Here is a 72,089-nt window from a genome sequence, read left to right as displayed (position 1 = left end):
GAAGTCACCTATACAATACAACCAGCACAATGTCCCCCATGCAATATGGCTGACTTGGAAGTCACCTATACAATACAACCAGCACAATGTCCCCATGCAATATGGCTGACTTGGAAGTCACCTATACAACACAACCAGCACAATGTCCCCCATGCAATATGGCTGACTTGGAAGTCACCTATACAACACAACCAGCACAATGTCCCCCAAGCAATATGGCTCACTTGGAAGTCACCCATAGAACGTGGCAACCGGCACAATGTCCCCCAAGCAATATGGCTGACTTGGAAGTCACCTATACAACATGGCAACCAGCACAATGTCCCCCATGCAATATGGCTGACTTGGAAGTCACCTATAGAACATGGCCACCAGCACAATGTCCCCCATGCAACACGGCTGACTTGGAAGTCACCTATACAAGACAACCAGCACAATGTCCCCCATGCAATATGGCTGACTTGGAAGTCACCTATACAACACAACCAGCACAATGTCCCCCAAGCAATATGGCTCACTTGGAAGTCACCTATACAACATGGCTACCAGCACAATGTCCCCCATGCAATATGGCTGACTTGGAAGTCACCTATACAACATGGCAACCAGCACAATGTCCCCAATGCAATATGGCTGACTTGGAAGTCACCTATACAAGACAACCAGCACAATGTCCCCCATGCAATATGGCTGACTTGGAAGTCACCTATAGGACATGACAACCAGCACAATGTCCCCCATGCAATATGGCTGACTTGGAAGTCACCTATAGGACATGGCAACCAGCACAATGTCCCCCAAGCAATATGGCTGACTTGGAAGTCACCTATACAAGACAACCAGCACAATGTCCCAAATGCAATATGGCTGACTTGGAAGTCACCTATAGAACATGGCCACCAGCACAATGTCCCCCATGCAATATGGCTGATTGGAAGTCACCTATACAACATGGCAACCAGCACAATGTCCCCCATGCAATATGGCTGATTTGGAAGTCACCTATACAATACAACCAGCACAATGTCCCCCAAGCAATATGGCTGACTTGGAAGTCACCTATACAAGACAACCAGCACAATGTCCCCCATGCAATATGGCTGACTTGGAAGTCACCTATACAATACAACCAGCTCAATGTCCCCCATGCAATATGGCTGATTTGGAAGTCACCTATACAACACAACCAGCACAATGTCCCCCATGCAATATGGATGACTTGGAAGTCACCTATACAAGACAACCAGCACAATGTCCCAAATGCAATATGGCTGACTTGGAAGTCACCTATAGAACATGGCCACCAGCACAATGTCCCCCATGCAATATGGCTGACTTGGAAGTCACCTATACAACATGGCAACCAGCAAAATGTCCCCCAAGCAATATGGCTGACTTGGAATCACCTATACAACATGGCCACCAGCACAATGTCCCTCAAGCAATATGGTTCACTTGGAAGTCACCTATACAATACAACCAGCACAATGTCCCCCATGCAATATGGCTGACTTGGAAGTCACCTATACAACATGGCAACCAGCACAATGTCCCCCATGCAATATGGCTGACTTGGACGTCACATATGCAATACAACCAGCACAATGTCCCCCATGCAATATGGCTGACTTGGAAGTCACCTATACAACACAACCAGCACAATGTCCCCCATGCAATATGGCTGACTTGGAAGTCACCTATACAACACAACCAGCACAATGTCCCCCATGCAATATGGCTGACTTGGAAGTCACCTATAGAACATGGCAACCAGCACAATGTCCCCCAAGCAATATGGCTGACTTGGAAATCACCTATACAACATGGCCACCAGCACAATGTCCCCCAAGCAATATGGTTCACTTGGAAGTCACCTATACAATACAACCAGCACAATGTCCCCCATGCAATATGGCTGACTTGGAAGTCACCTATACAATACAACCAGCACAATGTCCCCCATGCAATATGGCTGACTTGGAAGTCACCTATACAACACAACCAGCACAATGTCCCCCATGCAATATGGCTGACTTGGAAGTCACCTATACAACATGGCAACACATGCAATATGGCTGACTTGGAAGTCACCTATACAATACAACCAGCACAATGTCCCAAATGCAATATGGCTGACTTGGAAGTCACCTATAGAACATGGCCACCAGCACAATGTCCCCCATGCAATATGGCTGACTTGGAAGTCACCTATACAACATGGCAACCAGCACAATGCCCCCCATGCAATATGGCTGACTTGGAAGTCACCTATACAATACAACCAGCACAATGTCCCCTAAGCAATATGGCTGACTTGGAAGTCACCTATACAAGACAACCAGCACAATGTCCCCCATGCAATATGGCTGACTTGGAAGTCACCTATACGACATGGCCACCAGCACAATGTCCCCCATGCAATATGGCTGACTTGGAAGTCACCTATACAATACAACCAGCACAATGTCCCCCATGCAATATGGCTGACTTGGAAGTCACCTATACAATACAACCAGCACAATGTCCCCCATGCAATATGGCTGATTTGGAAGTCACCTATACAACACAACCAGCACAATGTCCCCCATGCAATATGGCTGACTTGGAAGTCACCTATACAAGACAACCAGCACAATGTCCCCCATGCAATATGGCTGACTTGGAAGTCACCTATAGAACATGGCCACCAGCACAATGTCCCCCATGCAATATGGCAGACTTGGAAGTCACCTATACAACATGGCAACCAGCACAATGTCCCCCAAGCAATATGGCTGACTTGGAAGTCACCTATACAACATGGCAACCAGCACAATGTCCCCCAAGCAATATGGCTGACTTGGAAGTCACCTATAGAACATGGCAACCAGCACAATGTCCCCCAAGCAATATGGCTGACTTAAAAGTCACCTATACAAGACAACCAGCACAATTTCCCCCATGCAATATGGCTGAATTGTAAGTCACCTATACAACATGGCAACAAGCACAATGTCCCCCATGCAATATGGCTGACTTGGAAGTCACCTATACAACATGGCAACCAGCACTATGTCCCCCATGCAATATGGCTGACTTGGAAGTCACCTTTACAACATGGCAACCAGCACAATGTCCCCCATGCAATATGGCTGACTTGGAAGTCACCTATACAATACAACCAGCACAATGTCCCCCATGCAAGACGGCTGACTTGGAAGTCACCTATACAAGACAACCAGCACAATGTCCCCCATGCAATATGGCTGACTTGGAAGTCACCTATACAAAACAACCAGCACAATGTCCCCCAAGCAATATGGCTCACTTGGAAGTCACCTATACAACATGGCAACCAGCACAATGTCCCCCATGCAATATGGCTGACTTGGAAGTCACCTATAGGACATGGCAACCAGCACAATGTCCCCCATGCAATATGGCTGACTTGGAAGTCACCTATAGAACATGGCCACCAGCACAATGTCCCCCAAGCAATATGGCTCACTTGGAAGTCACCTATACAATACAACCAGCACAATGTCCCCCATGCAATATGGCTGACTTGGAAGTCACCTATACAATACAACCAGCACAATGTCCCCATGCAATATGGCTGACTTGGAAGTCACCTATACAACATGGCAACCAGCACAATGTCCCCAATGCAATATGGCTGACTTGGAAGTCACCTATACAAGACAACCAGCACAATGTCCCCCATGCAATATGGCTGACTTGGAAGTCACCTATAGGACATGACAACCAGCACAATGTCCCCCATTCAATATGGCTGACTTGGAAGTCACCTATAGGACATGGCAACCAGCACAATGTCCCCCAAGCAATATGGCTGACTTGGAAGTCACCTATACAAGACAACCAGCACAATGTCCCAAATGCAATATGGCTGACTTGGAAGTCACCTATAGAACATGGCCACCAGCACAATGTCCCCCATGCAATATGGCTGATTGGAAGTCACCTATACAACATGGCAACCAGCACAATGTCCCCCATGCAATATGGCTGATTTGGAAGTCACCTATACAATACAACCAGCACAATGTCCCCCAAGCAATATGGCTGACTTGGAAGTCACCTATACAAGACAACCAGCACAATGTCCCCCATGCAATATGGCTGACTTGGAAGTCACCTATACAATACAACCAGCTCAATGTCCCCCATGCAATATGGCTGATTTGGAAGTCACCTATACAACACAACCAGCACAATGTCCCCCATGCAATATGGATGACTTGGAAGTCACCTATACAAGACAACCAGCACAATGTCCCAAATGCAATATGGCTGACTTGGAAGTCACCTATAGAACATGGCCACCAGCACAATGTCCCCCATGCAATATGGCTGACTTGGAAGTCACCTATACAACATGGCAACCAGCAAAATGTCCCCCAAGCAATATGGCTGACTTGGAATCACCTATACAACATGGCCACCAGCACAATGTCCCTCAAGCAATATGGTTCACTTGGAAGTCACCTATACAATACAACCAGCACAATGTCCCCCATGCAATATGGCTGACTTGGAAGTCACCTATACAACATGGCAACCAGCACAATGTCCCCCATGCAATATGGCTGACTTGGACGTCACATATGCAATACAACCAGCACAATGTCCCCCATGCAATATGGCTGACTTGGAAGTCACCTATACAACACAACCAGCACAATGTCCCCCATGCAATATGGCTGACTTGGAAGTCACCTATACAACACAACCAGCACAATGTCCCCCATGCAATATGGCTGACTTGGAAGTCACCTATAGAACATGGCAACCAGCACAATGTCCCCCAAGCAATATGGCTGACTTGGAAATCACCTATACAACATGGCCACCAGCACAATGTCCCCCAAGCAATATGGTTCACTTGGAAGTCACCTATACAATACAACCAGCACAATGTCCCCCATGCAATATGGCTGACTTGGAAGTCACCTATACAATACAACCAGCACAATGTCCCCCATGCAATATGGCTGACTTGGAAGTCACCTATACAACACAACCAGCACAATGTCCCCCATGCAATATGGCTGACTTGGAAGTCACCTATACAACATGGCAACACATGCAATATGGCTGACTTGGAAGTCACCTATACAATACAACCAGCACAATGTCCCAAATGCAATATGGCTGACTTGGAAGTCACCTATAGAACATGGCCACCAGCACAATGTCCCCCATGCAATATGGCTGACTTGGAAGTCACCTATACAACATGGCAACCAGCACAATGCCCCCCATGCAATATGGCTGACTTGGAAGTCACCTATACAATACAACCAGCACAATGTCCCCTAAGCAATATGGCTGACTTGGAAGTCACCTATACAAGACAACCAGCACAATGTCCCCCATGCAATATGGCTGACTTGGAAGTCACCTATACGACATGGCCACCAGCACAATGTCCCCCATGCAATATGGCTGACTTGGAAGTCACCTATACAATACAACCAGCACAATGTCCCCCATGCAATATGGCTGACTTGGAAGTCACCTATACAATACAACCAGCACAATGTCCCCCATGCAATATGTCTGATTTGGAAGTCACCTATACAACACAACCAGCACAATGTCCCCCATGCAATATGGCTGACTTGGAAGTCACCTATACAAGACAACCAGCACAATGTCCCCCATGCAATATGGCTGACTTGGAAGTCACCTATAGAACATGGCCACCAGCACAATGTCCCCCATGCAATATGGCAGACTTGGAAGTCACCTATACAACATGGCAACCAGCACAATGTCCCCCAAGCAATATGGCTGACTTGGAAGTCACCTATACAACATGGCAACCAGCACAATGTCCCCCAAGCAATATGGCTGACTTGGAAGTCACCTATAGAACATGGCAACCAGCACAATGTCCCCCAAGCAATATGGCTGACTTAAAAGTCACCTATACAAGACAACCAGCACAATTTCCCCCATGCAATATGGCTGAATTGTAAGTCACCTATACAACATGGCAACCAGCACAATGTCCCCCATGCAATATGGCTGACTTGGAAGTCACCTATACAACATGGCAACCAGCACTATGTCCCCCATGCAATATGGCTGACTTGGAAGTCACCTTTACAACATGGCAACCAGCACAATGTCCCCCATGCAATATGGCTGACTTGGAAGTCACCTATACAATACAACCAGCACAATGTCCCCCATGCAACACGGCTGACTTGGAAGTCACCTATACAAGACAACCAGCACAATGTCCCCCATGCAATATGGCTGACTTGGAAGTCACCTATACAAAACAACCAGCACAATGTCCCCCAAGCAATATGGCTCACTTGGAAGTCACCTATACAACATGGCAACCAGCACAATGTCCCCCATGCAATATGGCTGACTTGGAAGTCACCTATAGGACATGGCAACCAGCAGAATGTCCCCCATGCAATATGGCTGACTTGGAAGTCACCTATAGAACATGGCCACCAGCACAATGTCCCCCAAGCAATATGGCTCACTTGGAAGTCACCTATACAATACAACCAGCACAATGTCCCCCATGCAATATGGCTGACTTGGAAGTCACCTATACAATACAACCAGCACAATGTCCCCATGCAATATGGCTGACTTGGAAGTCACCTATACAACACAACCAGCACAATGTCCCCCATGCAATATGGCTGACTTGGAAGTCACCTATACAACACAACCAGCACAATGTCCCCCAAGCAATATGGCTCACTTGGAAGTCACCCATAGAACGTGGCAACCGGCACAATGTCCCCCAAGCAATATGGCTGACTTGGAAGTCACCTATACAACATGGCAACCAGCACAATGTCCCCCATGCAATATGGCTGACTTGGAAGTCACCTATAGAACATGGCCACCAGCACAATGTCCCCCATGCAACACGGCTGACTTGGAAGTCACCTATACAAGACAACCAGCACAATGTCCCCCATGCAATATGGCTGACTTGGAAGTCACCTATACAACACAACCAGCACAATGTCCCCCAAGCAATATGGCTCACTTGGAAGTCACCTATACAACATGGCAACCAGCACAATGTCCCCCATGCAATATGGCTGACTTGGAAGTCACCTATACAACATGGCAACCAGCACAATGTCCCCAATGCAATATGGCTGACTTGGAAGTCACCTATACAAGACAACCAGCACAATGTCCCCCATGCAATATGGCTGACTTGGAAGTCACCTATAGGACATGACAACCAGCACAATGTCCCCCAAGCAATATGGCTGACTTGGAAGTCACCTATACAAGACAACCAGCACAATGTCCCAAATGCAATATGGCTGACTTGGAAGTCAGCTATAGAACATGGCCACCAGCACAATGTCCCCTATGCAATATGGCTGACTTGGAAGTCACCAATACAACATGGCAACCAGCACAATGTCCCCCATGCAATATGGCTGACTTGGAAGTCACCTATACAATACAACCAGCACAATGTCCCCCAAGCAATATTGCTGACTTGGAAGTCACCTATACAAGACAACCAGCACAATGTCCCCCATGCAATATGGCTGACTTGGAAGTCACCTATAGGACATGGCCACCAGCACAATGTCCCCCATGCAATATGGCTGACTTGGAAGTCACCTATACAATACAACCAGCACAATGTCCCCCATGCAATATGGCTGACTTGGAAGTCACCTATACAATACAACCAGCACAATGTCCCCCATGCAATATGGCTGATTTGGAAGTCACCTATACAACACAACCAGCACAATGTCCCCCATGCAATATGGCTGACTTGGAAGTCACCTATAGAACATGGCAACCAGCTTAATGTCCCCCAAGCAATATGGCTGACTTGGAAGTCACCTATACAACATGGCCACCAGCACAATGTCCCCCAAGCAATATGGCTCACTTGGAAGTCACCTATACAAGAAACCAGCACAATGTCCCCCATGCAATGTGGCTGACTTGGAAGTCACCTATAGAACATGGCCACCAGCACAATGTCCCCCATGCGATATGGCTGACTTGGAAGTCACCTATACAACATGGCAACCAGCACAATGTCCCCCAAGCAATATGGCTCACTTGGAAGTCACCCATAGAACGTGGCAACCGGCACAATGTTTCCCAAGCAATATGGCTGACTTGGAATTCACCTATACAACATGGCAACCAGCACAATGTCCCCCATGCAATATGGCTGACTTGGAAGTCACCTATAGAACATGGCCACCAGCACAATGTCCCCCATGCAACACGGCTGACTTGGAAGTCACCTATACAAGACAACCAGCACAATGTCCCCCATGCAATATGGCTGACTTGGAAGTCACCTATACAACACAACCAGCACAATGTCCCCCAAGCAATATGGCTCACTTGGAAGTCACCTATACAACATGGCAACCAGCACAATGTCCCCCATGCAATATGGCTGACTTGGAAGTCACCTATACAACATGGCAACCAGCACAATGTCCCCCATGCAATATGGCTGACTTGGAAGTCACCTATACAAGACAACCAGCACAATGTCCCCCATGCAATATGGCTGACTTGGAAGTCACCTATAGGACATGGCAACCAGCACAATGTCCCCCAAGCAATATGGCTGACTTGGAAGTCACCTATACAAGACAACCAGCACAATGTCCCAAATGCAATATGGCTGACTTGGAAGTCAGCTATAGAACATGGCCACCAGCACAATGTCCCCCATGCAATATGGCTGACTTGGAAGTCACCTATACAACATGGCAACCAGCACAATGTCCCCCATGCAAAATGGCTGACTTGGAAGTCACCTATACAATACAACCAGCACAATGTCCCCCAAGCAATATGGCTGACTTGGAAGTCACCTATACAAGACAACCAGCACAATGTCCCCCATGCAATATGGCTGACTTGGAAGTCACCTATAGGACATGGCCACCAGCACAATGTCCCCCATGCAATATGGCTGACTTGGAAGTCACCTATACAATACAACCAGCACAATGTCCCCCATGCAATATGGCTGACTTGGAAGTCACCTATACAATACAACCAGCACAATGTCCCCCATGCAATATGGCTGATTTGGAAGTCACCTATACAACACAACCAGCACAATGTCCCCCATGCAATATGGCTGACTTGGAAGTCACCTATAGAACATGGCAACCAGCACAATGTCCCCCAAGCAATATGGCTGACTTGGAAGTCACCTATACAACATGGCCACCAGCACAATGTCCCCCAAGCAATATGGCTCACTTCGAAGTCACATATACAGTACAACCAGCACAATGTCCCCCATGCAATATGGCTGACTTGGAAGTCACCTATACAATACAACCAGAACAATGTCCCCCATGAAATATGGCTGACTTGGAAGTCACCTATACAACACAACCAGCACAATGTCCCCCATGCAATATGGCTGACTTGGAAGTCACCTATACAACATGGCAACCAGCACAATGTCCCCCATGCAATATGGCTGACTTGGAAGTCACCTATACAACATGGCAACCAGCACAATGTCCCCCATGCAATATGGCTGACTTGGAAGTCACCTATACAAGACAACCAGCACAATGTCCCCATGCAATATGGCTGACTTGGAAGTCACCTATAGAACATGGCCACCAGCACAATGTCCCCCATGCAATATGGCTGACTTGAAAGTCACCTATACAACATGGCAACCAGCACAATGTCCCCCAAGCAATATGGCTCACTTGGAAGTCACCTATACAACATGGCAACCAGCACAATGTCCCCCATGCAATATGGCTGACTTGGAAGTCACCTATAGAACATGGCAACCAGCACAATGTCCCCCATGCAACACGGCTGACTTGGAAGTCACCTATACAAGACAACCAGCACAATGTCCCCCATGCAATATGGCTGACTTGGAAGTCACCTATACAACACAACCAGCACAATGTCCCCCAAGCAAAATGGCTCACTTGGAAGTCACCTATACAACATGGCAACCAGCACAATGTCCCCCATGCAATATGGCTGACTTGGAAGTCACCTATACAACATGGCAACCAGCACAATGTCCCCCATGCAATATGGCTGACTTGGAAGTCACCTATACAACATGGCAACCAGCACAATGTCCCCCATGCAATATGGCTGATTTGGAAGTCACCTATACAATACAACCAGCACAATGTCCCCCAGGCAATATGGCTGACTTGGAAGTCACCTATACAACATGGCAACCAGCACAATGTCCCCCAAGCAATATGGCTGACTTGAAAGTCACCTATACAACATGGCAACCAGCACAATGTCCCCCATGCAATATGGCTGACTTGGAAGTCACCTATAAAACATGGCAACCAGCACAATGTCCCCCATGCAATATGGCTCACTTGGAAGTCACCTATACAACATAGCAACCAGCACAATGTCCCCCATGCAATATGGCTGACTTGGAAGTCACCTATACAACATGGCCACCAGCACAATGTCCCCCATGCAATATGGCTGACTTGGAAGTCACCTATACAAGACAACCAGCACAATGTCCCCCATGCAATATGGCTGACTTGGAAGTCACCTATACAATACAACCAGCACAATGTCCCCCAGGCAATATGGCTGACTTGGAAGTCACCTATACAACATGGCAACCAGCACAATGTCCCCCAAGCAATATGGCTGACTTGGAAGTCACCTATACAACATGGCAACCAGCACAATGTCCCCCATGCAATATGGCTGACTTGGAAGTCACCTATAAAACATGGCAACCAGCACAATGTCCCCCATGCAATATGGCTCACTTGGAAGTCACCTATACAACATGGCAACCAGCACAATGTCCCCTATGCAATATGGCTGACTTGGAAGTCACCTATACAACATGGCCACCAGCACAATGTCCCCCATGCAATGTGGCTGACTTGGAAGTCACCTATACAAGACAACCAGCACAATGTCCCCCATGCAATATGGTTGACTTGGAAGTCACCTATAGGACATGGCAACCAGCACAATGTCCCCCATGCAATATGGCTGACTTGGAAGTCACCTATACAAGACAACCAGCACAATGTCCCCCATGCAATATGGCTGACTTGGAAGTCACCTATAGGACATGGCAACCAGCACAATGTCCCCCAAGCAATATGGCTGACTTGGAAGTCACCTATACAAGACAACCAGCACAATGTCCCAAATGCAATATGGCTGACTTGGAAGTCACCTATAGAACATGGCCACCAGCACAATGTCCCCCATGCAATATGGCTGACTTGGAAGTCACCTATACAACATGGCAACCAGCACAATGTCCCCCAAGCAATATGGCTGACTTGGAAGTCACCTATAGAACATGGCCACCAGCACAATGTCCCCCAAGCAATATGGCTGACTTGGAAGTCACCTACCGAACATGGCAACCAGCACAATGTCCCCCAAGCAATATGGCTGACTTGGAAGTCACCTATACAAGACAACCAGCAAAATGTCCCCCATGCAACACGGCTGATTCGGAAGTCACCTATACAAGACAACCAGCACAATGTCCCCCATGCAATATGGCTGACTTGGAAGTCACCTATACAACACAACCAGCACAATGTCCCCCAAGCAATATGGCTCACTTGAAAGTCACCTATACAACATGGCAACCAGCACAATGTCCCCCATGCAATATGGCTGACTTGGAAGTCACCTATACAATACAACCAGCACAATGTCCCCCAAGCAATATGGCTGACTTGGAAGTCACCTATAGAACATGGCCACCAGCACAATGTCCCCCATGCAATATGGCTGACTTGGAAGTCACCTATACAAGACAACCAGCACAATGTCCCCCATGAAATATGGCTGACTTGGAAGTCACCTATAGAACATGGCCACCAGCACAATGTCCCCCATGCAATATGGCTGACTTGGAAGTCACCTATAGAACATGGCAACCAGCACAATGTCCCCCAAGCAATATGGCTGACTTGGAAGTCACCTATACAAGACAACCAGCACAATTTCCCCCATGCAATATGGCTGACTTGGAAGTCACCTATAGGACATGGCAACCAGCACAATGTCCCCCATGCAATATGGCTGACTTGGAAGTCACCTATACAATACAACCAGCACAATGTCCCCCATGCAATATGGCTGACTTGGAAGTCACCTATACAACATGGCAACCAGCACAATGTCCCCCATGCAATATGGCTGACTTGGAAGTCACCTATAGAACATGGCCACCAGCACAATGTCCCCCATGCAATATGGCTGACTTGGAAGTCACCTATACAACATGGCAACCAGCACAATGTCCCCCAAGCAACATGGCTGACTTGGAAGTCACCTATAGAACATGGCCACCAGCACAATGTCCCCCATGCAATATGGCTGACTTGGAAGTCACCTATAGAACATGGCAACCAGCACAATGTCCCCCAAGCAATATGGCTGACTTGGAAGTCACCTATACAAGACAACCAGCACAATGTCCCCCATGCAATATGGCTGACTTGGAAGTCACCTATAGGACATGGCAACCAGCACAATGTCCCCCATGCAATATGGCTGACTTGGAAATCACCTATAGAACATGGCCACCAGCACAATGTCGCCCAAGCAATATGGCTGACTTGGAAGTCACCTATACAACATGGCAACCAGCACAATGTCCCCCATGCAATATGGCTGACTTGGAAGTCACTTATACAATACAACCAGCACAATGTCCCCCAAGCAATATGGCTGACTTGGAAGTCACCTATACAAGACAACCAGCACAATGTCCCCCATGCAATATGGCTGACTTGGAAGTCACCTATACAATACAACCAGCACAATGTCCCCCATGCAATATGGCTGATTTGGAAGTCACCTATACAACACAACCAGCACAATGTCCCCCATGCAATATGGCTGACTTGGAAGTCACCTATACAAGACAACCAGCACAATGTCCCAAATGCAATATGGCTAGCTTGGAAGTCACCTATAGAACATGGCCACCAGCACAATTTCCCCCATGCAATATGGCTGACTTGGAAGTCACCTATACAACATGGCAACCAGCACAATTTCCCCCGAGCAATATGGCTGACTTGGAAGTCACCTATACAATACAACCAGCACAATGTCCCGCAAGCAATATGGCTGACTTGGAAGTAACCTATACAAGACAACCAGCACAATGTCCCCCATGCAATATGGCTGATTTGGAAGTCACCTATAGGACATGGCCACCAGCACAATGTCCCCCATGCAATATGGCTGACTTGGAAGTCACCTATACAATACAACCAGCACAATGTCCCCCATGCAATATGGCTGACTTGGAAGTCACCTATACAATACAACCAGCACAATGTCCCCCAAGCAATATGGCTGACTTGGAAGTCACCTATAGAACATGGCCACCAGCACAATGTCCCCCAAGCAATATGGCTGACTTGGAAGTCACCTATAGAACATGGCAACCAGCACAATGTCCCCCAAGCAATATGGCTGACTTGGAAGTCACCTATACAAGACAACCAGCACAATGTCCCCCATGCAATATGGCTGACTTGGAAGTCACCTATAGGACATGGCAACCAGCACAATGTCCCCCATGCAATATGGCTGACTTGGAAGTCACCTATAGAACATGGCCACCAGCACAATGTCCCCCAAGCAATATGGCTCACTTGGAAGTCACCTATACAATACAACCAGCACAATTACCGTTATCTGATCTCTTCTAGAAATCAGTATTTGGATATAAGAAAAAAAGCTGCTTTTAGCTCTGCACCACTTATTCCACATTTTTTTCATTAAAATTGTTTTTGATAATGTTAATATTTTCATTTATGACATTTTGCAGTGTTACACTTTTTTTCGGTAAAGTCTCGTCGAAAGAAATTACTACACGACTTTACCCGAAAGAACCAAAGAGTCATTCCTGCAGTCACGAAAGCTTTGAATCTATTTTGCAGTGTATTTAAAAGTTGAATAAACATGAATGTACCTGGAAATATGTCCAGTTTAAGTTGTCATGTTCTTTACTCTGGGAATGTTACAGATATGTGGATATGTCAAATTTCAATTGACACCCAACAACATTTTAACAAGTTGTATTTTGGAGCCTTGCCACTTTTAAAGGCATGTTTACCATGTGTTGATAAACAGTTCACTGGAGAATTGTAATGTGTTCACTGTTCATCATTTACAGCGTTTTGTCAACCCACTGCTTAAACGAAGGCCTCACCACACCATGTCGGTCATTCTTCACCCACTGATGTTAACTGTGGCTGGGAATTTAACTGGTTGTTTCGTCAGTTTCCTAGTGCCACCACTCTATTCAATTACATCCTGTTTAATGTGTATAATTATAAGTGGCATTCTTACTCTTTGGTTCTATTCGGTAAAGTCACGTAGGTAGAAAAATTAAAACAACAAAAATCACGACGTTTCGGCCACAACACAAGCAGCCTTCATCAGGTGAAGGGACCAACCTGTCCAGGGGGCAGCGTTGGAGTGAAGAAAGCCAAGCGCTGGTCGCCTCCCTTTAAGCTGTGAGGGGGCAAACAGCAAACGCTCTGACAAAGGAAATTAGCATGAAACGCACCACTGACAAAGCTTGGAATTAGCACAAGATGATAATACACCACCCTGGGAGTTTGGAATACCACTATGCATGTTGTTGTTGCGTTGCATGTTGTTGTTGCGTTGCAACAACAACATGCATAAATACAAACTGACAATTTCATCCTTGCAGTCACGAAAGCTTCAAATCTAGAAGTCGCATTCTATTTTTGGTGGTCATACGTTCAGTATTTTCTGCTGAACTGAGTGTTGGATTTATTCATTTTAAATGTACTTTTTGCTTGGTTACATTTTGCTCAGGTAACAGCTCGCATTTACGGTAATTGGTGCCATAAATCAATGTCTTGTCTGGCATTAGACACGTCTGTACGAACAGTGTTTTCATTAGCCTCCATTTATCAGTTAGGGAAACAACTAAGCTCGAAGGGGCAGTACGTGTCGTTCTGGTCACTCAACACGACGTGTACTGTTCACGGACCACTGAGAAAACGCGTTGCAACAACAACATGCATAAATACAAACTGACAATTTCAGCCAGTGCAGCAGCTTTATATAGCATGACCACATCGATTCAAGTTTCACAAACCTCTTATTCGTATGTGCAGACGTGTAGCAACTACAATAATGTTTATTTGAGGTGGTAGAGCCGGATGACTGCGTCAGCTGTAGCAGATTGTATCACTGTAATGCCTCCATTATGTTTGTGAATCGGGCATTGAATTGTTATATGTTCCATGGTTCTGGGTGAGCCCAGTCGCACACTGGAGAGTTTTTTCTGTTTTCCTTTTTTGTGCATCGACCGGATGTTGTTTAGGGTAGCCCGTAAGCTTTACGGAAGATCGAAGCCAGGTACCTTTTACATCGGGTCTTTCATGAGGTGTTTGTGTCTTGTGGACTTCATTCGGATTTCCAAGAATCACGTTTGAATGTTGACTTAAAGCTTTCGTGACTGCAGGAATTCACATTCTTGGGTCTTTCGGTAAAGTCACGTAGATAGGTTCAAAGAAAATAACAAAAAAACTACGACGTTTCGATCACAGCACAAGCAATCGTCATCAGGAGAGCAATCTTATTATCCCTGAGATCAGGGCTAGGCCAGCCCTGAACAAGATCCGTTTACCATTGGGAGAAGTGACAACAGCAGATGTCAGTGTGAAGGCGATCGGTATTACCTTAGTGTCGCGGCATCTCTTCAGAAATGTGAGTGACTTGATCGAGTCGACGGATTTTGTTCAGGGCTGGCCTAGCCCTGATCTCAGAGATAATAAGATTGCTCTCCTGATGACGATTGCTTGTGTTGTGATCGAAACGTTGCAGTTTTTTTTGTTATTTTTGTTATTTTCTTTGAACCTATCTACGTGACCTTACCGAAAGACCCAAGAATATCACGTTTGAAGTTACATTGTTGAAGGTTAAGCGCGTGGGTCCAAAAAGGCTTGCGCGACTCGAGTGCTGGCGAGGGACTGTATTGAGATCCGAATGGATGGGGAGACGTTCGTTTTTCCACGATTTGCTGTGCTTCCCGGACAGTTGCAGTATTGAGGCAAATGGATGGGGAAGTGATGCGTGGCAACTCGAGAAGCCAGGATTTTGGATCCTGCTTTAAGGTTCCAGTGCCACCGCATTGCATCGTTCAATTGGACATCAACAAGCCGGGTGTGTGCCGAGCTATTTATGGTCCATGCCGTTGCACAGAATACACAAGCACCATGGCTTATACCATAGCACCGGTGATAAATAAGAATTATCAAACAAGAACATGGAACAAAAGCTGAAAAGTATTTAGGAAAAAAGCGTGGAGCGGTGCATGCTGAGAGTTACTCTGGGATGGAAAGAGGAATGCAGATGTACTGACGTCGCAGACGTCGCTGTGTAATGCCGGCACTAGAGGGGCACGGTGTGCGATGTACTCACATCGTGGACACCACTTGTATGCGGGTGTCGTGCTGGCCCTAGAGGGGCTCTGTGAGCGCTGAGTCATAGCGCTGAGTGACACCACGCTCAGGTGTGCATTGCCGACCCCTACAGGATGGGGTGTGAGAGTGTCAGCCATGGAATCGGGTTACTTTAGGCCATGGCACTCGGATTGACCCCGGAGAACACGTGACTGGTAAAGTCTACACAGGGTCCCCAAGTGGGGGGGCTAGGGGTGGTCACGTGTCGGGGCGAGATCCTGCTCGTGGATTCTAGAAGGTGGTCGTGGCCAAGGGTGGGGCCAGCCACGGCCACGGAGGATATAAGCTGGGTTCCCCAGAGTTGCTGTTGTCATCCTGAAGATCTACATTCGACGTCCGTGAAGAGTCACCAACACGTGGACTTGGACCCAAGCTGGGGTCCTGTCCGTTGTAGCTACTCCCAGTGTAGTTAGTGTAGTTAGCCTGGTGGTCACGTAGCTAGTTACAGTGTAATTAGTGTAGTTAGCCTGGTGGTTACGTAGCTAGTTACGGTGTAATTAATGTAGTTAGCCTGGTGGTTACGCAGCTAGTTACGGTGTAATTAGTGTAGTTATCCTGGTGGTGACATAGCTAGTTATGGTGTAATTAGTGTAGTTAGCCTGGGGGTTACGTAGCTGGTTACGGTGTAATTAGTGTAGTTAGCCTGGTGGTTACGTAGCTAGTTACGGTGTAATTCGTGTAGTTAGCCTGGTGGTTACGGAGCTAGTTACGGTGTAATTAGTGTAGTTAGCCTGGTGGTGACGTAGCTAGTTACGGTGTAATTAGTGTAGTTAGCCTGGTGGTGACGTAGCCAGTTAGGGTGTAATTAGTGTAGTTAGCCTGGTGGTTACGTAGCTAGTTACGGTGTAATTTGTGTAGTTAGCCTGTTGGTTACGGAGCTAGTTACGGTGTAATTAGTGTAGTTAGCCTGGTGGTGACGTAGCTAGTTACGGTGTAATTAGTGTAGTTAACCTGGTGGTGACATAGCTAGTTATGGTGTAATTAGTGTAGTTAGTCTGGTGGTTACGTAGCTAGTTACGGTGTAATTGGTGTAGTTAGCCTGGTGGTTACGGAGCTAGTTATGGTGTAATTAGTGTAGTTAGCCTGGTGGTGACGTAGCTAGTTACGGTGTAATTAGTGTAGTTAGCCTGGTGGTGACGTAGCTAGTTAGGGTGTAATTAGTGTAGTTAGCCTGGTGGTTACGTAGCTAGTTACGGTGTAATTTGTGTAGTTAGCCTGTTGGTTACGGAGCTAGTTACGGTGTAATTAGTGTAGTTAGCCTGGTGGTGACGTAGCTAGTTACGGTGTAATTAGTGTAGTTAGCCTGGTGGTCACGTAGCTAGTTACGGTGTAATTAGTGTAGTTAGCCTGGCGGTCACGTAGCTAGTTACGGTGTAATTAGCGTAGTTAGCCTGGTGGTTACGTAGCTAGTTACGGTGTAGTTAGTGTAGTTAGCCTGGTGGTCACGTAGCTAGTTACGGTGTAATTAGTGTAGTTAGCCTGGTGGTTATGTAGCTAGTTATGGTGTAATTAGTGTCATTAGCCTGGTGGTCACGTAGCTAGTTACGGTGTAATTAGTGTAGTTAGCCTGGTGGTTACGTAGCTAGTTACGGTGTAATTAGTGTAGTTAGCCTGGTGGTCACGTAGCTAGTTACGGTGTAATTACTGTAGTTAGCCTGGTGGTTCCGTAGCTAGGTACGGTGTAATTAGTGTAGTTAGCCTGGTGGTTATGTAGCTAATTACGGTGTAATTAGTGTAGTTAGCCTGGTGGACACGTAGCTAGTTATGGTGTAATTAGTGTCGTGATTCATAATAAAGGTTTTTGGGTTAGATCGCGTTATTTATAAATGTGTCGTAACCCTCCACCACCCGACACGGCCAATCAGCAAAAAAAGTGTCACGTTGACAAAAGACAAAAGAGTTCACTACATCAGCCCACCGCTGTGTTGAAGGGTGAATCAACAACATTTACAGTTTGAATACGACGTTTCGCTGGTAATTACATACAGCATCATCGGGCAATTCGCCAGAATGGTAAAGCCCTCACTTGCTCCCGGTCTTAAATAGAGCAGCAGCAGGGTGACGTCTTCATTTAACTCATTCAGGTGCAGTAATTATATAATCGATTGGTGATCAGTGACAGCGACGTGACTACACGGGATGTCGCGCTTGGCCTGAGCAAAAGGCAGACGGCACAAAGAATGAAGACGCACAATGTGACACTGTGAACTTGCGAGACGATTTCGTTTTGCGCGTGCGATAATCACCGCCATTCTGCTGGGTAAAATGTGTAGTACTCTTTGGTTCTATTGGGTAAAGTCACATAGGTGAAAATAACATAACAAAAAATCACTACGTTTCGGCCACAACACAAGCGGTTTAATCAGGTGAAGGGACAAGACTGTCTGGAGGACAGCGCTGACTTTACCCAATAGAACCAAAGAGTATGGATCCTAGCAGTCACGAAAGCTTTAAATCTAGAATTATAATGTGTAGTCCAATCGCTTGGCACTAAACATTTTATTTAAATGTGAAGACCTTTGTCGATCCACTGCTGGATAAATTCCTCCACCACGATGTTTCTGCCATGGGGGTTGTTTGACCATCATTCACCACATTGGTCAGTGTGGATTGGTGAAGGACAGGTAGGTGCCCAGAATTAGTTCAGATATCACTCGCTACTGATGTCATCCGTGATCAGTAACTTGAGTCGCTGCTGGGTTCATAGTGCATTGCGCTAACAATTGCACCGCTACTACACCTTAAACATTGAATGTCATCATTGACCACGATCAATCCACAGCTGGATGAAGACCTCCCGGTGCTATCCGTGTACCTGCTTGAGTCCCGAGTGGTTGGGGTCATCTGAGTGCAAGTGGTGTGTGGTTATCCACGTCGGGTGAGTTTCCTCACCAACCTGCATTGACCAGGGTATAATGACTAACGGTCACATATCTTCCCCACAATTTTAACGCATCTTGATACATTAACCTGAATCTGAAAATTTGAAATATTCATCATTACGAGGAAATAAAACAGGAAGGAGACAGACTTCTAAACATGGATTTCTCTGTTAGATGCAGTCATTTGATGCCACTATTTGTGATATCTCAGGGAACACGATGTGACAAATCAAGCATACCAGCTTATATGGAAGAATGTCTCGATTCCAGCTCTCAAATCAACAGATAGACACGATGCTTATATAAATAACCACATTGTACAGCTTACCGACCTACCAAGGAGTTGACCCGTTCTTTCGATGTCCTCTAGTACACAGGTAACTATAGGCTACAACAGGTGTTTCGTAAAGCCAGTAGATACACCTTTCTGCGGCCCACTTTTCACTTCCCACAAAATCAGCAGCCTGCAATACAATGCAGCGATACGGTCCAATTTACACTTCAATGGCGACTAATGGGAGATGCGAATGGACCGTGGAAGACTGGCCCACAAACTTCAGTTTGAGAATGCAGAGGACTGGATGGAAAAATGCCAAGGAAATCCCGATCGGATACCCCCCCCCCCCCCCCCCAATCTCTCTCTACGAAGAGTTGACGGCGGGGATTTGAGAGGCGGCAGCAGCAGCAGCAGATGGTGGCCGTACGCTTGTGGCAACGAAGCCCCGAGTAGCCGTCCCTGCAGGTGCACACGCCAGGGAGCCGCGCAGCGCCCGCCGTTGACGCAGCCATCTCGGCACAGCGCTGTTCGGGGGGCATCGCCAGAGGCGCACGGGAGGAGGAGCCTTTAGCCGTCGGCAGAATCCTTGCATCGGGTAGAGCGGCCCCAGACATCGTCGTCGTCGTCGTTGTCGTCGGCCGCTACGTGATCGGAGTGGCGATGATGACGCATTGGCGAATGTTCGTGCGTGTGTATGTGGTCACAACGGTGACTTCCTGGGCCTCAATTATGTCGGCTCAGACTTAAATGAGTACCTGGTGTGCTGTGGATTACGTCAGCATTGGGGCGACAAAAGCGGCTTTGGGGCCGTCCATAAATGACGTCACGCGATTTTGGACGATTTTTGACCCCCCCCTCGTCATTGTCACAAATGTCTGACCCCCCCCAAAAAAAAAGATAAAACATGCTTCAAATCGCTTTAAACTATTGTCATTGTAGTGCGTATTTATTGTGCCGCTGCACTCTGATGTTGTAGGAGAAAACATTTATTAACAAGTCTATTTAATTAAGTGGAGCGTGTTGTCTATATTTATTTAAAGTTGCGCATTTTGATGTGACGTCACATTTCTCACCCCCCCCCCCTCGTCACGCATCGTCACAAATGTCTGACCCCCCCCCCCCCAGGTGCGTGACGTCATTTATGGACGACCCCTTTGGCGTGGTGTTGGCCACACCACCTACTCGATACAAGACGTACACAAGCTGAAGAATCAGACTGGCGAACGAGAGGCACAATTGAAATAAATACATCGTGACACGGTTGGCATAGATGAGGTGAGAAGGAAAGGAGAGCACCCCATACCTCTGAAGAGTGGCATAACCTTTCCTATCATAGGGGCACAGCTGACAGTAATTCTAGAGGAATGGGATTATATTATTGCTGTCTCTGAGAATCGCACATTGTGTTTGATCGCTCTCATCGGATAGGGCGACCTGAAAAACTGGCGGTGTACTTTCTCACTCTCGCTTGTGTACAATTACGGGTTACCAGAGCACAGAATGCAAGCTCACATTCACTCGGGTAAGATGGGCTGCAAGCACAGTGGCCAGATGTTAACTACCTCGCCTGGTATACAGGAGGTCATTGGTTCGATCTCGACTGATGCCTGCTGCTGTATATTTGGATGTTCTCCCCTTGATCGTGTGGCTTTTTCTCCGAGTCCTCCGGTTTTTCCCTCCCAATTCAGAAGCATGTGTTTGGAGTATTTAGCTGCTAGAAATTTTCACACGATAAGCCACTTCGTTGAGCTATCATTTGTGGCCAGGTCGCTTCTAAAAAAAAGAGCTTTACAGCTCAGTGGGCCCTGGTAAAATAAAAAAGTTTTAATTTAGTATGAGAGGGCAACATTCTCGTCGGTAATGGCATAAGACAGGAGGCGGCAGTGTATACGTGGTGCATCTGCGTTTGAGGCTTAGCCAATTTTCACAGCCTCAGATCAATCCACTGCTGGATGATGCCTTTCCCCATATTATATGGGTTACTTGACCATACTGCACCACACTGGTCAATGCGGTTTGTTTGAAGGGGTCCAGATATCACTTTCAATTCATGTTATAGTCATTCCCTGTAATCGAACTTACAGTGAGGGAAAAAAGTATTTGATCCCCTGCTGATTTTGTACGTTTGCCCACTGACAAAGAAATGATCAGTCTATAATTTTCATGGTAGGTTTATTTGAACAGTGAGAGACAGAATAACAACAACAAAAATCCAGAAAAACGCATGTCAAAAATTTCATAAATTGATTTGCATTTTAATGAGGGAAATAAGTATTTGACCCCTCTGCAAAACATGACTTAGTACTTGGTGGCAAAACCCAGGAGTGTCCCACTTTTGTAGAGGAAACCTTTACAGCAAAATCATCAAACACCCACCACCCCCACCCCACTACCGTTCCCAAAGTCCGCCGAGTGGAAGGTCATGGCAACGCAAGAAAGTCGACTGATCTTTCACGAGGCCAGGACTCCCCACGCCCATGTCTGAGGGTTCTAAGGTCAACTGTAGTTTAGATTAAAAAAATATCTGAATGCAACTGCAACTCACAAAATAACAAAATTAACCCAGAATGCACCAAATCTCGTCAGATCTTTGAAGCTCAACCGGGGAAGAGCCTGGGTTGAGTGCTTAATTTGAAGACTGTCTGGGAAAAGCAGACGTTTTAGGCCTTGCGCTGCAAGTTGGCCAACAGATGTCGGTGTACGGTGACGCTTTTTATATTCTTGGTTCTTTCGGTAAAGTCACGTAGCAGGGAAACAATAAAATAATAAAAATATAAAACATCTATGCAGTTGTCGAGTGTTACCCCCCCCCCACCACCTTTCGTATGCACAGGTAATCTCCGAGTTACTCCGGTTTCCTCTCACGAGCCAAACAAGCTACAAAGGAATTGGTCGAACATCTGAACGCTGGAACTTCATGAATACAAAATCTCAGAAACAGTCAGGATTTCCTGAGTAAATGAACGGGAAACAAATATTCTGACAGTACTATTATTATTATTATCACCCACGGATGCGCATGTGAACGCCGTTTTGTCAACAGCGCTGGATGCAGCAACAATACGTTCCTAACCTGAAGCCACGAAAAACCTCCCCTATGCATTAAGTGCCTGGCATGAGCAATTCACATTTTTCAGATTCCGTATTCAAAGATCGCACGTGTCCAAAACCAACGGCGCCACGTTCAAGTTGAAACCGGTTCCTTGCGAAGCCTCGGGAGGTACCGGTGGGGCGAGTGGGAGGACGTGTCTCACGGTGGGCCCCCCCCCACCCCAAACTCCCCCTTCTCTCTCCTCGCCGTCCGTCTCGATCTCCACCGCGGTTCTAGTTTCTGTACCGTGCCGCAACATCGGACCACAGCCTCTGCATGTCCTCCAGGCCCCTGGTCCAGAGCTCGCGTAGCTTCACCCAGCCGGTGCGCGCCGTTATCAGCAGGTAGTCGGCGTTCTGCGGGTATCGCAGGATCGTGTAGCGGGCCATGACCAGCGACTGGCAGAACCTGCGGGGAAAAGTAGACCATGTTGTTGTTGTCGCCGTTGCTGTCGTGACGGTTAATATCGTTTGTTATTCAAGAGGGTTTTTGCTGCCGACTTGTTGATCGGCTGGGATTTTAGCGTCCAGGAATCGCAGCCATAGTTGGATCAAGTCTCGTGGTCAGCAGCAGAAGTGCCAGCAGAAGGAAAGTCGCCGTCTTCATCTTCCTCGTCTCCAGCAGCAGCAGCAGCAGCGTGATCAGCAACATGATCGTAAACAACATTGCTATGAGTGTCTTTTCTATAATCATCATCACCGTCATCAGCAGCATCCGTAGAAGTGCTGTTAGCAACATCATGGTAATCAGCATTATTATGTCTAAACTGTTACTGATCCCCCCCGTTCACCAATACACATTAACCAGCATGGTGAAGTATGGTCAACCACCGCGACGATCGACATGGCATTGGCAAGACCTTCATTCATCATTGGTCTGATGAAGAGCTTTAAATAAATAATAAAGCACGTGTTTTTTTTTTTTTGCCGCACAATCATCGAGTTTATCGGATTCTCGCCAGACCTGGATTAATTCTCGTTACGCAACCGCCACAGGTTTTTGAAGCCAACGTTTCCCGATGCGGCCAACGGCGATCCGGGCAGACCCGACCCGACCTGCCCCGGCCCCCCTCCCCACCTCCGCTCTCACCTGCACGCCACCAGGAAGTAAACGGCCCTCCTCTCGTCCTCGGTGAGGGCCTGCACGCTCTCGTAGCGGCCAGGACGTGACCCCCGGCCTCCATCGCCTCTCCGCTCTCCACCATCATGTACATGATGGCCATGGCCAGGTCGTACACGTGGTAGCCGAACATCATCGAGTTGAGGTCCACAATGCCGGAGACGCGGTGCCGCGGCGCTCCCTCCGCCGACTTGGGCCCCTGCTGCTGCTGCTGCTCGCTTCCCGCGGCCACCTCCTGCACCAGGATGTTGTCGTCATTGAAGTCACCGTGGATTATGCCTGCGGCGAGGGGGAAACGTCGAATTTGATTTCGTCCGTTGTCTTTTATTGTTGACCGTCCTCCCCTCGTCGCCGTCGTCATCGTTCGTGCCCGTGCCGTTTTTATTCCGGCCGCACGATTGGTGTTGCGCAAGCCGCGTGTGCGAGTCTAAGAACGGCCCCCGCAGAGTCTCAGTGAATCACCGACTTCTTCTCCTGCCTTCAAAGGCACAGAATTACAATAACCCACCAGCGTCGTACAACCCTGCACGGGGGCAAGATATGGAGCGGTGTGTAGTGGTATGCACACCGCATCACGAGCCCTTGATTCCCGGCCATGGAGAACATCACTGATATCTGAACCAGTCCTGGGATCCTACCTACCTCCTCACCGACCAGCATGGTGAAGGAGGCAAAACAACCCCCATGACCCTACACAGCCTGGGAATGCCTTCGTCCAGATAGTGCATTGACAAAGGGCTGTACATTATTATTATTATGAGGATATGTGTAACAAAAACTGTTGAACACGATTTAGCATCCATTGAAAAATGATTTGGTAGAAATTACAATTATGATTTATATACAGTAGCGTCTGAATGTAATAACCCTGTCATTTGATTTCACCTGTGATCAGTGTCTGTGCGAGTGTCCCCCATTACATGCATGCCTTGTAATGCATCTGTGTATGCTGGGTAAAAGTAATCACGTAAAGCACATTGCAAAGAAAATGCTTGCCACAAATGAATCACAATACCTTGCTGATCTCGTCAAGCAGCATAAACCATCACGCGAATTCGGGTGATCCTCGCAGCGGCTTTTGGCTAACCATCGAACAAACAAAGACGGTCACCGCATCGCGCGCTTTCAGATGCACTTCTGCGGCCGTCTGAAAAGCTCTTCTTTCCGATATTAGGAAGCACTGGAGCTATGCACTTTTAAACCTAGATTGAACACTAATTTATTTTTGAACTGATTTTTTGTGTTTAGTTTGTTGTCCTTCCCCCGCACCTCCGATTAGCACGGTTGGCTATGTACGGTGCGAAAGAAGTTCAACGTACACACGTACGCGGCACCCGTCGTGGCTTCAAGGCCTCGTCGGTGGCCTGAAGCGCCCCTCGCCCCCTGAGGCATGGAGCTACGTCCCGGGTGAAGCTGCGAGGCGAGCGTACATCTGGTAAACTTGTGCAGGTTGGGTTGGATCTCCTCGCGGAACTTGGCGATGACCTCCCTGACCAGACCCTGGTTGGGGTCGCCGTCCAGAGTGAAGAGGTAGGGCTCGAGCAGGTGGGTGTTTGACAGGTTCCAGATGAAATCGTCTAGTTGCAGGGAGTGCAGGAACGGGTGCTCAAACTATGCAGATGTTTAAAAACGAAGGCGGTAAGATGACAAAAAATGCAATACGAGATTAACATCGCATTGGCCAGTTGAGTACACATGTAAGTTAAAGGCAGCAAAACGTCAAGCTAGCAAAGGATAGTCTTCGTTTCAAAAAAGATGTTCTCCTTGACTTATTATTTTCTCTTTGTTTTTTTTTCCGGTAAAGTCACGTAGGTAAAACTATAAAATAAAAGAATAAATGAAAAAACAACTACATTTTTAAAAATTCTATCATTTTATAGTTTTACCTACGTGACTTTACCGAAAAAACCAAAGAGTATGAATCCTTGCAGTCACGAAAGCTAAAAATCTAGACTTATTATGCAGCTGAGGGTGGGGCTGCCCAAGTCCTGCGTGCGGCTGGCAAATGTTTGATTGGTATTTGTGAGTAACAGGACACTTGAATGGATCTGAGAAGTAGTTTTGTGAGATCACCTTCTGCGGGCCATTCTCTAACCAGAGGTGATGCACAGAATGAGATGTTTTTTTCCATCTCATGACATGGCACCAATTAGCACAACTCATACAGCCCTTATCAAGGCACTGCCGTATTCAGTGTTGGTCATGTAGGGTGTTTGACCATACTTCGCCAAACTGGTCAGTGTAGGTTGGTGAAGGATAGAGGACAAGGGGGGGTGGGCAGGACTGGTTCAGATATCACTTGCCACGAATGTTAGGCGTGGCCGGAAATAAAACTCAGGTGGCCGGGTTCGTAGCGCAGTGTGCGCACAACTGCGCCACCGCTCCACCCCGACGCTTGGAATAAAATTTGGGGGGGGGGGAAACAAAAATACGTTGCTTGAAAACCAGCCATTCGATCACTTGAAAGGACTCTCACATTGCTAATTATGAACAGCTGCGTACGTTCTGAGCGAGTGGGCTCGTTACGTCACATTACACTTGCTTACCGAGAGAAAAGGCTCGCCGAGACTCAAGACTTTTTTTTTAAGATTGTCGCAGTAAGGGGTTGGGGAAACTATCGCTCCGCATTTCCCAATGAAGTAATTTGCGAGTTATTTATTTTTTGCCTCTTTACTTTGTCGAATATTCTCATATTCTTGTTTCTTTCGGTAAAGTCACGTAGAAGGGAAACAATAAAATAATAAAAATATAAAACAATAGAATTTTCACGACGTTTCGACTGCAACACAAGCAATCATCATCAGGTGTGAAAACCACAACAAGAATTTTTTTTTTATTTCCTTGTTGTGGTTTTCACACCTCATGATGATTGCTTGTGTTGCAGTCGAAACGTCGTGAGAATGTTATTGTTTTATATTTTTTATTATTTTATTGTTTCCCTTCTACGTGGTGACTTTACCGAAAGCAACAAGAATATGAATCCCTGCAGTCTCACGTCACCTGTCAAGAGGCGCTCGTGCGCTCGTACCTGCTGCAGGGCTTGGTGGATGCTCGCTGCCAGCTTGCCCACCTGGTAGTACAGGCTGCCATCCGCCAGCACCCTGGACAGCGGCACGCCGGGCAGGTACGTGAGCAGCCGCACGTTGAACTCCTTCTCTCCTTCGCCGCAGTCTGAGAATTCACAGCAGGAGTCGCCACCGAGGTCAAGAGGTCACCACGGTTAGTGAAATCTCACCGTCGCTTCCTTTTGCTGGAACATAAAAAGCTGTTTGGAAGCTGATATCGGAACCTTCAAGGTCTGGCCAAAGTGTCAACTCACCACTTTGCGCCCTGTGTTCATTACCCACGTGCTATACTACACAGGGTCTCTGATGAATTGCTCAACTGATAGCCAAGGCTACTATTCTTTTTTTAGGAAATTAAGCGACAATTTGCTGCTCAGCATTAAATGGTTAATAACAATAATGAACGTGCTAAGTCCCATATATAACGCACATAAAATTCGTGTAGTCTTTAAAACGCCAATCTCTCAAGCAACTTGAATCGAGTATTTCTGTTCCCCCCCCCCCAACAATAGTAAATTGGAGTGATTTTTTCCTCATGACTTTCTTTCACGATACTATTAACGCAGAAATTAATAACAAGAACGCATTCCGAAATTCGCATTCCTATATGGCCTTGTTGTCTAAACCGCTGTAGCTAAATAAAGCATTTGAGAGGAATAATACCTCACCACACCCATGCGTAAGGCATCCGCCAAAGTTGCAACGTGGCACGCAACCCTCACGCCTTAGCGCACGCTGGCCAGAACCGGGGGCAATTCGCCCAGGTTCGGGCCAGAATGGATACGTCAGCACCACGAGTCTAGCTGAATTCCCTGGGTTCAGCTTGAGCAAATTACTTAGGAGCAGGGTGAATGGGGGCCCCATCTGCATCAGGAGGCGACTTTTATCGCTCGTTCCATCACGTAAATATAAGGGTCAGCGGCATTCCGTGATCTTCGCATTCCAAACACGGCGTTGGGCGGCGATGTCAGCTCATGCGATGAACCCCGAGCCTGGGTTTAAAAGAGCGCTGCTAGCCCAGGCATTATAATCAGAATATGTACTTTTACTGGAGGAATCCGATGAGCTATGAAGCACTTTGCTTTACAAATGTTTAGCAGCCCAGTGTTGTCCCAACTACAGCCCGTGGGCCAAGCCCGAACCACCAAAATTAATTCATTCTGGTCTACAGGACAACTATCCCGCCACGCCTTACAAGAACTAATTAAGTACATGTCTCAGTCAGCAATACTCACTTGAAATTACACACGACAACCGTCGCCCCCGCGCCCTCCCCCCAACTGAAAAGTTTGACAAGACCCTCCCGATACTCAGTGAGGCTCTGCTGTGAAAACAAGTGTAACGATGATGATTACAATAATAATATTAATAGAAGTGATGCGATGCAGGAGGCCGGAGTGGGTGTGGGGGAGAGATAAGCTCTGTATCGACATGTTTGCATTTCTCTAAATCTCTCCTCTTGCGGATAGATCTTTCTCCTATCTCTTCCATATAAATATCATATTTCTGATTAAATCTCTCTCTGAATGAGTTAAATGATGACATCACCCTGCTGCTCTATTTAAGACCGGGAGCAAGTGAGGGCTTCACCATTCTGGCGAATTGCCCGATGATGCTGGATGTAATTACCAGCGAAACGTCGTATTCAAATATTGTAAATGTTGTGGATTCACTCTTCATCACACCGGTGGGCTAAAGTAGTGAACTATTTTATGTGTTGTCAACGTGACACATTTTTTACTGTTTGGCTGTGTCGGGTGGTGGAGGGTTATGACACATTTATAAATAACGTTATCTCACCCAAAAACCTTTATCATGAATAAATCTCTCTCATATCTCTACAATATATCACTTGTGACATATCTTTCCCGTCTATGCTTGTTCATGTAATACATGGTTTTGGTTTGACGTGTTCCCCTTGTCAGCCAATCCGGAACTCGATGCAAAGAGTTTGACGTTTGCTTCTCAGGGTCTCGTGGGAAGATAAGCAGAAACAAAAATTACGATTTAGGTTTTGTAAGTATGTTGAAATTCTTTCGCACCATACGTACGTAGCCAACCGTGCTCATCGGAGGTGTGGGGAGGTGGAACACACTGTGCAGTTGGCGAATGGCGGCGTCGGTGAACTGTACAAACATTATATCTACCAACTTGCAGGTCAGTAGATGAGAAAACAGCAAGTGTGCTTCTGATCTCTCACCACAGATGTTATCGTCTCGTCCGTGTGGCTTTGCTGTGAGCAGTCATTCCAGTTTCATCCCACACACCAAACATTGTTTTTTTTTATATATATATGAAGAATTTACAAAATATCACAATGTGGACCTTGGGCCAGTACCAACAAGCAGTGCGTTACATCCACCAACCTCACAAAAACTAAAAAGTACGATCCTTTTACATCACTTATCGTCAGTGGAGTGAGACCCAGTATTATACCACCGCCTCATGCTCGGATATTGATCGTTGTCTTTGCAAGTATAAACCAATGCTGTGTTCGTATGATTACTATCAGCCTATGACTAAATCACCTGGAATGTGCCCTATCATAAGATCTGAAAGCTAAGCAGGTTGAGCCTGGATTAGGGCTTCTATGGGTTACAATCGTGCATTAAACAGGCATCACAGGCTGCTGCGTGGTGCTATGTTGTGGGGGCCAGAGTTCAGTTGCAGCAAAATAAATTGTACTGCACTGTACATCTATTAAACTTGATTTGTCACTTTCGTGACTGCAGGAATGACTCTTTGGTTTTTTCGGTAAAGTCACGTAGAAATAAGAAATAATAATAAAATTACATAATAGCATACGACGTTTCGATTGCAACGCAAGCAATCATCATCAGGCATAGAAGAGCTAAATTTAAGAGAGAGGAAACACAGAACCGCAGATATATATACAGACACCTAAGTAGAAGGGAGTTCACACAGAGACACAAAGAGAGACACAACGTACGGAGGACAGAGAGATAGGGTCTCTGTGCCGAGGCCTTAGCATGTAGGGGGAGACAAAGGGAGATGGAGACGCACATCAAGTAGAACAAGATTTAGTATTACGTACATCTCTTCTCCAATGTCTCTGCTCCCGGGACCCACGCGGGCGCAGCTCACCGATGTTCTCGAGCGACATGATCTTCCCGCTGACGTTGTCCACCACCTCCTGCATGGGGAAGCCCCTCTCCCGCAGGAAACTCATCATGGCCATCTGCACCTCGAGCATCTGCGGCCGCTGGCTGTCCCGCGTGTTGGTGACCTTGAGCACGAACTGGCGACCGTCGCGCGCCAGCACACGGTAGTTCTGGTCGACGTAGCTCGCCAGCGGGCTCACCCCCGCCACGCTCACCCCGTAGAGGCGCTCCACCAGCTCCGCCGCGCGGGACTCGCTGAGGCACGGCTTCTCGTGCTCGCTGCCATCGTCCTGCGGCGCGGCTTGCATCGTCTTCAACGGACAAAACGAGGGCAATCAAAAAGCTTTTGGGTTTTGCAAGTGCACGTTGGCGTCCGCTCCATTCGTGCAGCGCAAGGCGCCTCCGATGAGCACGGTTGGCTACGTACGGTGCGAAACAAGCTCAGCGTACACACGAGGCTACACCCTGGAGGCGCTACGCTTCACGGACAGCCCACAGTAGTTGTCGTATTTACAGAATTGTGCCGACACACGTGGCATACTACTGATTTAAATTACATCTCCGAGATCTTTAGCATCCGACTGTGAAGCAGACATCAATAAACAAGTCTCTTTGCTCGCATCACATTTAATAGCAACACATTTCACCGAACAGAAAAGCACCACTTAAACATGTCAGATATAAGATTCGTAATAACAGAGAATTATCCTTGTGTATTTCAGTGGAAATACAGCCAGTGCCTGATAAAGTAGCATTACTGTAACTGGAATTATAACAAGAACCGTGGGTTTATGCAGCATTGGGGAGCTGCAGCTATGGCCCACCGAGTAAACACCTTGTCCCGTAAGCACGAAATCACGTGTTCAAATTCCACTGGATGTGTAATTGTGTGAATAATAATCAGGGCTTAATCTGTCACTGAATATTTTCCGGGTCGCTGGTGCGGAGTGGAGTGGGCAGCACAGCCCCGGTAGCCACGGCGATAGCGAAAGGTACACGCTGGACGTGGTGTGCCGGGTGTCAGCAGATTTTTCAGAGTCGCTGACACAGAGCAGCCCTGGCCGAAATTATCTCCATACATATGTAAAAGGCAAAGTTGTGATTATGTGTGTCTATTCAAAATGTTTAGCGTACTTCCCGACATGCAACAAACTTGAAATTTGCCATGTGGGTACTTTCCAGACTGTACACCACGCAAAAAATATTAAAATACACTTTTGTGTTTTTTTCTGGGGGGAGGAGGGGGGGAGCTCAATAATGCATTTTTTTTGCACGGCAAGTGAGCTGTGACGTCAAATCTGTCACGTGACCCACGCATGTGGAAGCTTAACGCATTGTAGTGTAGTGGTTAGCGCACTGCGCTACGAACCCGGCAACCCGAGTTCAATTTCCGCTCACGGCCACCACCGGTGACGATTATTTCAACCGCTCCTGGGCCTCCCCTAGATCGACTCAGCCTCAAACGAGTAATTGCTGTGGTGTGTGAACATCGCCACTGGGGACACAAAGGCGGCCGGGCGTGGTGCTGTCACCCACCCCTTCGTCTGTATATATAAAAGCGAAATTTGTGAATATGTGTGTCTGTTCGAAATGTTTAGCATACTTCCCGACATGCAACAAACTTGAAATTTGCCATGTGGGTAGCTTCCAGACTGTAAACAATGCAAAAAGTATAAAATATACTCTTTGGTTCTATTGGGTAAAGTCACGTAGGTGAAAATAAAATAACAAAAAATCACGACGTTTCGGCCACAACACAAGCGGCCTTCATCAGGTGAAGGGACGAGACTGTCTGGAGGACAGCGCTGGAGTGTGAGAAGCCACGCTCAGATCACGACCTTTAAGCTGTGTGAGAAGAAAAACACAAAGCGCCTTGACAAAGGAATTAGCATATAATTTAGCATTGAAATGGCTCATTGAAATAGCTAAGTTAAAGTATACACATCCGCAGAGGTACCCTTTGACAAAGGAATTAGCATAGAATACAATTTTATAAAACAATAAAATTGTATTGTTTTATAAAACTACAATTGTATTGTTTTATATTTTATTATTTTACTAGCGGTAAGTACCCGGCGTTGCCCGGGCGAAAAAGATAGACTCACACATCAACTTACACACAGACATCGACCCACACACGTAGAAACACATCGACTTACACGCGCACACACATACACATATAGACTCACACAGACAGACATCGACTTACACACACACACATATGAACTTACACACACATAGACATCCACTTTAGATACACCCACATGGAGTTACACACATACAGCGACTCACACACACATCGATTCACACACAGACAAAGGTGAACTCACACACACATTGACGTAAAAACACGTCATTACACACACACACATATCGAGTAAGACACACACACACACGGACGTATATATACACACACATGGACCCACGCACACACATTGACTTACACACACACACATAGACTCGCACACACATAAATAGACTGACACACACATTGCCCCACACACATATGGACTCTAATTTAGATACACACACATGGAGTTACACACACATATCAACTCACACACATGGACTTACACACACACACATGTATGGACTTACACACACACATGTGGACTAACATAGAGACATGGACTGACACACATACACATGGACGTACACACACACATCGACTGACACACATAGACACACAAACGCACATTGACTTACACACTGACATGGAGCCATGCACACACATTGACTAACACACACACAAACACATCGACTAACACACACACAGCGACTGACACGCACACATGGACTGACACGCACCCTTGGACTGACACACACACACAAACACATCGACCTACACACACACACAGCGACTGATGCACACACATGGACTGACACGCACCCTTGGACTGACACACACACACACATCGACCTACACACACACACATCGACTGATACACACACATGGACTGACACGCACCCTTGGACTGACACACACACACACACATCGACCTACACACACACACATCGGGGGTTGTCCGTTAGAAAAAGACAGACACACGCATGGTCCTACACGCACACACGTATGGACTCAAACACACACATCAAATCACAAACAAAGATCCCCCATATAGCCTTAACAGACTGTAGGGGCAAGTGCTGTTAGCGAGCACCTATGAAGGCCGGAACGGTACACCAGGGGGTGAGTGGCCAGCACCACGCCCGACCGCCTTTGTCTCCCTAGTGCCGATGTTTACACACCGCACCAGGTACTCATTTAGAGGCTGAGTCGACCTAGGGGAGGCCCGGGACCGGTTCAGATAATCGTCACTGGTGTTGGCTGTGAGCGGGAATCGAACCCAGGTCGCCAGGTTCATAGCGCAGTGCGCTAACCGCTACACTATCGCTCCCCACATCAAATCACACACACACATCGACGTGCACAGCAATCCCCGATGATGGCACAGCTATGAGCATCGCAGTACTACGTATCAGCAAATAGTGTGACGTGAGCAATCGAAATAGTAGAAATGCATAGAAGAAATCAGCTGAAATAAGTGTACATGAATGAGCATCAGTATGCACAGGTAAGTTGAGAAGCAGGCTACAGTCTAGATTATAGAGTGGCAGTATGTCGACTCAATGACATAAGCATAGCTACAGTCGACATAAAAAGCTGGCAATATGGGCAGCAGCTGAAAAATCAGGATACAGTCGACATGAAAGGCTGGCAGTACACTGAGTGAGGTAAAGAAGCAGGCAACAGATTATAGACTGGCATACACTCATAATGGGCAAAAGCTAAATTAGCAGTGTGTATAATAGCGGCGGTGCACTGGCGTGAATTAATCAGCAGGCAACAAGCCACATCACAGACTGGCAGTGCACGGTCTCAGCGTCATAAAAACACAGCTCAAAAAGGAAACATGTAGCAACCTAAGAATTTAAAAAGTATTTTTCTGCACACAAAGAAAGTGATTGTAATATCTGCCACCTTCTTTGTTTCATAATAGTAAACAATGAACCCGAGTTATTATCTGCACACAAACATTATTATTATTGTAATATCAGACAACTTATTTGTTTGGGAATAGTAAACAATGAACCCGAGTTATTATCTGTGCACGAACATTATCATTGTAATATTTGGCAACTTATTTGTTTGATAATAGTGTAGGGAAGGGCGTGTATGGGCTATGTGTAGCGACGGTATGTGTACAACTTACCTGTAAGGACTGACATAGTCCAGTAGGGGCAGTCGCAATATCCCTTGCCCCGTAGCAGGAGGGGGCTGTTGGGTGTCCTGGGATCCGCCGGGGTCCCTCCTGGGGGGAGGCGGCTGCCGGGTGTTCTGTTAAACACGTGAAATAAAATGTCCGGTGTGAGCTCCACTGAACGCACAACACTTGGCGCGGTCCACCGCCCCCTTCCCCCCCCCAAGCAATTGGCGTGAGTTGGTACGGTCAATGTCGCGCAGTAAATAAATTCATATAGCGAAATCCCACGAAATCGCTGTGACTAATTTAAAGGTGACGGACATGAAAAAGGAAGAGCCTATTCCCACCGTGGGGCTTAGGGCGTGCTGGCTGGCACATTTTTTTCGATGTCAACCCCACGGTTCGAGAGGCAAATCCCTCGCAAGCGCACGCGCGCGGAGACGTTTATAGATAAGATATTTACATACGATAATTATGCCTTTTATTTCATAATACGAACGCCCGCTGGCAGAAGGTCAAGGGACAGACCCAGGTGCCACGGGTCGACTGACTGAGATGACTGGCTGATGCACCACCTGTGCCCCCTCCTGTGCCAACCTGTTGTGCTTTAGCCACCCGGCGTTCCGCTCGTTGTTGTGAGCGTCGCTCCTCCGCCCTCCGTTGTTGTTGGAGGGTGACTGCCTCCAACTGCCCAGTAGCAGCGTCCTTCACGAGCCTCCTCCACAGAGGCCGATCTTGACACCGCTGGTACCAGTCATCGGCAAGTCCACTCAGCTCCACGTCCTCCTGTACCACATCACTCCATCTCTTCTCTAGCCCGTGCCGCGCACAGACAAAGATACCCCGTATAGCCTTAACAGACTGTAGGGGCAAGTGCTGTTAGCGAGCGCCTTTAAAGGCCAGCACGGCACACGAGGGGGTGGGTGGCCAGCACCATGCCCGGCCGCCTTTGTCTCCCTAGCGGCGATGTTTACACATCGCTCCAGGTACTCATTTGAGGCTGAGTCGACCTACACACACACAGACACATTTCCTTGTGCGTGGTCTCACCTGGTCGTCGTCCTCACGGTCAGTGAGCAGCGTGAGGAGTGAGCGCAGCGTCCCAGCCGCCCTCACCACCCCCACCGCCCACTTCTCGGGTTACTCGCAACCACCACCAACACCACCAGCACCACCACCAACACCACGGCCACCACCCCCACCAACGCCACCACCACCACCACCGCCACCACCGCAACCACCACCACCAACACCACCACCACCAACACCACCCCCACCAACACCACCACCACCAACACCACGGCCACCACCCCCACCAACGCCACCACCACCACCACCGCCACCACCGCAACCACCACCACCAACACCACCACTACCAACACCACCCCCACCACCACCAACAACAACAACAACCGCCATTCGCCACTAAGTGGCGGTGACGTCACCACGACGCTTGTGCCAGGCTATGTGCACCCTGAGGCCACGTGAAGTGTCGAACGCCCGCTGGCAGGAGGTCACGGGGCAGACCCAGGTGCCACGGGTCGACTGACTGAGATGACTGGCTGATGCACCACCTGTGCCCCCTACTGTGCCAACCTGCTGTGCTTTAGCCACCCGGCGCTCCGCTCGCTGTTGTGAGCGTCGCTCCTCCGCCCTCCGTTGTTGTTGGAGGGCGACTGCCTCCAACTGCTCAGTAGCATCCTTCACGAGCCTCCTCCACAGAGGCCGATCTTGACACCGCTGGTACCAGTCATCGGCAAGTCCACTCAGCTCCACGTCCTCCTGTACCACATCACTCCATCTCTTCTCTAGCCCGTGCCGCGCCCGCTTAGCCCCCTCAATCCGGCCAAACAACAACACCACCACCACCAACACCACCGCCACCACCACCACCACCGCCACCACCACCAACACCACCCCCACCACCACCAACACTACGGCCACCACCCCCACCAACGCCACCACCACCAACACCACCACTACCCCCACCACCACCAACCACCACCACCAACACCACCACCTCCACCACCACCGACAACACCACCACCACCAACACCACCACCACCCCCACCAACACCACCAACACCACCCCCACCACCACCAACACCACAGCCAGCGGCGGTGGTGTTGGTGGTGCAGCAGCAGCAGCGTCTGAGAGCGCCCAGGAAGCCGAGCCACCAGCGGCACAGCGGGGAGCCAAGCGGCAGTGCGGCAGCAGCAGGAGCAGCAGCAGGGACAGCAGCAGCAGGGACAGCAGCAGCAGGGACAGCAGCAGCAGGGACAGCAGGGACAGCAGCAGCAGGGACAGCAGGGGCAGTAGGGACAGCAGCAGGGACAGCAGCAGGGACAGCAGCAGCAGGTACAGCAGCAGGGACAGCAGAGGCAGCAACAGCAGCAGGGGCAGCAGCAGCAGGGACAGCAGCAGGGGCAGCAGGGACAGCAGCAGGGACAGCAGCAGGGGCAGCATCAGGGACAGGGCGCGGAGCGTGAGACAGGAAGGCCGTGTTGGCCATGGTGGTGACAAAGTCCCTCGTCCTGGGGGGGAGGGAGGGGGAGTGGGGGAGTGGTGAGTGTACTAGTGGTGAGTAGTGGTGAGTGTACTAGTGGTGAGTGGTGAGTGTACTAGTGGTGAGTGTACTAGTGGTGAGTGTACTAGTGGTGAGTAGTGGTGAGTAGTGGTGAGTGGTGAGCAGTGGTGAGTGTACCAGTGGTGAGTGTACTAGTGGTGACTGGTGGTGAGTGGTGAGTAGTGGTGAGTGTACTAGTGGTGAGTGGTGAGTAGTGGTGAGTGTACTAGTGGTGAGTAGTGGTGAGTGTACTAGTGGTGAGTGGTGAGTGTACTAGTGGTGAGTAGTGGTGAGTGTACTAGTGGTGAGTAGTGGTGAGTGTACTAGGGGTGAGTAGTGGTGAGTGGTGAGTAGTGGTGAGTGTACTAGTGGTGAGTGTACTAGTGGTGAGTAGTGGTGAGTGTACTAGTGGTGAGTGTACTAGTGGTGAGTAGTGGTGAGTGTACTAGTGGTGAGTGTACTAGTGGTGAGTGGTGAGTGTACTAGTGGTGAGTAGTGGTGAGTGTACTAGTGGTGAGTGTACTAGTGGTGAGTGGTGAGTAGTGGTGAGTAGTGGTGAGTGTACTAGTGGTGAGTAGTGGTGAGTGTTGAGTGTAAACTCACCAGGCAATGCTGAACCCCCCGGACCCGGATCCAACTCCACACGACGAACCGGTTCCAAACACAAGTCGACAAGGAATTGATTCAGACCCTAAGTCGATTCCTCATGCAATTCAATGAGCAATCGATTTCTAACACAACTCTACAATCCGATTCCCCGTGCAAGTCAATGGGAGTCGATTCTTAATGCGATTAAAAAGGAGTCGACTCCTCACGAAACAATGTTGAGAATTTGTACGGTGGAGTCACGGAGGAAAAATAAAATAAAACAAAAGAAAACAATTAAATCACGACGTTTAGGAGGCAACACAAGTCTCCTTCTTCAGGTGGTGTCAAGTGGACAGCTCAGTGACACAGAATTAGTAAAGTTGGACTACATGTTTATTTCTCGAAAGCATTTTGGCTGTAGACCAGTGTAACAAGTCAAAAATTTAACTGGAGGCTTTATTTCTTCCAGCACAAGACGCATGATATGGTAGCTGCAGTAAGCCACCCACCGCCGACACACACACACCCACGTGTATTTGTGGATGCACTAAGTCCGACACACACACCTGTACTTGTGGATGCACTAAGTCCGACACACACACCTGTACTTGTGAATGCACTAAGTCCGACACACACACACACACCTGTACTTGTGGATGCACTAAGTCCGACACACACACACCTGTACTTGTGGATGCACTAAGCCGACACACACACACCTGTACTTGTGGATGCACTAAGCCAACACACACACACCCACCTGTACTTGTGGATGCACTAAGTCCGACACACACACACACACCTGTACTTGTGGATGCGTTAAGTCCGACACACACACACCGACCCATCTGTACTGGTGGATGAACTAAGTCCGACACACACACACACCGACCCACCTGTACTTGTGGATGCACTAAGTCCGACACACACACACCTGTACTTGTGGATGCACTAAGTCCGACACACACACACCTGTACTTGTGGATGGACTAAGTCCGACACACACACCTGTACTTGTGGATGCACTAAGTCCGACACACACACACACACACCGACCCACTGTACTGGTGGATGCACTAAGTCCGACACACACACCGACCCACTGTACTGGTGGATGCACTAAGTCCGACACACACACACACCTGTACTTGTGGGTGCACTAAGTCCGACACACACACACACCTGTACTTGTGGATGCACTAAGTCCGACACACACACACACCTGTACTTGTGGATGCACTAAGTCCGACACACACACCTGTACTTGTGGATGCACTAAGTCCGACACACTCACACACCGACCCACCTGTACTTGTGGATGCACTAAGTCCGACACACATCCACCTGTACTTGTGGATGCGTTAAGTCCGACACACACACACACCGACCCACCTGTACTGGTGGATGTCCTCGAAGGACTTGGAGTTGTTGATGGCGAAGACGCAGAGGAAGCGCTGGCGGTCGGAGACTGAAATGGTGGCGGCTGAGGAGCTTGTTCACTAGCTCACTCCTTGTTTAAAAAATGTTGCTTTGAAGGTCTCGCTCTCAAAATAACGCTCCCAAATAATCAACAGATATTGGTAGTGTGCTGCTATCGACCGCCTAGTGGGAAGGATGTTGAAGCTGCGTCTGCACTGAGAGAGCTTTTTGGGCACCTCCCTAAAGGTGAAATAGTTTTAGTGGGTGATCTAAATTGGAATTGGCTAAACCCGCCGGCCGTGGCCACACATTTTGCAGATGAATTTAATCTGTTTCAATTAATAAATGTCCCCACAAGACCCAACCTAAAATATTCGGGACAGTCAACTCTGCTTGACGTCCTATTGACATATGCCCCTCACAATTTCACACTGACTGGTGTTCTGGGTAATAACCTTAGTGATCACTCCTTCATTTTTGGAGTGAGATCATCAGCCAGACCCAAAGCCCCCCTAAATTGGTTGAGAAGCACTCTATGAGACACTTCAGCACTCAGGCATTTGCTAATGATGTGCTTCACTCGGATATTGACAAGGTCTGTGATATCCCCAACCTGATTACGGCTTGGGAGACTTTCAGGTACACATTTCTCCAAATTCTTAACAAACATGCTCCGTTGGTTAGATTTAAAACTAAATGCAACCGCCCACCATGGTTTGATCATTTGATTACAAAGCTAATGAAAACTAGGGACAAGGCTTGGGCATGTGCTGAGAAAAGTAATTTGGTCAATGACTGGCTAGAATACAGGATTTTAAGGAATAGATACGTCAAAAAAATACGGCATGCAAAAAATGCCTACTTTTCCTCCACTCTCCTGGAATCACATGGAAATGCCAGGATTTTCTTGAAAACAAATATATCGAAAAGTCATCCAAAACAGACAATCTGCCCGTTGAGCTTAACCGAAATGGGGAATATTTTTCAGATCCCAAAAAAATAGTTGACAATTTTAACCTTCATTTTTCTGAAGCTGGTAATCTTTTTTTATAATGTATTGGGAGTCACCTCTGCTCATGCAAATTCCTACACCCCTGTCCAAACATTAAACGAATTTAGTTTCCAGACAATCCACGAAAGTAATGTTCTGAAACAACTGTCTTACCTCAAAGGGTCTTCCTCTTCCGGAGCAGATAGTATTCCCGTCTTTGCTCTACTAACTGTTGGTCACCTAATATACAAACATATAGCCCATATTTTCAACCTGTCCATCAAAGAAGCATCAGTTCCTCTAGAATGGAAACATTCCTATGTCCGTCCACTTCACAAAGGGGGCCCTAAAGATGATCCAAATAACTACTGACCTATCTCAATTTTGTCCCCGTTGATGAAAATTTTTGAAAAATTATTGACCTACCAAATTAGCAGTTTCCTGTCCACCAACTATCTACTACATCTGAAACAATCTGGGTTCGGAAAAAAATACAGCACCACATCTGCTGCATTAGACTCTCTGAATCACATTTACAGTAGCCTTGATAATAAGCAGTACTGTACCTGTCTTTTTCTAGACCTGTCCAAAGCTTTTGATACAGTAGACCACAACACCCTGCTTAGTAAATTAAGTTGCCTCGGTTTTTCCGAAAACACAGTAAAATGGTTACAAAATTACCTCTTTTCTCGCACCCAAACTGTATTCACAGATGGTTGGAGGTCAAACAGTGTTAAGATAACAAAAGGGGTTCCACAGGGTTCCATCCTCGGCCCCCTTTTCTTCTCTCTTTATGTCAATGACTTGGGCACTGACCTGGATCATTCCAGGGTAAATCTTTTTGCAGATGACACAATAGTGATTACTGCTGGCCGCTCTCCGGATGACGTGATTGCTAAGCTACAGGGTGATTTCAACAAACTACAACATCAGCTAGTTGCTCTTAAACTAGTCCTGAATACCTACAAAACCAAGGTGCTATGCTTCTCACCAGGACTGAAGCAGGAAGTCATGTTTCCCCAATTACATTCCTTAAATAATTATAAAATAGAGCAAGTCAAGATCTATAAGTATCTTGGGGTCATCCTGGATTCAAAACTGAATTTTGAAGATCACATTGATTATATTGGTAAAAAGACAAAAATAAAAATTGGTTTTCTGTATCGACACAAGCACTGCTTCCCCCCAATGTTCCGTTTGGAATTGATAAAAGCTACCATACTGCCTCTACTTGACTACTGTGACATCGTGTATAAATCAGCCCCAAGTACTGTACTGAAGAAGTTTGATTCCATCTATCACTCGGCCTTAAAATTTACATTGAACTGCACATATAGGACTCACCACTGTGATCTCTACATTGGGTCAAACTTAACGTCTCTTAATGTTCGACGGCTTGTGCACCAGATCTTATTTATTCACGATGTACTTACAAAAAAATCCACAGACTACCTGCTGGATCTCCACTCTATTTCAAATAACAAATTTGACCTCAGGTCTTCGCTCATTTACCAGCTTCACATTCCCTATTGCCGTAGGAAGGGCCTTTGCTATTGATGCCCCCAGCGTCTGGAATGCTATTGCCAATAAACTGCAACTTGAATCGCTACCAATGAGATCTTCTCTCAAAACTGCTCTCGAGGAGTTGTACACCCCTAGCTGCCACTGCTATTCATTGGCGTAACATAAAATAAAATGTTTCGCTCCGGATGACGCTGCAAAGTATTATCTGTATTTTGATTTAGCGTGCTGATCTTAAAGGTACATTGAGTAATTTGATACTCAGACCGATGCATCTGTTGTTGTGGAGTAACTCATGCAGCCAACTATGGCTCTAGGATTTGGTGTTACATGTTATTTATGTAGTTAATTGTAAAAATTCGGTCACAGTCCCTGTGATCACTGTTACGCTGCAATTATGGCTTTATTTTTTGGTGATTTGGAAAACGTTTTTAGGTTTGGACATGTTTGTTTTGTTGTAGTACGGAGTTAAACTGATGGCCTTAATCTAAGTTTTTGTGGTTGTTGTTTGACTTGCATCCCACTGGGATTTTTTGCACACAGCGTTGGTGTACGGCTACTTTTTTCAGGAATATTTTGCTGTTTTTTTCATGGATTTTCTGTTTGCACAGTCACATAGTCACTTTAAGATGTTTTTCTTGTTCGTGTTTTTGTTTTTTTTGTTTGTTGTGGTTGCACCCGATTCAAGAGCCGAATCGCTCACAGGGCTAAAATAAACTGAAAACTGAACTGGGCCTTCAAACCGTCACGGAGAGACGTGGGTGGAGGAGGGGCGGGGTTTGAAGGGGGCGTGGTGGAAGGAGGCGGGGCGGGGTGGAAGAGGGCGGGGCGGTGCAAGGGGGCGGGGTGTAAGGGGGCGGGGTGGGGGTGTAAGGGGCGGGGTGGACGGGGGGCAGGGTGGGTGGGGTGGGGAATTGCCCCTCGGTTTAAAAAAACGCCGCGTATTTCTATTGGTCGAGAGGCATGCACGTGACCCACTTTATATTTCATGCAGTTCACATTCCTGGTTCTTTCGGTAAAGTCACGTAGATAGAAAATAAAAATTAAATAAAAAATGACTAAAATGAAACACAAAGCAAAAAACCCACGACGTTGAGCGGAAGAGAAACAAATCCCCCTCCCCCCACAATCCCGCCCACTTGGCGCTACCCAGAGTGCATTGCAGTGCCAGTGGCGTGTCCGTGAACACGTGGGGGCCACGCGGTGGGTTGTTGCCATCATCATCATCACCACCATCATCATCAACACCATCATCATCAACACCATCATCATCAACACCATCATCATCATCAACACCACCATCATCATCAACACCATCATCATCATAAACACCACCATCATTAACACCATCAACAACACCACCATCATCATCAACACCATCAACATCACCATCAACAACACCATCATCATCATAAACACCACCATCATCAACACCACCATCATCATCACCATCATCATCAACACCACCACCATCATCAACATCACCATCATCACCATCATCAACACCACCATCATCATCAACACCACCATCATCAACACCATCATCAACAACACCACCAACACCACCACCATCATCAACACCACCACCATCAACACCACCAACACCACCACCATCATCATCGTCGTCGTCTCACGATCCGGGCCAAGTTCCCCCCTCCCCCCCCCTCCTCCTGCCCGGCCCCACCAAGGCGGCCCCACCAGCCCCTCTCGTCGCCCGTAGCCAGAGCCGGCGACCATGGCCACTTGGGCGGCCTGCATGGGCGTCAGGATGAGCTTGCTCTCCATGGCGGGCATCCGCTACGAGGGCATCCTCTGTGACATCAACACGGACGACTCCACCGTCGTCTTGGCGAAAGGTTACGCACTGGGGGGTGGGTGGTTCACGGGATGACTGTGGACACCCCGAAGCTGCGGGTTAAGGGTTTAATGAAGCCGCTTGAGTCGTCCTAACAGGCGACTCGCTCGGGCAGCAGCAGCAGCAGCAGGAGGAGGCCTTGGGGCTGGGGAAAGTTTGCCAGGAGGAGGTGAACGTGTCGGCGACGTTGTCGCCTTCTGGACAGATTGGTGTGGGTGTCGTGGGGTCAATGTGTGGGGGGGTATTAAGGAGGGGTTTGACCCTTTTCAGGGCAATCAAACAGGAGGTGTTAAGATGCTCAAACGACAAGATAGTCTTTGGTTTTTTTCGGTAACGTCACGTAGGTTAAAAAAAATGAAAACAACTAAATTAAATCATGATTGTATTGGATTGCTGTATGTACTTTTGTGTTTTCAATTAACCTGGATTTGTAAGAGAGTCCTTAATCTCAGTGGGAATTGCCCAGAAATGTTTAAAATGACAGCCATTGATGCGTCACGTGGGGGTCAGACATTTGTGACGATGTGTGACGAGGGGCGGTGGGGAGTTGAGAAATGTGACGTCACATGAAAATTCGCAACTTTAAATATAGAGAACACGTTCTACTTATCTTCTTGGTTCTTTCGGTAAAGTCACATAGAATGGAAATAAAATAATAAAAATAAAGCAATAACATTTTATTGTTAAGAAAATTGTATAATGTTTTATTATTTTTTTTTAATAAAATAAAATGTTATTTTATTATGTTTTATTTTTATTATTTTATTTCCATTCTACGTGACTTTACCGAAAGAGCCAATAAGATGAATCCCTGCAGTCACGAAAGCTTTAAATCGAAACGTTCTACTTAATCAAATAGACTTGTTAATAAATGTTTTCACCTTCAACATCGGAGTGCAGCGCCACATTAAATACGCACTACAATGATAATAGTTTAAAGAGATTTGAAGCGTGTTTTATATTTTTTTTTGGGGGGGGGGGGGGTGGCAAAAAATCGTCCAAAATCACGCGACGTCATTTATGGCCGGCGCCTCTAGCTGTGCTGGGGCAAAGTTCTTCAACTCGTCACCCGCTTAATCACGAATGTTCTGAGGTTGTTCTTGCTGATTCTGGGTCGCAGTGGTTTCAAGTATTTTTCAACGAAGGTTATTGGGTGCACAGCCGTTTCAATACGGGCACACATTGTTTCGTCCGTCTGTTTGCGTTTCTCCCTTGCGACGGGACCTCGTTGTCTAAACGTTGATATTTATAAGGGCAGGGGGTGACCAATAAGGGTTTGAATCGATCTGTAACAATCTAGGGGCACTGATAAGGGGTTGACAGCTATGCCAACACGAACGCGCGATTAACCCCGTTGACCTGAACAAGTTCGTGGTTTCGGTGCGTGCGCGTGTTCAAGTTTCATTTATTAGGTATAGTCCTGTGAGCCATGCGAGCATCTTAAGTCGGGGTGCAACCGCAACAAACAAAATTTGAACACAGAACATCTTAAAGCGACGACGCGTAACAGAAACATTCTGGAATAAACCAGCAAATAATTCCACACAAAAACAACGTATTAAAACGCTGCGCGCAAAAATCAAGTGTTGAAGCCGGGTCGGTAGTCACAGGGCAATGAGATGCGGCTGGTCATAGACGGCGCGTGACCCCGGCCAAAAAGCCCGGCAGGGTGCCGCTTAAGGGGCCGTCCATAAATGACGTCACGCGATTCTGAACGATTTTTTTGACCCCCCCCCCGCCCTCAAATATGACGTCACAAAGCTCTGCCCCCTCCCCCCCGCCAAAATAAAACACACTTCAAATCGCTTTAAACTATTGTTGTCATTGTAGTGCGTATTTAATGTGCCGCTGCACTCTGATCTTGTAGGAGAAAACATTAAAAAGTCTAATTAAGTGGAACGTGTTGTCTATATTTAAAGTTGCGCATTTTGATGTGACGTCACATTTATCAAACTCCCCCCCCCCCCCAGTCGTCACACGTCGTCACAAATGTCTGACCCCCCCCCCCCAGGTGCGTGACGTCATTTCTGGACGGCCCCAAAACACTCCAGCGCTGTCCTACCAGACAGTCTCGACCCCTTCACCTGATGAAGGCCACTTGTGTTGTGGCCGAAACGTCGTGAGAATATTATTGTGTTATTTTATTTTATCAATTTATTATTTTATTCTAATTCTACGTGGTGACTTTACCGAAAGAACCAAAGAAGAGGCCCCAAAACAGTTAATTTGGAAATGTTCCAGATTCATTTTTGCCTTCGTTCACAGATCTGGGCCAACGGCACCTGTCTGGATTAAATTGGCACAATGGAGAACTTCTTTGCGACGGTGATGATAGGGATTTGTGATGTTGATACCCATAAACATTCAATACCTGCAGGCATATGGCTTATGGATGACAGGCTATTGGTTGGTTTTAATACAGCTAAGACATAATAAAATAAAATACATATAAAATAAATTTCATTTATATTTTATTTAAATAAAAATAAAATAAATTTCATTTTTATTTTATGTTTTATTTTTATTATTTCCGTTCTACGTGACTTTACCGAAAGAAACAAGAATATTTAATACAGCTTCTGGCAGGAAATAAATGAATCTCAATTTTTGGCTTGCAGAGTTGAGAAATGTGTGCAGCTCGGAACCCCGCGAGCTAGATTTGATTCCTGGCTACAGACAACGTCGTCGGTGGTGGCCTTGTATCCCAACTCATTCTGGTTTTCGTGTAGGTAGACTGCCTTCAAGTGAAGTTACCTGGTGCGGTGTGTTAGTAAAAAAGATGATTAAATCAGCACTGGGGAGGATGAAGGTAGCTGAACCAGCTAGAAACTATTTTAAACAATTGTTTAGGTTGCGGGTAAGGCCCACTTACTATACTGCTCTTTCAGAAGCGACCTCCCCACAAATGGTAGGTAACGCAACGAAGTGGCTTATCGAAGGACCTGGAGGGGGGGGGGGGAAATCCACTCGACCCATGGGAAGAGAAAACCTCGCTGACTCCAAATATACAGCAGGTGTTGTCAGGGTTGGGATGAAACGCATGACCTTCGATATATACCAGGCGAGGTAGTTAACTTCTCACCACAGTGGCGCCCAAAACCCACAACCACGCACCTGCTCCGACCTGCATAGGTGCTCTCGACCGTAACAACGCTTGACCAAACGGGTACGTGGAGGTCTGTACCAGCGGCGGGCGTCTTTGTGTGCGCGCAGTGCGCTTGCGCGGGACGGAGGGGCGCCCCGCCGACCGTCCCATCGCCCCTCGTGAGGAGGTCTTCGAATACATCGTCTTTCGCGTCAGCGAGATCAAGGACTTGACCCCGTGCGAGTACATGCTGTCCGCTCTGCACCACGACGTGGCCATGGTGCAGGTGAGAGGTGCAGCCGCTCTTTACCATTAAACTATTTATTGTACCATGTGAGGCCCACCGAGCTACTTGACTCTCTTTTCAGAAGCGACCTGGCCACAAATGATTTGCTCAACGAAGCGGCTTATCGCGTGGACATTTCCAGCAGCCAAATACTCCAAATGCACGTCGGTTCTAAAACGTGGAGGTAGAAACTGGATGACCCAGAGAAATCCACGTGACCACGGGGGAGGACGTTGAAAACTCCAAAAATATGCAGGCGTCGGGGGTCTGGATCAAACCCCACGACCTATTGTACTCCAGGCGAGGTAGTTAACATCTTGCCACTGCAGCAGTGCCATGGTTTAGGGGAGCGGTGGCACAGTGGTTGATGCGCTGCACCACAAACCCGCCTACGACCCACCGGGGTTTGATTCCCACTTACGGCCAACGCCAGGTGACGATTATCTGAAACGGTCCCGGGCTTTTCCTGAGGTCTATCCAATGAGCACCTGGTGCGATGTATAAACATCGCCACTGGGGAGAAGACGGTCGGGCGTGGGTCTGGCTTCCCCACCTCCTCCGTGTGCTTTGCCGGCCTCGTAGTTGCTCGCACTGCACTTGCCCCGAACGTCCGTTAAGCCTTTAAGGGACATCTTTGGCAACATGTTGACAAAATGTGGAAAAAAAAGTCAACGCTGATCGGCCGCATTTCGGGCAAATTTTCCCTTCATGGCACTGGAATCGAGGAAGCCAGAGATGGTGGAGAATACGAGGTTGGAGACTGCACTTCACACTTGGGGGGCTTGATGAAAGTTGCATTTGAGAGTTACAATAGTTAGCTAACAGTGGTAGCTGTGGAGGGTTTTTACAGGTTGAGGAGGAGGAGATGGAAGAGGCTACCAAGATCCGAGCCCGGGTGCCAGCGTGCCAGTGGCTGAATTGCGCAACCCTTGGCACCTGATTGGCTCTCGGGTGATGACATCGCAATTATCCCTCCTAAGACCGAAACGGGAGAATCTCTCATGGTAGCCTGATGGCTTGCAGAGGTTCTCTGTAAGCCATCTGGCTACCATGAGAGATTCGTTTATGAGGCTATCCACATATACAAACACAGAGACAATTTCAACCGAGAGGAAGGAATTCTGGCTTAGCAATCATTGGAAGGATTTGATAAACCATTCCGGGTCTTAATTGATTGTTCACGCTTACGGTGGCTTTCAGACCGCATCCATCATTTTCGTCTCCCCCCTCTTTTCCGAACATAGATGGACTTGTCCATCTGAATAACTGCCAAATCGCTCTCCGTGGTGCTAACGTTAAAAAAAACCCGCCACTTTTTAAAAAAAAATGTCTTGCTGTGGTTTTTACACCTGATGATGATTGCTTGTCTTGCAGTCGAAACGTCGTGAGAATTTTAAAGTTTTATATTTTTATTATTTTATTGTTTCCCTTCTACGTGGTGGTGACTTTACCGAAAGAACCAAGAAGGTGCATAAGAAGTTTGACATGCGTACGTCGTCCGTCGTGATTTGTTCTAATCGCTGCCTAACCCACCCTCACCCCCCGTCCAGTCCTCGCCGGGCACCCCGGGGGGGGCCGCCGCTCGCTGCCACACGTGCGGTATCGGAGCGGCGGCGAGCTGCCACTCCGCGCCGGGCACGCCGACCGGACCCCCCCGCGGTGCCACGGGCGGCCACCCGGGCCACGCGCGGCACGACGCCTGGGCCACAGCGGTCGGGCACCGTCCCTTCGTGCAGCCTGCGTACGGAGGAGCTGCGGGTACGGGAGGGGGGGGGTGCGGTGTGCGGTAAACATCGGCACTGCAGGGCTGCACCTTTGCCCTCTTAATGCCACGTGGTTTCCGTTGCCCAGTGGCCTTGCCTCGGGTCGTTTTCGCCTTTTGCTCGTTTAGAGGCAACTGCGTGATTTCAATGCGATCTTAATTGAACGCAGTTGAGTTGCAGCTATCTTCATGGAATTATTTCCGTAAGCGCATGCTACTGTTGCTGCCCTCTGCTGCTGCTGCCCTCTGTACTGCTGCCCTCTGTTGCTACTGCTGCCCTCTGCTTCTGCTGCCCTCTGCTACTGCTGCTGCCCTCTGTGCTGCTGCTGCCGCCGGTGCCCGCGGGTTGCATTGAGCTTCGCGTGCGAGCCGAAGGGCGACGCGAAGTGGCGCTTCTACGGAGAGGAACAGCAGCAGCAGGAGCACAGCGCCCTCGACTGGCAGGTGCGGTGGTGGCGGCCTGGGGTCGTGTTAGTGGTGGCTATGGTGGTGGTTGTGGTGGTGGTTGTAGTGGTTGTGGTGGTGGTGTTTGTGGTTGTGGTAGTGGTGGTTGTGGTGGTGCTTGTAGTGGTGGTGGTTGTGGTGGCTATGGTGGTGGTTGTGGTAGTGGTGGTTGTAGTGGTTGTGGTGGCTATGGTGGTGGTTGTGGTGGCTGTGGTGGTGGCTGTGGTTGTGGTGGTTGTAGTGGTGGTGGTTGTGGAGGCTATGGTGGTGGTTGTGGTGGTGGTGGCTGTGGTGGTGGTGGTTGTGGCTCTGGTGGTGGCTGTGGTGGTGGTTGTGGTGGCTGTGGTGGTGGCTGTGGTGGTGGTTGTGGTGGCTGTGGTGGTGGTGGTTGTGGCTCTGGTTGTGGTGGTGGTAGCTGTGGTGGTGGTGGCTGTGTTGGTGGCTGTGGTGGTGGCTGTGGTGGTGGTTGTGGTGGTGGCTGTGGTGGTGGTTGTGGTGGTGGCTGTGGTGGTGGCTGTGGTAGTGGTGGTTGTGGTGGCTGTGGTGGTGGCTGTGGTGGTGGTGGTTGTGGTGGTGGCTGTGGTGGTGGCTGTGGTGGTGGTGGCTCTGGTTGTGGTGGTTGTGGTGGTGGTGGCTGTGGTGGTGGTGGTTGCGGCTCTGGTTGTGGTGGTGGCTGTGTAATTGGTTGACAATATTTTGTATTTCTCTCAATTTCAATAGATTTTATCATTAGTATTGGCCAGTATTAAGACTAAAATAACACCAAAGAAATATGTTGATGTTTGTGTAAAACGAATTATTATTGACCACGACTATTTAGATCATCTGTTGAAATTGAGAGAAATAAAAAAAACTATTTCACCGTTCTGACAGCTGCAGGCTCAGTGCTGCTGGGAGCGTATTGTTTAGTAATACATTTAACGCATGCTTATATCCAGGTTATCCAGGTTAACTCGTCCGTCTTCAGGCCAAAGCCGGGGTCTGCTTCTGATAAGATCGACCGCGTGACGCTGTGCGGGCAACGGGGAGCGCTGCAGAACACGTCGATGATGCGCGTGCGCGACACCAAGATATTCTTGGTGTCGGCGTACCACGACCAGCGCGAGGCCGGTCAGAGCACACGCATCATCGGCATCGCCAACCGGTATGAGCCGGACGTGCTCTCCTGCCACTTCTGCTGCCGAGGGCACTCGGAGATCCTGACGGTCACCGCCAGCGCCTACGTCCACTCGAATCACTTTGACTTCCCGTACGGCACGGCCGACTTCCTGTGCACGGAGCCGCTGGACTGCGAGCCGGGACACGTGTCCGTCCAGCGCATGCGCACAATACCGGACGAGGAGGAGGCCGAGTGGGTCTTCATGCCCGTGCGAAATCGGCTCTACATGCCCCCCACCTTCACACAGGAATTCAGCGTCTGCATCTCCATGCTCTTCGGGAACTACGGCAACGTCCTGCAGTTCGTGCAGGCGATCGAAATGTACCGCATCTTGGGTGCGGGCCGCGTGACGGTATACAACACAAGCTGCAGCTCTGAGCTGAACAAAGTGCTCCTCTACTACATCAAGACCGGCCTCGTCGAGGTCGTTCAGTGGCCCATCACGGACTACGTGCGGGTGTCCAGAGGGTGGCACTACCCCGAGCACCCAGGCGAGCTGCACTACTATGGCCAGATAGCGGCGCTGAACGACTGCGTGTCTCGGCACATGTACAGCACGCGCTACCTGGTCCTCACGGACATCGACGAAGTGATCATCCCTTTGAAGCACACAAAATGGAAGGACCTCATGCGGTACTTGAACGACAAGTACGGCGCCGACATTTACACATTCGAAAACCACTTGTTTCCCTACACGGTATCGGAAGAGTTTCGGTCGAAGTTCCAGGCGTGGAACGCCATCCCGGGCGTCAACATCATGCGCCACATTAGACGCGAGCCAAACCTGCCGGAGGTCTTCAACCCGACCAAGATGATCCTGAACCCACGCGCGGTGCTGCAGACGTCGGTGCACAGTACGCTCAACGCGCTGGGCATCTCGCAGACGGTGCCCGGAGACATCGCGATCATGCACCACTACCGATCGCCCAAGCAGCCCGACCTGCCGCTCGACTCGCTGGTCGTGGACCTCACGCTGTGGAGATACAATGCCACTCTGATCAGAAATGTCAACAAGGTCCTCAACAGGGTCTTCTGGAATGAGTAGGCACAACGGGCGGCGGTGGCGGCGGTGGCGTTGATTGTCATCTTGCGTTTTTTGCGGTCTTGCAATTTGAGTTAAACACCGGTGTTTGTGAGTTTTCCGTTTGCGAATGTGGTCAATGTATGGGACATATTTATTTGCTAATCTTATGATTGCGTTTACAGTTAAAATTTGTTATCTTCATGTTTTTCTGCATTTGAATCCACCAGGGCACAATAGGGGTTGTATTGGTATATCTTATGGAAGCTAGGGAAGTTAACATTGGTTTATTTTAAACCAATCCTAATTATTTCTATTGCTTTTGGGAGTACCACTCGAAATGTTTCCAGGTTAAAACATTTAAAATGTGGCACAAATTGATTTAAATAAATGTTCAGTGTGCATGTTCTACCAGTCTCTAATGAGCTTATTGTTTTCATGACTCGTGTCCACGGAGGATAGTCAAATCCCAGAGGATGGTGGCAGGATTTTAAAAAGTAAATCCTGTGGTGATAAAAAAATGTACATACGATATTAAACTTTTAATTTGAGTGATAATTTGAATGACAGGTGTGTTTTGGGCCAAATGAGCTAGTAAAGACTCACATTAAACATAATAGATTCAGTAGGAATATATTTATACATCCAAATGTATATAGTTGTGTATTTGAATATGTATCAACACCAGCTGTTGATACATACAACTCATTTTAAATTATAAAGCCATGTTAATGTATTCCTAAACAATACATGGAGTTGACATTTCTGAATTGTTGCATTAGATAGTTTCGCGATGGATTATTCAGCAGAAATCATCATTATCACGTATTATCAATCTTGCAAACCAGTTTTAAACATATACAGCAAAATGCTATTACCATTCTTTATCTACATATATAATATCACAGATCTGTCCTGTCATTCTGTGACTGTGATTAACGCCCCCGGATTGGTTTAAGTGCGTCACGTGATCCCGAGCAAGCAGCCAACCAGAGGTGCGCCCCCCCCCCCCAAACATGTACGCCCCCGGATTGGTTTAAGTGTGTCACGTGACCGCGAGCAACCATCCAAGCAGAGATGAGCCCCTCCCAAACATGTACGCCCCCCGATGCTGCCCTGAGGCAGAGCCGTGCTCGGGCCGCTGCTGCCCTGAGGGAGATGGGTGAGGAGACAGGTAACAGGAGAAGGGTGAGTGAGAGTGAGGAGAAGGGTGAGAGTGAGTGAGGAGAAGGGTGATTGAGAATGGTGAGAGTGAGGAGAAGGGTGAGTGAGAGTGAGAAGGGTGAGTGAGAGTGAGAAGGGTGACAGTGAGAATGGTGAGAGTGAGGAGAAGGGTGAGTGACAGGAGAAAAGTGACAGGAGAAGGGTGAGTGAGCGTGAGAAGGGTGAGTGACAGGAGGATGGTGAGGAGAAGAGTGAGTGAGAGTGGAGAATATATGTAATTTGTACGTGTTTATCTTAGGGATGATTCTTTGGTAGAATACGTCAATACAAAACTTCCATAAATCGTTAACAAGTTTATATGCTTAACCCAGATATCATGGCACTTATGTATTTGTAATGAGAGTGCGCCACCTACAGGACGACCGGGGGGTTATTGCAGACACGTGCTATGTTGTCTCACATCCAATCAGTAAGGGGGATCCCATCTGGGTGAAAGGTAAATGGGTAGAGCTAGCGGGAAGCCTCGAGAGCCCTCTAAAATGTTCCGAGAGGGGCGTGGCTAGAGGCGGAGCTTAGCACCGCCGAGAGGGATATAAGCAGAAGCAGCAGAGGACTCTGGGTCGTCGGTGTGAAGAGCCTGGGTCCGAACGTCGTCACCACCTGCGCTACCACCCATCGGCCACGTGGCGGGCTCCACCAGCTGAGCCTCCCCTCTCTCCGACACGCCGTCAGCCAGCGGCGAGGCGGAGAAGGAGTGAGTGCCATGGCGGCGGGAGGCAAAGCGTGCGCCGCCGTCCCGGGAGCAAGAGAGAAGCCAGCCGCGCAGGGAGACACGTGCTGTACTGCAACTTGAGAATAAATACAACTGAAGTTTAACCCATGTCGGAGACGCTGATTACATATTGATAAGTGGATGTTAATAAAACATGCAACTAGTCGTAGTCAAAACCTTCTGAAATGTATCCGTTCACAAAAGTTAACATTTAAAATCGTGACGTTTAACAATATTCACATGCAGCGGTTGGCAATTTTACGTTTCAACTTTCCAGGCACTCGGGTTTGTTAATTCAGAGAGTGAAACAGCAAGGGACATTCTCGTCTCTTTGTCCTGTGTTTGCCCTCGGGTGCAGTGAGTTTATGGTGTTTTGCCATGGGTCCTCCCTTGCTCTCTCAGAAATTCCCTGAGTCACTCCTTGGAAGAGTTATTCCTTTATGGCCTTTCATTAACGTTTCACCTTTTGCTACATGAGTTAGGTTTATTCCTGAGAAGCGAAATATTCGACGGCTTTAAGGCCCTCCTCAGCTCTGGTTATTCTCATCATGCCCATCTGATCAATGTCTCTTGTATTATGTTTACCCGTTTCTCATAGTGCTGTTTTGGCTTCGTCATCTGGTTTTCCCAAGCTTCAGCATGCAGGGAACGTATATTTGTGTCCAAGGAGCCATGATATAAAAAATAGACAATATTACACTAACAGTTTTTTGGAAGAGGCATATATACAACAGGTGTGGGAGCATGGCGCTGAGGTTTAGCAAACTGTAAGTCCCAGGCTTCTATGGTCTGGCCTTCCCATAAACAAAACACGAGGAATGGTAATGGTGGTTGCTTACGCCTCCACCGACTATTAACACCAGTGGAGGGATGGAGGCAAGGCCGGTGAGTCAGATGCCTTCTATGACCTGTCACAAGTACTAGCTAAAGTCGCCCCTTGGGATGGAGTCATCCTGTCGGGTGACTTTAATGCCTGAGTGGGTCATGACACTGGCACCTGGGCCAGAGTGATTGGAAGGCATCGGCCAGAACAGCTCAATAACAATGGTAGGAGGCTGCTAGACTTCTATGCAGCACATTGGGCTTACCAACACGCTGTTCCGGCATCGGCGCATCCACACAGCATCATGGATGCACACTGGGTCCAAGCAGGGACATCTGCTGGACTATATAGTAACAGAACACCGAATGCAAGCCCATGTCCTTGACACCAGGACCTACCGTTGAGGTGATCTGCCCGTTGACCATATGCTTGACATCTGTAAGATTTTCCACTCCGGTGGTGGGTGTCCATCTAGGACACCATTCAAAGCCACATTGGCCTGGTCTCAGCTAGCTGATGAACGTTGCAAGTTAGAATGTCATCATCTCTTGCAGGAGAATACAAGTTAGGAAGCATTAAAGTCAGAACACAGATCAGAACATTTAATTAAATGACTGCGTGTTGTCTTGGTGTGGTCTGGGACTGTTTTGTTGGTGTTTTACTGCCTTGCCCTAGCTTGCGTTCGGTATTGATACATCGGCAGGCATGTATGTACTCATTTAATTTGTACTTAGATACTATATTTATAGTCGTACATTTTTAGTGACTTGCATTACTTTTTTCTATTTTGTACTCCTAACAAAATTGTATTGCTTGTTGTAACTTGATCCGCCCCTGCTGGACATTTGTGAAAAAGACCAGAAACCTTCACATTACAGGCATTGCAGAGTCCAATTCCAGTTGTTTCCAGACACTCACACCGCCACACGCAAGCCCGCACTTTGTTGAAGGAACTGGTTCCCAGAGAGTTGGCTGCAACAATCCAATGCAACCAATTTAACGGGGTTCAGGAGTTACATGAGGTGCATCCGAAAACGCTACATATTGACAGAAATAATTGAATCACGCTCTATTGGGGGCAGAGTGGTGCACCAGAATGTGTCTGGGATCGATTCCAGACTCGTGTGCTTTTTTGGGTGGGGTTGGCGTGTACTCCCCTTGTTCTGCATGAGGGTGAGTGAGCGTGTGAGTGAGTGGAGTTGGAATGTACTCCCCTTGTTCTGCATGAGGGTGAGTGAGCATGAGTGAGTGGAGTAGGAATGTACTCCCCTTGTTCTGCATGAGGGTGAGTGAGCATGTGAGTGGAGTTGGAATGTACTCCCCTTGTTCTGCATGAGGGTGAGTGAGCGTGTGAGTGAGTGGAGTTGGAATGTACTCCCCTTGTTCTGCATGAGGGTGAGTGAGCGTGTGAGTGGAGTTGGAATGTACTCCCCTTGTTCTGCATGAGGGTGAGTGAGCGTGTGAGTGAGTGGAGTTGGAATGTACTCCCCTTGTTCTGCATGAGGGTGAGTGAGCGTGTGAGTGGAGTTGGAATGTACTCCCCTTGTTCTGCATGAGGGTGAGTGAGCGTGTGAGTGAGTGGAGTTGGAATGTACTCCCCTTGTTCTGCATGAGGGTGAGTGAGCGTGTGAGTGGAGTTGGAATGTACTCCCCTTGTTCTACATGAGGGTGAGTGAGCATGTGAGTGAGTGGATTTGAAATGTACCGTGGCGAGGCCCTAATCCGCTGTGTACCAATGCTAATGATAACGAAAACGGGATGGCTGCGGCAGGACTCTGGGTGCACGCCTCGCCGCTAAGGCTGTTTTTACTATGCACACGCTGTGTAAGTGCGCGCGAGTGCCAGCAAGTGGGCCCCACGCTGAAACCCTGCAGCCCCGCGCACACCCTCTCATGCACACCGTCTCCCCACAAAAATCACAGACTCCACGCCGAGGCTCTACCCACACACACAGAAATGAACTAAAGTTTATTAACGGCACAAAAACCCGCTACCTGGAGGGGGAATATTTCGTGAGGAGAGCCTAGCCTAACTCTGCCTATGACCCCAGTTACACAAACGTCCTACCATGTACCTCGTAGCTGTTCTCACGGCTTCGCACAGACGCTATGAGAGTCAGAGGGAGAAGGACGAGCGAAACCCTTGCCTATCGCTGCCTCATAGCAGCACTCGCTGGCATCACATGGACGCTGCGAGCAGCTCGAGGAGGCAGGACGGCAGGCAGTGGGTCTGGATTGCCCGGAGGTTGAAGACAACTGCCCTAATCGTCCCGGGGCTCCCACCTTCATTCTCTAAACTTAAAAGGCCCAGGGTGGAATTGTACCGCGCGGCCAATCGCGCGCTTAACCTGCGCTGTCTAAATGGAGGGCCACGGGGTCTGCTGCCGCTCACCCATTGTCCTCCCGTGCTCATTAATTCTAACTCACTGGTCTGCTCTTCTGGCCAATTACTCCACACTCCGCCTATCCCAAGGTCGTGAGTAACTCATCGCGGTTGGTCCAGTGAACCTTTCTCTTCTGCGCCCATAAAATCTTCAGCCAATTTAGGGGCACCGCAGTGTAACCTGTCCTGTGGGGGGTCGGCCAATCTCCTGGCACCGGGAAACCGTGGGACTCTCCCTCTAGGCGCCCTTTAGATTAAAACCCGATGTGCCAGGAAACCCCCCGTCAGGACACTACTAGGGGGTGCGCTGTGTGCGGGTTGCGCGCTTAGTCGGGGGCCGGGAGGGGATTGTGGTGTTTGCGGAGTTGCTCCGTGGTCGTGGCACCACAACTGAGATGACTGGCCAATGCACCACCTGTGCCCCCACACAGTTTGTACACACACAGTGTGTACACACACACAGTTGTACACACACACAGTTTGTACACACACACACAGTGTACACACACACAGTTTGTACACACACACACAGTGTACACACACAGTTTGTACACACACACACAGTGTACACACACACAGTTTGCACACACACACAGTGTGTACACACACACAGTTGTACACACACACAGAGTGTACACACACAGTTTGTACACACACACACAGTGTACACACAGTTTGTACACACACACAGTGTACACACACACAGTTTGTGTACACACATAGTGTGTACACACACAGTTTGTACACACACACAGTGTACACACACACAGTTTGTACACACACACAGAGTGTACACACAGTTTGTACACACACACAGTGTACACACACAGTTTGTACACACACACAGTGTACACACACACATACAGTTTGTACACACACACAGTGTACACACACACAGTTTGTACACACACACATACAGTGTACACACACAGTTTGTACACACACACAGTTTGTGCACACACACAGTTTGTACATACAGTGTACACACACACAGTGTACACACACACAGTTTGTACACAGTTTGAACACAGTTTGTACACATACACAGTTTGTACACACAGTGTACACACACACAGTTTGTACACAGTGTACACACACACACAGTTTGAACACACAGTGTACACACACAGTTTGTACACACACAGTGTATACACACACACAGTTTGTACACACACAGTTTGTACACACACACAGTGTACACACATACAGTTTGTACACATACAGTGTACACACACAGTTTGTACACACACACAGTGTACACACACACAGTTTGTACACACACAGTGTACACACATACAGTTTGTACACACACAGTGCACACACACACAGTTTGTACACACACACAGTTTGTACACACACACAGTTTGTACACACACAGTTTGTACACACGCACACAGTGTACACACAGTTTGTACACACACACACACAGTGTACACACAGTTTGTACACACACAGTGCACACATACACAGTTTGTACACACACAGTGTACACACACATTGTACACACACACACAGTGTACACACACACACAGTTTGTACACACAGTTTGTACACACACACACACAGTTTGTACACACACACAGTGTACACACACAGTGTATACACAGTTTGTACACCCATAAACAGTGTACACACACACAGTGCACACATACACAGTTTCTACACACACTGTACACACGACACACACAGTTTGTACACACACACAGTTTGTACACATACACAGTGTACACACACAGTTTGTACACACACACAGTTTGTACACACACACAGTGTACACACAATAATATCCACGTTTTTGTTGAGCTTACGCACCCAAGGGGTCTCTGTTGAAGAGAGGGAGCAATGGAAAATTAATCTAAATCAACTTAAACTCGAACTCCGCTCTGTGACGTCACCACTCAGCAATATCTCATCGGCGTGAAACGCCAGGCGGCGGTGTCCTTCGCTAGTGACTTCATGTCACCGAGGTATTCGGTGCGCTCTTGAGCGTGACGTCACCTCCGCTTGGTCACTGCAGAAATCTGTTCCGGTACAATCCTTATTTAGGTAAAGCTACGCCCAGTGACTGGCGGAACATTAACATCCTCGACAAATGGACCAAACTAATTAACATAATTTATTCATATTCTTAGTTTTTTCGGTAAAGTCACGTTGAAGAGAAACAACAAAATAACAAAATATATAAAACAATAAAAAATTCTCACGACGTTTCGACCATAACTCAAACGGTCATCATCAGGTGTGTCGGTTTGCATAAATTTATTTTTAAAACGGTACATTTATTTATTTATAAAAAAACGTTGGCGTCACGCGCAGCGATTTGGCAGTTTGCCCAGGACTAGTCCATCTATTTTTTTTTTAAAGAGGAGGGGGGAGACGAAATTTTTTATAATGTATGCTGTCTGAAAGCCACTGTAAGCGTGAACAATCAATCAAGAACTGAAATGATTTATCAAATCTTTCCAATGATTGCTAAGATAGAATCCATCTTCTCGGTTGAAATTGTCTCTGTGCTTGTATATGTGGATAGCCTCATGAACGAATCTCTCATGGAAGCCAGATGGCTTACAAAGAACCTCCGTCTTGGAAAAGTCAATGGCATGTGAGCCTACTGAATTAGAACAATGATCTGCTACGGCCGAGGTGTTAGTCCTACCGTGTTTAAGGTCTGCTTTATGTTCACGAATGCGGTCCGAGACATGGCGTTTGGTTTCTCCAATGTAACTACTACCACAGAGGCAACTTAGTTTGTAGACACCAGGGTATTGTATGTCCGGAATCACATCTTTTACAGACGGAACCAGATCACGGATTTTATGTAATGTGTTGAAACGGACCTGGATCTTGTGTTTATTCAAGATTTTGGAGATCTTTTTTGTGATCCCAGCAATGTAGGGTAAAGTGATGGTTTTGAAAGGCTCCTCAAGAGGGTTCTTCTTCATGGTTTGAGTGATAGCTTTGCGGATTGTATAGTCGGAGTAACCATTAGCCCTAAGAGCTTGGTGTACGTGCTTGAGTTCACTGCTTATGTGTTCCTGGTCGGATATGCATTGGGCTCTATGATACAGAGTCTTGATGAGAGAATTCTTCTGTGATGGATGGTGGTGGGAATCCGGTTTCAGATAAGCATCCGTATGGGTAGCTTTCCTGTAGACAGAGTGGCTCATTGAACCATCAGGTCTCTTTTTAATTAGGACATCCAAAAAAGGTATCTTGCCATCTATTTCGACTTCCATGGTAAATCTGATGGCTGGGTGTATGGAATTGATGTGGTCGAAGAATTGGTCTAGAGCAGGCCGGCCATGTGGCCAGATGACAAAAGTGTCATCCATGTACCTCTTCCATAAGGTTGGGCGCAGAGTGGCAGTCTGGATGGCGTCAGTCTCAAATTTCTCCATGAAAATGTTAGCTATAACTGGAGAAAGGGGGGAGCCCATTGGGGTGCCCTCAGTTTGTTTGTAGAAAGTTCCATTCCAAGTGAAGTATGTATTGGTTAAACAGTGTCTCACCAGGGGGGGTACCTCAGTGTTTAGTCCTTGATGAACCAAGTCTTCAATGATTGCAATGGTGTCAGGTACAGGAACCTTGGTGAATAAGGAAACTACATCAAAACTGACAAGCAGGTCGTCTGGGGACAGGGAAATACCCTTGATTGTTGATACCAGGTGAGTAGAATTTTGTACCGCAGAGGTGGTCTTTCCAGTGAAAGGACGCAGGATTTCAGACAAAAAACGAGCTAGTTTGTAGGTGGGGGAGCTGATAGTAGAGACTATGGGACGAAGAGGTGTATCAACTTTATGTATTTTTGGTAAGCCGTATAATCTTGGTGGCCTGGCAGCAGAAGGTTTCAACGAAAACTGTTTAGATTGATCAATTAATGCGGTTGAATCAGAAATTATTTTGTTGGTTTGTGTGACGAGGCTGTTGGTGGGATCTCTTTTTATTTTTGTATAACTACCATCGTCGAGTAATTCTTTAATTTTGTTGTTGTATTCTATTTTATCCATGATGACAGTAGCATTGCCTTTGTCAGCTGAGAGAACTACAATATCATTCCTCTTTTTTAATTTATATAATTCAAAACGCTCATCTTTGCTGAGGTTGCTAGCTGGCATCTTAGCGTTTTTGAGGGTTGTAGCGATTTCAGATCTTGCTACGTCTGCAGCGATGTGACCCAGAGAGCAATACGCACAGAACTAGATCAGTTAGACAAGACACTCTACAAATCACACTTATCATTGACGGCAATAATGTCCACATCGGATTGGGAACATGTAGACAATATGACTGCCTCTTCAGCTGCTACTATGTCGACCAAATGTAAGGAAAACCTGATTTCCAAATTTAACCTCCTCTTCAACAAAAGACCGGACCCACACACCAAAAAGTTAGACGTTAATAAAGTCGTAATTAATCGCAGTAACAGTTCTATTTCCGATGGTCTGAAATCCGTTTTAGCTAAAGGTCTAAACTTTGCAGTCACACCTAAACACATACCAGTTAATGATATAATTGCCCAAGTAGACGTTGCTCTCAGGGGCCTGGGTCACATCGCTGCAGACGTAGCAAGATCTGAAATCGCTGCAACCCTCAAAAACGCTAAGATGCCAGCTAGCAACCTCAGCAAAGATGAGCGTTTTGAATTATATAAATTAAAAAAGAGGAATGATATTGTAGTTCTCTCACCGTTAACACCGCGGTGCACGCACAGACACTAGTGACACTCGCTCGTGTCTCACCGTTAACACTGCGGTGCACGCACAGACACTAGTGACACTCGCTCGTGTCTCACCGTTAACACTGCGGTGCATGCACAGACACTAGTGACACTCGCTCGTGTCTCACCGTTAACACTGCGGTGCAGACACAGACACTAGTGACACTCGCTCGTGTCTCACCGTTAACACTGCGGTGCAGACACAGACACTAGTGACACTCGTGTGTCTCACCGTTAACACCGCGGTGCACACACAGACACTAGTGACACTCGCGCGTGTCTCACCATTAACACCGCGGTGCACGCACAGACACTAGTGACACTCGTGCGTGTCTCACCGTTAACACTGTGGTGCAGACACAGACACTAGTGACACTCGTGTGTGTCTCACCGTTAACACCGCGGTGCACACACAGACACTAGTGACACTCACGTGTGTCTCACCGTTAACACCGCGGTGCACACAGACACTAGTGACACTCGTGTGTGTCTCACCGTTAACACCGTTGGTGCACGCACAGACACTAGTGACACTCGTGTGTGTCTCACCGTTAACACCGTGGTGCACGCACAGACACGCGCCGGCGCGGGCCACCGTTGGTATTTTAATATGCGCGTGCGACACACCCACACTGAATTTTGATTTAAAGCTTTCGTGACTGCAGTAATTCATATTCTTAGTTCTTTCGGTAAAGTCACGTGACTTTACCGAAAGAACTAAGATTATACACCCACACTGATTTATAGTCACCCACACACCGTCGTACGCCGATCGCTGTCCCACCGCTCTTCACACGCACACATGCACCACGCGTCACAACGTCAGTCTGTGCTAAGATTTATTTCCGAATAGGGACACCCGTTTATGGCCCCCTCCAGCCAGCACCCTTCGGACAGCGCCTAACCTCCTGTCACCTGGCCGTCGCAGAGTGCGTCTATCCCCCAAGCTCGAGCTGACTGAATTGGCCCCCCTCCCCGTACCCACTCACCTCTTCGGCTGCCCCATGGGGGCTGGGGAAGATGCTCACCTTGGGGACTTTTTCTGTCCGACCGTTTCCAGCTCCACCCTGCATTGGTCGAACAGACGCTGAGGACGGCTGGTCTCCTCCGCCGCTCCAGAAGGACTCTGATTCAATCCGCCCCTCCGGCCCCCTTATGTCTCCAAAGCCCCCCTTAACCCCTGGGTCACATGACGTCATCCTGCGCATCCAATCGAATCCTCTTTACGGACGTTTTGAGCGCTCTGGCCGTTGGGAGGGTGGGGGGGTCGCGTCATTCCCCCCCTTCCCATTGTCTCTGTGCCTGCGTTCCTCGCCGTTGACTCATCGATAATCCCCTTGCTCCCTCCAACTTGAGTCAACTCTTATCTGCCTAGGGGCTTTTCCCTCCCACCCCACTGTTTACCCTGCCACTGGGTGCTGGCCTTGAGGTCCCCCCCCCCGTGTTGTGTATGCTTCATCAACACCCTTTGCTATGTCAGCTGAATTTAGCTTTTATAAATATTCCTTTTGTAGCCAGACAGCTGAAATTGTGTGCTCGGAGTTTTGGGTGAACATTCATTTTGAAGATACGAGGGCTTCCAGGCATGTTTATAACCATTTGCCCTCTCATTGAGTGCCACAACAGCCCGTGTGATGAATTTTTGAAATTTTTTCACGATATCATGAATATATGAATAATAAACACGTGTAAGTCGCGTGTGACTGTATATTTGCATTCCTCTGTGCCTCGATACTGACGTGTAGATGGTGTGGATATTCTTTTTTTCTGTCTGCAGCTGATGCTGGTCTGATGGAGCAAAGGCAGTCAGCACAGCAGCTTGGTACAACAAGCCAACAATGCAACCAGCGTGCATACAGCACGGATCGGACTGTAAATTTTACACAGCACCAGATAACTCGCACAGGAGAGAAACCCTTCAAGTGCAGTGTGTGTGGGAAGGCATTTTCATGCTCATCTGCTCTTGTAACACACCAGAGAACACACACAGGAGAGAAACCCTTCAAGTGCAGTGTGTGTGTGAAGGCATTTTCAGATTCGTCTAATCTTAAAACACACCAGAGAACACACACGGGAGAGAAACCCTTCAAGTGCAGTGTGTGTGGGAAGGCATTTTCACGGTCATCTGCTCTTAAAACACACCAGAGAACACACACGGGAGAGAAACCCCTCAAGTGCACTGTGTGTGGGAAGGCATTTTCACGGTCATCTGCTCTTAAAATACACCAGAGAACACACACGGGAGAGAAACCCTTCAAGTGCACTGTGTGTGGGAAGGCATTTTCAGATTCATCTGATCTTATAAAACACCAGCGAACACACACAGGAGAGAAGCCCTTCAAGTGCACTCTGTGTGAGAAGGCATTTGCACAGTCAGCAGTTCTTCAAAGACACCAGAGAACACACACAGGAGAGAAACCCTTCAAGTGCAGTGTGTGTGTGAAGGCATTTTCAGATTCGTCTAATCTTAAAACACACCAGAGAACACACACAGGAGAGAAACCCTTCAAGTGCAGTGTATGTGGGAAGGCATTTTCACGGTCATCTGCTCTTAAAACACACCAGAGAAGTCACACAGGCATCAGAAAATCCACAAGGAGCGGAGTCGGAGTCTGAAATCATCTTGTGAAAGTCAAAGTGCTGTAATGAGCCCATCCCTCATGAAACAAAAACCAGAATAAAATCCCAGCTTGGACACTTTTAAAGGTATCGAGGTGAAATATGAAGGGGTGAAGGTGAAATGTGGTGAAGTGATGGGGAAGAGCGAAAAAGTGACGTAAAATGTGAAGATGAAGATTCACCGCCAAAATGGGACCTTCACATCGATGGAGGCAACATAAAGCAGGAGGAGAATTCTGACCGTGAGAGCGAGGCAACTCCCAGCAGTTTGTGGAAGTGGAGGTGTGGGTGGACTTCTTCGACAATATGAAGTCAAATGGAGACCAGTTAGTCGATGTGTAAGCTTGAGACAATGAAGCTCCAATAGATTTACCTTTGTCAACCTGCAGAGTAAGAGCGGCCAGTATTTGTGGACCTGTGGGTTGGCTAGATCTCTAACCCGGAGAGAGAGTCAATAAGCTCCCAAGCATTCACGATGTTATAATATTTGCATTTATACGGTGCTTGCTTAATTGCCTCAGCAATTCGGAGTTTTGTATCATATCGCATCTCAAACACTCGAAGAGCATCCCCAAGTAGCAGCTGCCCCTGTGTGGCACAATGTGGTGGCCCTGCACCAGCCTGCATGTGGACAAGAGCCTGTCAGTAGGGGGCGATGATTGATGTGTCATCTCAGTTGTGTAGTTTGTAGGTAATGTTTTGAATTTGCAAAATTTTGACTCAGACGCCAGCATGCAATGGCCTACTCATTTTGAATGACACAATAGTATGTTTTACATACACTGTGAAGCAGATGGTGTATTTTTTTTAAAATACCTTCTTGTTAATATGATGTATCGTGATGCAGTATATTTCGCTGCAGTAATTCAATGTTAATATTCCCGTCAATAATTTAGAATGAATACTTGTCTGGTTTTGTGCATACTTGTAACATTTGATCTGTAAGGGTCAAACATTGAATAAGTGATGTTAGGACAAAGTGTGTGTGTGTTTTGGAAGTAACCTGTACAGATAACTCAGGTGAGACCCGTTGTTCTTGTGATACAGGTCAAAGGGCACTTTTGTGTTTCACGAAGTGTCTGCCTCTGGAGCAACTCATTGTCTTTGAAATAGGGAGCACGCTCGGATCATTCATCAGTTACAAGGCATACCACTTGAAAGTTACACGTATAGGAGGAGGTACATTCTCTACAACACGAATTGTAGTTTTGTCTTATGTGTTGACGTAGATTTTTTCTAACTGGGACTAGAAGTGCTCCTTGCTGATTGACGTCTGGATGTTCGTTACCTATCGGTTGAAGCAAACCCCACTGCTGTTGTTGAGACGCTGTCACAACATTTGCACACGAAGGACACATTCACGCAAGTACCCCATGCTCCGTTTTGAAGTTTTAAAATGAAACATCTTTGAATTGTGTTGTGTTTTGAATTAGATGATTTTATTTCTTCATTAAAAGTTAATTTTACATCTGGAAGACTTAGTTGAAAAGGACATTTCGTGTGAATTTTCTCTCGTCGTTAAGTAGACAATGGCCTTGCCGGGGGTTCGGTTCGATGCGGACTTTCACCTGGTAGGGGATTGCGGGATCGAGATAAGGCGACACGGAGCTGCTGGCCGTCTGCAGATCGATTCCAACGTAATGGAGCGTCTGTCCCTGTGCCTCTGTCGTTCGCACGCAGGGGGCGCGTGTAGGTTTACAGCGCCCCCTGCATGAAAACGACAAAGTGCAGCATTCATCACAAAGTTGTGCGTTTGTATTTTAAATGTTATTCTTTTATAAGGTGATGTTAATATCGAAAACTGACACATAGCTGGCATGCCATAAATAGGAAATTAACTCTGCTTATTCGTATCAATGTATTCATATATGTTGATGAACTGTTTTCAAGCAGATTTTGTGTCTCTAACAGCGACTACAGGGACCACGTGATTGTTTAAAAATGTCTTTGATTATAACTATAATTGCCTACAATTCGTCATGTGTAGCTTCTTTAGACTATAATTTATTCACTACTCAAAATGTATTTACTTGAAAACATGGAGCTGATATTTATTCTTGGTTCTTTCGGTAAAGTCACGTAGAAGGGAAACAATAACAAAAATATAAAACAATTAAATTCTCACGACGTTTCGACTGCAACACAAGCAATCATCATCAGGTGTCACACAGGCACACACACAGAGACACAGGCACACACAGATACAGGCACACAGTGTGTACACACACTGTACACACACACACTGTACACACACACTGTACACAGTCTGTACACACAGTGTACACACGTACAGTGTGAACACAGAAACAGTGTGTACGTACACACACAGTGTGTACACACACACAGTCTGTACACACAGTGTACACACAGAAACAGTGTGTACACACAGAAACAGTGTATACACACAGAAAGTGTGTACACACTACAGAAAGTGTGTACACACTGTTTCTGTGTGTACACACACACACACGGTGTATACACAATAATGTCCACGTTGTTGCTGAGTTCACGCACCCAAGGGGTCTCTGTTGAAGAGATGGAGCAATGGAAAATTAATCTAAATCAACTTAAACTCCATCCCCGCTCTGTGACGTCACCACTCAGCATGACCTCGTCGGTGTGAAACGCCAGGGGGAGGTGTGCCTCGTTAGTGACGTCATGTCACCAAGGTATTCACCCCACCCCCGTCCACCGCGCCCTTGAGCGTGACGTCACCTCTGCCTGGTCACTGCCGATATCTGTTCCGGTACAATCCTTATTTGGGCAAAGCTACGCCCAGTGACTGGCGGCTCATTAACATAATTTGTCCGTTAAAGCCGTCGCGAGTTTATTGGGACGGGTTCAGCACACACAACCCCATCCCTCGACATATGGCCCGGGCTCATTAACATAATTTTATTCATAGAAATAGGTTTTACCCTTTTAACTGGCACAAAAAACTGACACCTTTATTCAAGGCATCATGTTTGCCAGTTAAAAGGGTAAAACCTATTTCTATATCTTGTTTCTGGCAAAAGAGGTCTCATAATATAATTTTATTCAGTTACGGAGCCGCTCGTGGGAGGGGAGTGTCTTGTACCCGGAAGTGACGTCATGTCACCTGCTGCTGCCGCGTGACGTCTTGAGGTAACAGGAAGCGATCGCTTCGCTCTTGCACTGAAATCCGAGGTGAGAAATTATTATCGTGTTGGTGTTCGTGGTTGTTGTGGTGGTGGTGGTTGTTGTTGTTTACCAAGGTAGAGCCTCTCTCTCGTAGGGATGTCAGTTGAGTAGCAGCGAGCATGGGAATCGATGTCCAGGTTGGAACTTTACAATGCGGGGCCTAGCCACGCGGGGCCTTGCCTCCTGCCCTCGCCTGATTGCATTTACTTTAATTATCTCTCTTAAGTTTAATTTGTCTTCACCCGGCTCGCCACTTTGTAACTTTGTTTTATTGTCAATATTCACGCAGTTTTTATTTTCTTTTGTTAGCAGGCCAAGCCCGCTTGAGCTGCTATACCGCTCTTGTTATCAGAAGCGACCTGCCCACAACAACACAAGGTGAGGCTTTGTCAACGTGTGTGAATGTTTTGACTTAAAACTTTGGTGACTGCAGGAATTAATATTCTTGGTTCTTTCGGTAAAGTCACGTACATAGAATATAAAATAACAGATAATAAATTTAATGAAAACTAAAAAATTTTTAAATGAAGCAAAAAACCCACGACGTTTCGATCGCAACACAAGTGGTCTTTATCTTATTAAATTTAATCTGTTATTTTTATTTTCTATCTACGTGACTTTACTGAAAGAACCAACAATACGTGCGTCCATGTCTATCGGTCAAAGACGCTAAGCGCGTGCCGCTGTTGACTCTGAATGTGTGGAGGGGAACACCTTCACCACGGGGAGAGAGAGACAGAGACACGGATAGCCTCGGCTATGTTGATTGATCCTTGATTCATTACTTGGTGGAGTGAGGAAGAATTAATGCTGAGCAGATGAAGGTGGCCAGGCATGGTGCTGGTCATACCGCCACCTGTTTACTCATGGCAGTGTGTGACAGTGTCAAGTTTGTTTGCAGTAAAGTCTATTAACTCTGTTGAACACGGAAGTTATATCAAGACAATAGTTTATTTTTGTTTTCCTCTGGAATGCTTTGTAAGAATGGAAACAGGAGGTGAACACAGCACACACATGCAGCTGAATTCGGAACTGTTCATCCCAGCATTCAAGGACATCTGAGCCTGGATTCACACCTCTAAGTTGCGATTGAACATTAAGTCATGCATTTCTGCAAAACACAAATAGTATTGTTTTCAACACCCTTTGCTATGTCAGCTGAATTTAGCTTTCATAAATATTCCTTTTGTAGTCAGACAGCCAAATTTGTGTGCTTAGAGTTTTGGGTTAACATTCATCTTGGAAGATATGAAGGCTTCCAGGCATATTAATGACATCTGCCCTCTCATTGTGTGCCCTAACAGCCCGTGGAGAGAAACCCTTCAGGTGCACTCTGTGCGTGAAGGCGTTTGCACGTTCATCAAATCTGATGAATTTGAGAAACTTTTCACTACATCATGAATATATTAATAAGTATAGACGTGTAAGTCACGTGTGCATTCCTCTGTGCCTGACGTGTAGATGGTGTGGATATTCTTTTTTTATGTCTGCAGCTGACGCTTCCTCTGCAGAATTGGTCTGATGGAGCAAAGGCACTCAGCGCAGCTCGGTACGACAAGTCAACAATGCGACCAGCGTGCATACAGCACGGACCGGACTGGAAATCTGACACGGCACCAGAGGAGTCACACAGGAGAGAAACCCTTCAAATGTACTGTGTGTAACAAGGCATTTGCATGGCCATCAGTTCTTCAGACCCACCAGAGAACACACACGGGAGAGAAACCCTTCAGGTGCAGTGTGTGTGGCAAGGCGTTTGCACAGTCATGTAATCTTGTAAAACACCAAAGAACACACACGGGAGAGAAACCCTTCAAGTGCAGTGTTTGTGGGAAGGCATTTGCACAGTCATCTGATCTTGTAAAACACCAGAGAACACACACAGGAGAGAAACCCTTCAAGTGTGCTCTGTGCGGGAAGCCATTTGCAGATTCATCAACTCTTCGAAGACACCAGAGAACAAAAAGGCATCACAAGGAGCGGAGTCGGAGTCTGAAATCAGCTTGTGAAAGTCAAAGTGCCGCAATGAGCCCATCCCTCATGAAACAAGAACCAGACGAAAATCCCAGCTTGGACACTTTTAAAGGTATCAAGGTCAAATATTAAGAGGTGATGGTGAAATGTGAAGAAGTGATAAGCGAAGAAGTGAAGGTAAAATGTGAAGATGAAGATTCATCTCCAGAATGGGACCTTTACATTGATGAAGGCAACGTGAAGCAGGAGGAGAATTCTGACTGATGCAGAGTGAGGCAACTCCCAGCAGTTTGTGGAAATGGAGGTGTGGGTGGACTTGCTCCTAGACAATACAAAGTCAAGTGGAGACCCGGTAGATGTGTAAGCCAGAGACGATGTCGCTACAATAGATGCACCTTTGTCACAGGCCTTTAATGACAGTAATGTGAAGGCTTATTAAATAGGCTTATTAATTAGGCTTATTAAATAGGTTTATTAAATAGACGTATTAAATAGGCTTATTAAATAGGCTCAATAAATAGGCTCATTAAATAGGCTCAATAAATAGGCTTATTAAATAGGCTCAATAAATAGGTTTATTAAATAGGCTCATTAAATACTTATTAAATAGGCTTATTAAATAGACTTATTAAATAGACTTATTAAATAGGCTTATTAAATAGGCTTATTAAATAGGCTTATTAAAAAGGCTTATTAAATAGGCTTATTAAATAGGCTCATTAAATACGTATTAAATAGGCTCAATAAATAGGCTTATTAAATAGGCTCAATAAATAGGCTTATTAAACAGGCTCATTAAATACTTATTAAATAGGCTTATTAAATAGACTTATTAAATAGACTTATTAAAAAGGCTTATTAAATAGACTTATTAAATAGGCTTATTAAAAAGGCTTATTAAATAGCCTTATTTCAGCAACTTAGACTTATTAAATAGGCTTATTTCAGCAACTTAGGCTTATTAAATAGGCTTATTCAGCAACTTAGGCTTATCAAATAGGCTTATTAAATAGGCTTATTTCAGCAACTTAGGCTTATTAAATAGGCTTATTCAGCAACTTAGGCTTATTATATAGGCTCATTCAATACTTATTAAATAGGCTTATTAAACAGGCTTATTAAATAGACTCATTAAATAGGCTCAATAAATAGGCTTATTAAATAGGCTTATTAATTAGGCTTATTAAATAGGTTTATTAAATAGACTTATTAAATAGGCTTATTAAATAGGCTCAATAAATAGGCTCATTAAATAGGCTCAATAAATAGGCTTATTAAATAGGCTCAATAAATAGGCTTATTAAATAGGCTCATTAAATACGTATTAAATAGGCTTATTAAATAGACTTATTAAATAGACTTATTAAATAGGCTTATTAAATAGGCTTATTAAATAGGCTTATTAAAAAGGCTTATTAAATAGGCTTATTAAATAGGCTCATTAAATACTTATTAAATAGGTTTATTAAATAGGCGTATTAAATAGGCTTATTAAAAAGGCTTATTAAATAGGCTTATTAAATAGACTTATTAAATTGCCTCATTAAATAGGCTTATTTTAGCAACTTAGGCTTATTAAATAGGCTTATTTCAGCAACTTAGGCTTATTAAATAGCGTTATTTCAGCAACTTAGACTTATTAAATAGGCTTATTCAGCAACTTAGGCTTATTAAATAGCCTTATTAAATAGGCTTATTTCAGCAACTTAGGCTTATTAAATAGGCTTATTTCAGCAACTTAAACTTATTAAAAAGGCTTATTTCAGCAACTTAGGCTTATTAAATAGGCTTATTCAGCAACTTAGGCTTATTAAATAGGCTTATTTCAGCAACTTAGACTTATTAAATAGGCCTATTAAATAGGCTTATTAAATAGACTTATAAAATAGGCTCATTAAATACTTATTAAGTAGGCTTATTAACTAGACTTATTAAATAGACCTATTAAATAGGCTTATTAAATAGACTTATTAAATAGGCTTATTAAAAATGCTCATTTAATACTTATTAAATGTGTTTATTAAATAGGCGTATTAAATAGGTATATTAAATAGGCTTATTAAATAGGCTTATTAAATAGGCGTATTAAATAGGCGCAATAAATAGGCTTATTAAATAGGCTCAATAAATAGGCTTATTAAATAGGCTCAATAAATAGGCTTATTAAATAGGCTCAATAAATAGGCTTATTAAATAGGCTCATTAAATACTTATTAAATAGGCTTATCAAATAGACTTATTAAATAGCCTTATTAAATAGGCTTATTAAATAGACTTATTAAATAGGCTTATTAAAAAGGCTTATTAAATAGACTTATTAAAAAGGCTCATTAAATACTTATTAAATATGTTTATTAAATAGGCGTATTAAATAGGCTTATTAAATAGGCTTATTAAATAGGCTTATTAAATAGACTTATTAAATAGCCTCATTAAATAGGCTTATTTTAGCAACTTAGGCTTATTAAATAGGTTTACTTCAGCAACTTAGACTTATTAAATAGCCTTATTAAATAGGCTTATTAAACAGGCTTATTAAATAGACTCATTAAATAGGCTCAATAAATAGGCTTATTAAATAGGCTTATTAATTAGGCTTATTAAATAGGTTTATTAAATAGACTTATTAAATAGGCTTATTAAATAGGCTCAATAAATAGGCTCATTAAATAGGCTCAATAAATAGGCTTATGAAATAGGCTCAATAAATAGGTTTATTAAATAGGCTCATTAAATACTTATTAAATAGGCTTATTAAATAGACTTATTAAATAGACTTATTAAATAGGCTTATTAAATAGGCTTATTAAATAGGCTTATTAAAAAGGCTTATTAAATAGGCTTATTAAATAGGCTCATTAAATACGTATTAAATAGGCTCAATAAATAGGCTTATTAAATAGGCTCAATAAATAGGCTTATTAAATAGGCTCATTAAATACTTATTAAATAGGCTTATTAAATAGACTTATTAAATAGACTTATTAAAAAGGCTTATTAAATAGACTTATTAAATAGGCTTATTAAAAAGGCTTATTAAATAGCCTTATTTCAGCAACTTAGACTTATTAAATAGGCTTATTTCAGCAACTTAGGCTTATTAAATAGGCTTATTCAGCAACTTAGGCTTATCAAATAGGCTTATTAAATAGGCTTATTTCAGCAACTTAGGCTTATTAAATAGGCTTATTCAGCAACTTAGGCTTATTAAATAGGCTCATTCAATACTTATTAAATAGGCTTATTAAACAGGCTTATTAAATAGACTCATTAAATAGGCTTATTAAATAGGCTTATTAATTAGGCTTATTAAATAGGTTTATTAAATAGACTTATTAAATAGGCTTATTAAATAGGCTCAATAAATAGGCTCATTAAATAGGCTCAATAAATAGGCTTATTAAATAGGCTCAATAAATAGGCTTATTAAATAGGCTCATTAAATACGTATTAAATAGGCTTATTAAATAGACTTATTAAATAGGCTTATTAAATAG

The 72,089-nt window shown here is 46.5% G+C and overlaps 2 protein-coding genes across 3 annotated transcripts; one reads left to right on the top strand and one right to left on the bottom strand.

Moving 5' to 3' along the window:
- Positions 1-21,834: 21,834 nt before the first annotated feature.
- On the bottom strand, positions 21,835-35,490 carry LOC142921802 (hydroxylysine kinase-like). Its single transcript, XM_076063135.1, has 8 exons — positions 35,332-35,490; positions 34,879-35,025; positions 34,291-34,415; positions 30,060-30,387; positions 26,918-27,060; positions 25,320-25,500; positions 23,860-24,168; positions 21,835-23,178 (listed from the first exon to the last, which is right to left on the bottom strand). The coding sequence occupies exons 4-8, from the start codon at positions 30,382-30,384 to the stop codon at positions 23,108-23,110; spliced, it is 1,029 nt and encodes a 342-aa protein (XP_075919250.1). The 5' UTR covers positions 30,385-30,387; positions 34,291-34,415; positions 34,879-35,025; positions 35,332-35,490; the 3' UTR covers positions 21,835-23,107.
- Positions 35,491-42,513: 7,023 nt separating this feature from the next.
- Positions 42,514-51,388, top strand: LOC142921801 (beta-1,4-galactosyltransferase galt-1-like). Of its 2 annotated transcripts, none has more exons than XM_076063134.1 (4): positions 42,514-43,238; positions 46,436-46,593; positions 48,144-48,351; positions 49,738-51,388. In XM_076063134.1, the coding sequence occupies exon 4, from the start codon at positions 49,846-49,848 to the stop codon at positions 51,001-51,003; it is 1,158 nt and encodes a 385-aa protein (XP_075919249.1). In that variant the 5' UTR covers positions 42,514-43,238; positions 46,436-46,593; positions 48,144-48,351; positions 49,738-49,845; the 3' UTR covers positions 51,004-51,388. The 2 variants fall into 2 exon arrangements, with proteins under 2 accessions (XP_075919249.1, XP_075919248.1); XM_076063133.1 differs by having other exon boundaries at positions 42,515-43,223.
- Positions 51,389-72,089: the final 20,701 nt, after the last annotated feature.

The sequence above is a fragment of the Petromyzon marinus genome, unplaced genomic scaffold (assembly GCF_048934315.1).
Source record: "Petromyzon marinus isolate PM22_M1 ecotype Great Lakes invasive population unplaced genomic scaffold, UKy_Petmar_22M1.pri1.0 PM_G_Scaffold_9, whole genome shotgun sequence".
Lineage (NCBI taxonomy): Eukaryota > Metazoa > Chordata > Hyperoartia > Petromyzontiformes > Petromyzontidae > Petromyzon > Petromyzon marinus.
The sequence above is the reverse complement of the archived record's forward strand: the minus strand, read 5'-3'. Positions and strand labels throughout refer to the sequence as shown.

Bases quoted from the DNA above. Each gene is read 5' to 3' on its own strand.
- LOC142921801 (XM_076063134.1), top strand. From the start codon at position 49,846: ATGATGCGCGTGCGCGACACCAAGATATTCTTGGTGTCGGCGTACCAC.
- LOC142921802 (XM_076063135.1), bottom strand. From the start codon at position 30,384: ATGCAAGCCGCGCCGCAGGACGATGGCAGCGAGCACGAGAAGCCGTGC. The intron at 27,061-30,059 runs GTGAGCTGCGCC...GTGAATTCTCAG, and splicing joins CATGTCGCTCGAGAACATCG to ACTGCGGCGAAGGAGAGAAG. The intron at 24,169-25,319 runs GTACGCTCGCCT...CCCTCGCCGCAG, and splicing joins CCTGCACAAGTTTACCAGAT to GCATAATCCACGGTGACTTC.